Here is a 71,256-nt window from a genome sequence, read left to right as displayed (position 1 = left end):
TTCTCCATGCTGCAATGATTCATAAATAAAAGAATTAAAAAATGTTTATCTTAAATCATCTTATAATAGCTTTCATCATTCACTCCATGTATCTTCTAAATATTAAGTACAGTGGGGAAAAACAAAACAGAAAGACACACAGGCAGAAAACAATGACAGAATCCAGCACCGTTGACATCTCTATCTATCTTTCCTCTTGTGACATGTTCTTAAATATTCCTACTGAGAGGTGGGCAGAGACACAACTCAGTCTCATGAATTCAAATGCTGGATGCCCGGAATGCCAATGGTTTTAGTCTTTCCTGCTGATACCAATTTATATTTTCCATATGGGTCCTTAAATGACAAATAAAGTCAGTCTGTGCCCTTTCATCCCTCTCTGCTTCCCTCCTGGGGACAAAGACGGTCAAAAGTCAAGGAAATACTGATTCTTTAGTGCAGCAAACCAAGGGCACCTAAACACAAACCAAACAGCTCCCATAATGCTTCAGCGTTGGCAAACTTGGACTCCCTCCCTCAGAGATCTGCTAGTATTCTAAATGGTAATTATTGTACACACACACATACACACACAAAACCCAGACTGTACAAATGAAATGCAAAAGACAAAGCGGAGAAAGGGAGGAGTTCTTAGAAAGGCAGAAGAGAAAATGAGGTGTGTTGAGGAAAAAAATGGAAGAAATGTAACAAAATGAGAAAAAGAGAGAAAGTATAGAAAGAAATGGTGGGTATGTAAATGTGAAGTCAGAGAGTTCAGTTGGAGAGAAGAGGTATAATGTGCTGTGCTGACCTAGGGGCCATGGTGCTGAGTGTCCAGGGGCCAGTGGGGAACGGTGGCCAGATCTCTACGGTTATCATTATGTGGAGGGGAAGGTCTTCTCCATCAGCCCTTCAATCCCTCCCCCACTCTTAGCTCATACTCCATTTCTCTCCCAGGGCAAAGGTGAGGCGGCCTGGGGAGCATGGGAAGGTGAAGGCTAACATGGAGCAAGCTCTGGGTCGGTGACTGTCGTTAGCGATGCAGCTTGACCTGCTCACCCATAATGCGAAGTTTTACTCCCCAAGTCTTTTTTCAGGTCTTCTTCTTTTTTTTTCTCTCACCACTGACAGACCAAGATTCATTTTAATAGGTCAGGTGTTACTGACAGAACTTATTGGAAAAAGTTTGACAAAAAGTTTTGGAATCAAAAGAATAAAATCATCTTTCTGAATTGATTTCAAGTGTGGATGGTGGCCCATTAACCAGTTGTACTTTAGGTAGGAATGGATAACGCAACCCGTCTTGAGCTCTCTGACTAAATTATAAAAGACCACGTCACTGATTACCTTGGACATTATCAGTTCTGCTTTTGGTACCGGATCATTTTCTTCCTCCTATGCTGTAAAGCGAGATGGAGAAGCTTTCACACACATGTTGCACACAGAAAGTTATGATGGTGGAGAGAACTAAATGTTCAAACACATGTTTACACTTTATTTTAGACTTTATTTCAATTAAAGATATAGTCCAAGTCACAACACAAAAGCTTACCTGGCTTTTCTCCTGCCTCAGCATCTCCTCCTCTCTCTGATCTGCCTGGCAGCTTTGATTCTGTCACCACAAAAGTTGACAGAAAACAATTTTTTTGACTTAATGATTATCATTATCACTATAATTCATGACTAAGTAGCAGTTCTGTCACTAGCTAGTGGTAGAGCAGGCAACATAATGAGTGACAATCACATTAGAAGAAACAAAAAGCAGAGCCAATCATATCAATTGAAATTGGTTACTTATATATCGAAGTTGCAGGCAGAGGACACGGATCTCTCAGCTGTTTGTTCGAGGGAAAATTATAGGGACAGCTTAGCTCCAGAGTTGCTGGATATTGGTATGAACATGTCTCTACCATCCCTACCCTGTTCTGTTTAGTCTTAGGTGCAGCAGATAGCAACAGGCTGTGTAATAAGAGTAAATACAACACAAATTCCAAAAAAGGGGGGACATTGTGTAAAACGCAAATAAAAACAAAATGCAAATTTTATGAACTTTTAATTTATTCCTAATAGAATACAAACCACATCAAATGTTGAAACTAAGACATTTTACCATATTGTAGAAAATATTAGCTCATTTTAAATGTGATGGCAGCACTACATCTCATAAAGGTTTTAAGTGTGTGATGTTTACCATTGTGTAGCAACAGGTCTTCTTTTAACAATTGTCGGTAAACATCTGGAAAGGAGACTAATGTTGTCCATGATCTCTGATGCAGGATTATTCAACAGTCCTTAAACTTTATTGCCAGTTTCTTTTTTGTAGTTGTTGTTGTTTGTTTGTTTTTGTTTGTTTGTTTGTTTTTTGTGTATTTTTTTGTTTGTTTGTTTGTTTTTTGTCTCATGTTGCACCAAATGTTTTCTATTGGTGAAAGGTCTGGACTCCTTGGAGGCCAGTTCAGCGCCTGTACAGCATTGTCATGCTGTTGTGATGGATCCAATGTGGTTTAGTATTGTCTTGCTGAAATATGCAAGGCCGTCCCTGAAAGAGATATTTTCTGGATGCACAGGTTGCTCTAAACCCTTAAATAAAATAATGGAATTACAGAAGGACTGACTGGTCTTTCTTGTATGCAGAGAAGCAATGTTACCTGTACTACAACTTGGCAGTTCTTAAACTGGGAGTGCTAAGTGAAGGATGGGTGGGGTGAAAAAGAAAATTAGGGACTGAAATGGGGTCCAAAACTAAAGATAGTGTGCATGTGAAGATAGTGTGTTGACTTTTTTCTAATGCTGCCAAGTGAAGTGCACTCAAACTTTTAATTTAGTTGATTACTTGAGGATTTAGTTTTATTTAAAATGATAAGTAAAGTGCAGGCTCATAGCATGTTTAGATACATTGAGAGTGCACTTATATTCTAATGGTGAACGTTCTGGTAGAAGTTATTGCATTTGACAGACAAAAAGGTTTTAAAAAAGAAGTTCAAGTGGGAGATAAGAAGGAAGAAGGGCCCTTACACATTACATGCATGAGATCAAGCACACACAAAGATGTCCATCTAAAACACATAACACTTATTGTAGATTAGAAATCATCACAGTTTACAAAAGCTTTGCTCCACAAAAGGTGTTCTTTTCACAGACATGAAGCCGTTGGCACAAAGAGGAACCCCGGGCCTTTTCATTGTCAAGCTTTCTTTTATTTTCTTTCCCGCCAACAACACTACCCTCTTTATCAGTGCAATTACTGCACAAACAGACTCATCATTGGCCCAACTGTCCTCTCCTATCACCTTTATTTCCACAAGCAACCTAATTAGTCCTAAAGAGAGAAAAGCCAATAAGCAGAGGAGAGCAGAGAGGCAGAGAGAGAAAAGACCAGCTATCATGTCCATTTGTGCCGGTTTGGATCTATAATCGTATGCATTTGTGTGTGTGCGTGTGTGTGTGTGTGTGTGTGTGTGTGTGTGTGTATGGGTATATTTTTCCACTCTGTTTTTCCGTTTCTTTTTGTTGTTGTTGTCCTCACTCTTTCTATATCCTTTTTTCCACAGAAAGAAAGCCTTCAAAGGAGCGATTGTGCAGAGCAGCTGAAGTGGTCTGTTGGTAAGCGGACGGTAGGGCAGCACAACAAACATGGCTGGCACTAATCAGGGCCCTGGCTAATGTAAACAATGTCATTTTTTGCCCTTAATGAGCCAATTTTCCTCAGATACGAGAGGGCTAACAATTGGGGCAGCGCCTTTGATGTGATTCATCTGAAGGTTTGTTTGTGATCGCTTGGCACTTTTTGTTGGAAGCCCTGCGCCCAGCTGCTTTCATCTCCCCCTGAAAAGGGAGAGCCACGACTCACTTGGGTACAAAGGGGGGAGGAGGGGGGGAGAGAATAAAAATAATAATTTTCTTTTCTCTAGCCTTTTTTTTTTTTTTTTTTTGTTAACGACAACCACCCTCCTCCTTTTATTATAAACTAGTCCTAATCAGCTGACCAGCCCCCTTCTTCTTGTTTCTCTCCCCTTTGGCTACACACACACATTTGTGAACATGCATACATATACATGACCAAAGCAGCATCATCTATGAGGGATTTAAAAAAAATTGAGCATGGTTCATACCGGGTGTCTATAGTGATCAAATAGCAAACTCATTAAAAGGCACCCCGGTGTGCGAGCAGTGGACACTGACAGGGCCTTCATTAACATGGTGCTGACAAAAGGTGAGGCAGACCAAAGAGGCAGCCGGCGGGCCAGGTGCGTGTGTCGCGGCGCCTTTCAAGACGGCACAGTAGCCAGAGGCAGGCGGGCTGGCACGCATACTCCATCAAATGGCATACTGACCAAGAACAAGCTGGCTCTGGTAGGAGAAAGAAAAAAAGAAACACAGCCGGATAGACAGATAAAAAGTTTGCAGAATGCATGTAAGTGCCCAAACTTCCCATCTGCAGGACGTTCAAGCTTTTCCTGCAAGTTTGCTAATGAGCAATGATCCATCTCTTAAAGGCAGATCACCAAGCAAGCTTTTCTCCATAAAGTTTCTATACTAACGCTGATTATCATGATAAAGTGAACTCTTCAAAGTTCAGTAGAAGACCACAAGAACACAGAAATAACAAAAATAAAACAGGAAAGAGGAGTATTGATGTAATGAAGGTAGTCAAAGCTGGTGACCACAGGCAATACATCGCCCCATGTCCAAGCCTATCGCAATCAATCACTGGAGCTGAAGTGAAGTCAACTCCAGGCTAGTCAGTCAGCCAGGCACCCCCATTACAATCACCTATATACATAGACACACACATACACACACCTCTGCCTGCCTCTCTGGCCATGAGTCAGGGGCCCTCTGGGGCCAACACACACTCACATGCACACACACTGCACCTGCTGGGCCCTGCAGTTACCAGCTGTCAACTCCACGTGTTCTGTGCCGTCTGTTTAGCATGTGTGTGTGTATGTGTGAGTGTGTGAGTGCATGTGTGTGTCCACAAAGAGTAAAGGGTTGCAGCAAAGTTACAAACCTCAACCGGGCATAAAGAAAGAAAAGGATGTGGGGCCTTCAAGGACATTTACTTGTACTAAACAAATGTTTGAACTACTGCTGTCAAAGTCAACATGTTAAAGACACGTTAACAACATGCAACTTTATCAGATTTAAACAACGTATGCAAATGTGAAATTCATTGTTTAATAATTTGATTAACAATATGTGTTTTAGGTGAGGTGATGGTGGAAATTTGATTCCAGCGCTGTTTGTAGGCAACTATGCAGATCAGAGGTAATCTTTCTTTACGTTTTCAATAGGTGTGTTTTTATTGTGTTTCTGAAGCTAACTAGATCACATGCAAGCTAAGCACGCAACGTCAGCAGCATTTTTCCTGATTACATGACAAAATATCAGAATATGATATACACCACAACACCCAGAAAATCTACAGTTCTTTTGCAGGTAGCAGATAGTGAAGAATACATCATCTTTACAGAAAACTACTGCTCCTAATAGCAGCAGCGAAGCTGATGTTTTGTTGTTGTATACTGAGCACAGTTGGGCGTAGCCTGTCACAGGTCATCAGAACTAACGCCATTGGTGTTAGTTTTCCTCGTAGCTGGTGTGTGATAGTGTTGACTAAATGTACTGTGGTGATAATAAATCTCACTGATTCAGAGAGTGAAGAGTAATTCCCTCTTCTTGATTTGCATGGTGGCTGGCTGGGGTTAAATCCAGCTGACATGAGTACAGATCATGACTCTAATCATGTTATAAATGGAAAAGGTTCAACACTTGTAGAGTATAGCACCCACTTGTGTAAATGTCCACAGCAATAAATTGATATTGTGGGTAATGCATTTTAACCATTAACTAGCAAAATGGATGGTTATAGTGAAAAAATAAGACATGTTATAGTGTTTACCTCTAGGCCATGACCTTAATCCTGAGCTTGCTCCCCACCTCCATCAGGGACAGAGAGATAGGAAGCTGGGTTCAGGCAACAATGAAAGAAATGTCTGTTTGGGGGGTTGGAAGAAAAATCAATAATATGTTGTGATGTGAAACTGATTCCCACTGGATTTAGCTGTGTTCTGAGCAAGCCTATTGTCTGTGTGGCCCTGAGGTAAATAGTGTACTTTGTTACAGTGTGTAGCTGTAAGCCTTGGAGACCTGTTCAGCGATTAAGCCATTCTGAAGCACATTAGCTCAGGCCATGTCATGGCGGGCAGAAACAGTCCTGGCATGGAAAGGAAAGGGAAGAGGGGTACACCAGAAGAAAAGAGATGATGGAAAAAATCATGAGGGCAAAATGAAAGAGAAATATGATAGGAAGAGGAGGGAAATGTGAGGGAGCAGCTAAATAAACATTAAAACAAGAAAAGATAAATGACTACTTAATGAAAAAAGAATAATGCCAATTTTGGCATCATCAAATACGGTTACACTCTTTCACAGGTGCATTTTTACATCAATAGAAAGACAAAAAGTATAAGAAACACTTCATGGCGTCTGCTGACAGTAAAGAAACAGGCAGAAGGGATGCTTAGCAGGAGCGACAGCATAGAGGAGAAGGATGGAGAAAAAAAGAGAGAAGAGACAGGGGCGTAGAGAGTGACAAATTCCCTGCTGATGACTATTTACAGGCTATTCCCCCTCACCGCAGAAAGCCGAGGCCTCAACCCTCTTTCTCATTTTCTCCTCTTTATTTATCCCTTTCCTTCCTTCTGTGGTAAATTTGTCACTTTTGCATAATGGTGCTATACACTAGTGTGGAGCGGTGTGAGGGGCTGGTGGAGGTGGGAATGGCAAGATGAGCAACCCAAATGTGTGATGGAGAAAGTGGGGATGCTAATGGAAGACAAGAGCTGATAGCAGCAATTCCTTCCTCATTCTCTGAAGGGAAAAAAGATCCTCTGGCCATCTTCCTAAACTCCCAACCCCCCTTCCTCTTGTTCTGTCCCTCTTTGCCCCCTGTCACCCACCTCTCCCCTCTATCACTCCTGCTCAAACAAAACCCCTCAGTTTTCACTCTCTTCTTTCTCTCCTCAGCCTCGGCCCACCCCTCCACCCCCCTTGTCTCTCCAGGAGGCAGTTGTCAATCAAGTGTGTCTCCCACAATCCCTCTGGAGCTCATTGTGCCCGTGGTCGCTGGCGGAGGCAGGCGTTGCGAGGCGGTGGAGAGCCGCAGATGGAGGGAGCACTGTCAATCATTGTCACTAATTATTAATTTCTGTCACTCAGGCCCCCATGGCAGCCATGTAGCAGGAGGCCCTCACTATCTCCATTTCTTCCTCATTTTCTTCTCCTTACTCCTCCTCCACTCATTCACCAAACCAGTATGCATCCCTCTGTCCATCCTTTCCTCTGTCCCACTCTGCCCCCGTTGTCCCTTGTTAAAGTCTCTACCTCTCCTTCGCCTTTGCTTCTTTCATTCAGGTCACCTGACATATCTATTTCTCCTTCTTTCTCTGTGCCGCTGCAGCCTGCACTCTCTCTCTCGTCCCCCCTCCCCTTTCTCTCTTAACAGTCCCAGGGTGAGTTGATTTGGTATGCCACCCTGGCCACAAAAAGTTCAACCTTTCATTATGTGGTGCACGTGCACTCAGAACTGCCCTCTACCCTTCTCTCCTCTCTCATCACCGGGTCAGTCCCCTTGACTCACTGCTCCCTTTTAATTGTATTCTGCCCTCCACCCCTCTCACTCTCATTTTTCCCCTTCTGACTCCTCCCCTCCCACTCTTCAATACAGCACATTCGACTCCTGCTGTAACTCCTAAAGAATTCCATAGACATTAAAAAGAGCTGCTTAATTGTTTTTGTTTTATTTCATAACATTTTTTTTAAAAGCTCAGAATCGGCATGTCATTGCTGAGGCTCTTATCACATTCGGTAAACTTGACTTTTTAAAATTTACTCATGGCAGCTTTCAGCTATGATGTTGGTGAATAAAGAAAAGCCTGACTTGCATGTAGCTGTGGCACAAGACAGGCTGGTCCACTACGCTGAAGGTTCTGATCCACACCTCGCCTCAACTAATTAGCTGAGGTAATGTGCTGGGAGGGAGTAAGCTAAAGAGTGTACATACAAGCACAAACATCATATCACATTAAAGCATCATACACAAACTCGTGAAAAATACACACTTTTAGCATTTTCATACACATAAATGTATACACACACATTAAATCGCAAATGCACATATGCTCCATAAGCTACGACAACTGCAATCACTATAGAAATGCACAGCATAGGTGCATCACAGCGGGCCAGTAATAACACTCCCACTTGTTCAAACCCAAATCTAATTAAAAAAAAATCTAATAACAAGTGATAATGTTTTTATTTTTAGACTATTTCAGAACATTTTATGGAGCAGATCTAAAAGTTTGAAGTACATCAAGTTTGGGGACTATTCTTTGAAGTCTGATCTACTATTTGCCATTTTGGTTAAATCCATTTTTTTCCCCCCTGAAAACTACAATTTCCAGCATTTTGTCATTTTTCTTTAACCTTTTAACTGTCTGCTGTAGCATTTGGTAGATTTTTCAGCAATCACATAAAAAAAATTGTGGAAATAAACCTATATGAGCCATCTCTACCACTTGGTTAAGCTAAGTAATGCAAAAAAAGTGTTTGTCTTCCCATTACCATTTCATGTTTTTGCTATTTAACTATTCTTACAATATTATTAACTGTTACTTAAACTATTTAATAAAAATATCAATGAACCTTGTTATAGCTATTGTCCAAAAGAAAAGAAAAAAAATGTAAAGAAACATTTTTCTCTGGCTTTTTTAAGAGATTAATGGAAAATTTGACTGCATTTTGATAATAAAATACAGGCTAACACATCCATCGACAAAACTTTAAAGCGGAAAATGCCAGAAAATTCCGGTGCAAATATAATCCACCTGAAACAAACTGCAATACATTTAACTTAATATAATGTGAGAGACGGAATTTACATGCATGATTACAATTAAAAAGTTTTCAGGGCTGCACTTTGTAAACCGCAGATGCTCAGCATCTCACAAAAACCAATGTCCCCTGCTGAAGTTCAACGGATGGCTTGAGTTGATTAAGCTAAGTTGCAGTTTGTTGTCTAACTTAATATACTTGGGAAGAGGCATTATTTATGCTTTAATAGTGTTTAACTTATGAGTTATTGATCTGGTAAGTTTGAATCCCTGAAGCAGATGCCGTACACCTCTGCTTCTGGGAGAAAGGTTGTTCGTTCTGCAGGCTATTTCTGAACACAATGTAACTCAGTGTTTGTACAAGGTATGCCAGGCTTAATACTGGTCAGACTCATATCAAATTATATTCAATCAATTTCAATTTACATGCATGATTAGAATTAAAAAGTGAGTAAAACCCTGACAAAGAAAGTCCCTCCTCGTGATTTCCCATTTCTCAGCTGTTCAAAGAGGAGTGTGGTTACTCATGCAAACTTAGAGGTATTTATGTGCAACTAAAGTGGAAATCTGACATGTCCACCCCTAATCTCCTTCAGGGTTAATTTTTGCATCAGACTTGTGCTGCTCTAATGACTGGCCAAAGAAAAGGCCAGCTGGAAACCACTGATCCTTCACCTCTCTTCCATCACTTTAGCTTTCTATCCATTCATCCCCCCACTTTTCTGCCCCCCAAAACATCCCTGCATACCCCATAGTCCTGCTCTGCATACAGCTATTAGCACTTCTCTACTACTAACCTTCTCTCTCAGCTCACACCACCCCCTCCCTTTCATCAGCTGTATCCTTTCTTCCATCTCCCCTCTTCTCTGCTGCTCTCTTTTTCTCAGCACCTGTCACTTTTCCCTCTATTCTGACCTGCTTTTTCCAACTTTGCGTTCTTCCATCTCTTCCTCCCCATCTGCTCTTTGCCAGTCACTTGCTTTCTCTTCTTTCCTGATTGTCGTTTAACTTCCTCCACCCAGTCTCTCTGTCACCACTTTCTTTCTCTCTTTTCCAGCATTTGTGCATGTGTGTGTGTGGGTGAGTGTGTGTTTGTTCGTTCATGTCAGCGTTCAGCGCCTCAGTGGAGACAGGGTTTATTGGGGTAATGCATTTATCACTGCTGCAAGCCAGGGCCTCACCTCCTTCTTTGAGCCAGTGAGTAATGAAAATAGGATCACTTCTGACAACACTGCAACACACACATACACACAGTGAGTTACACAAATGTACTGCTCGACACACACACACACACACAAAGCAGCAAACTACAAAAATGCTCAGATTTAAACATATATGCTAATAATCACCTCCAAAAATCAAACGTAATGCATGTGTGAACAAACTTAATGAGACACTCTGCGTAACTTTCACAGTAACTAACTTTCACTGGCACCCCTTTTTATTCCTAATTCTTCCCCTAAATATTTTACTGAGCTTTTGTTTTGGGAAATTAAGTTAACATATTACTCTAAGCAGCTAATTAACAGTGTTTATTTAATTACACAGAAATGAGAAGCATGATCCATGGAATATGTAAATATGATCTGAATTCCCCTTGAGTTACACTATCTTCTCATCTGCCAGGATGTCTTTAAAAATGGATTGTTTAATTATCTTTTCTGAGGGCTGAATGAAAAATATAATCTATTGAAATAATGATGATCTTATCCAAACTTAGGTTCCTAAGCTCATCACAGCCTAAACAATGAGCAAATACTTTACATTATTTTACAAACTCAACCAACAAGAAAATACTACTTCAATTTCTATTACAACATAAAGTTTAAAGAAATAAACAAGTTTTGATAGCATTTCTTAATGAATTCTTAATGAATTTTGCTCTCCTTGCCATTGTAATAAAAAAATCTTTATCTTTAGATTTCTGGTGAAATCTCAGGGAAATGTGTTTGGCTATTTCAGCTGGGGTTTCCTCAGGAAAAAGAAATCAGGTAAGGATCAAGTGTTAATGGCCAGGGGTGCCTGTCTAATCTCATTTGTTCTAGCAGTGTCGGGAAGGTGGGGGAGGTCTTCACTAGTTTAAAACGATACCATCACCAAAGGTATTCCAGCTAGGCTCAGATTGGCCTTGACAGGACAAAACATCGCCGCAGTAAATGACTCCAGCACCTCCCACTACATCAAACTCAGGAGGACAAGGTCAGATCAGCATCGACATAAAGTTTAATCTTAGAAAACAAACTTCTCTTCAAACTGCACTCTCAAACACAGTGTAATGCAGTGAGGGGAAAGTGTTACAAACACACCAAGTACTACATGGAGAGTCCAAGTCAAAGGACTGCTGACTAATGTGCCGAAATGGTTGGAAATACTCTGCGGTACTGCAGATGGCAGAGGTATTTGTTATTCATATGGCCCTCAAGGTGCATCCACATGGATTGTGTGAAAGTGTGAGTTTTACTCGTGCATGTCTATGTGTGTATGCTTTTTGTGTGAGAGGAAGTGTGTGTTATGCTGCATCCACAGAGCTGGAGATGCCATTAATGCTTGCTGCTGATCGCTTTCCTGTATTTAAATAACAATAGTGCAGTCAGAGAAAGCATCGGTGTGAATCCAACCTGCAAAACACTGAGGAGCTGCAGGCCCTGTGCATGTATGTGTTTGTGCATGAGCAAGAAAGAGAGAAAGTGAGATTAGGTGGTCTTGCTTATGCACTAGCATCCACATACAAATGAATTAGTGAAAAGACAAAAAAAGACATTGAAGGCGAGTGAAAGGCCTGCTCATGGTGCTACGTATAAAGCTGAAAACTAAAGGAGACAGAGCTTTCTGTTCAGTGGACCCCAGACTCCGGAACTCCCTTCCTTTGAACTTGAGATTGGTGGACTCTGTTAAGTTTTAAAAGTCAATTAAAAACACATCTTTTTAAATCAGCTTTTTATTAATTTCTCCTGTTTGTAAGCATTGTTGGCTCTTGTGAAGCACTTTGTGGTTTTATATATTGAGTGGTGCTATATAAATAAAGTTTTACTTAATTAATTTCCTTTGCCAGAGCTTTTTTTTTTTTCTTCTTTTACAACAGTAAAGTAATGGGGCATGACACATAATCCCAGATTGTAAATGGATTATACAGTTTGTGATGGGGGGGTGTTGGAGTAATTGAATATTGAATTTTCTAATTTGCAACTGTGGATGCATTATTATCTATACCTTTATAATTATCCCAAGGCCATGCTGTTAGGTTGGACAGTATTTTTACATTAAGATAGCTTGATGTCTGATGTTTTGTTTGGGGTTTTTTTTATGCTGGAGCTTATGCATTCTGCACAGAATCTGTGAATAATTTAGATTTCTGTCACTTTCTTGCACACAACCTCGGTCCTAATAAAGATCAAGTAATCTTAATATTTTATTTTTGCACTTCAAATAGTAGCCTTACAGTATTTTCTGTACCTTGGCCCACTTTGGAGCTACATTTACAAAACATCTAAACTATAAACCTTGACTGTCTAACCTTTAGACAAACCACAGTTTTTTTTTCAGCCCCACAAACAGTACACACATATAAGGCTGACTCATTTTTTTAGCTTGTGTGGACCAGAGGGTGCATGTGATAAAGTGAAAGATGAGTACACATTTATGAAATGTTTACTTTTGTAAATGTCCTCACGCAGTTGGTACTAAAATATACAGCTGACAACTTCAATCTGTCTCTTTGTACCTCTGTGAAAATGTTTGCTGTCAGAGTACACCCACTCATACACAGATATACACACAGTCACTTTTAGCACATGCACATAACCTGACTGATCAGGCTCAAGCTAATAAAAACTAAGAGACAGTGTGTTGCTGTCTTGTGGAGCCACTTAAATACAGGGCTGCAGCAGCTGGACCATCACCATCAGGAGAGCTCAGCTCTGGCCTTTCTCTGCTGGAGCCTTACACTGCGGCACACACTCCCACAAACCAGCCTGTTTGTGTGGGTGTGAGTTGGTACTCCTTGGTTGTCATTACTTGGCCACTCTAGTGTGCTCACTTTTCTTTCCATGTTGGTACTGGTTTTCCAACTTTTGGTTTACAGAAAAGGAAAGGACCAGCTCACTCCTGTTCTGAATGCATTAGCACACATCACATTTTCAATCTGGGCCTCAGCACAGGTGCTCAGCAAGGCTACTGAATAGTAACATAAAGTGTAGAGGCAAGTGTGTGTGTGTGTGTGTGTGTGTGTGTGTGCAAGGGAGTTTTAAAATACCCATACTCCTGTCCAGTGCTGATAAGTTGTGTCATGAAAACTTCCAGGGCAGACAGCAGGGTCATTAGCATGACTGCCAGATTAAGAAGCAAGGAGGAAGGACAGAAGGAAGAAGGAAAAGGAAGAAGGAAGGAAAAGTAAGAAAGTCAAGTCAAGTTTGCAAAAAAACTTGACTTGACTCAAAAACAAGTGAGCATCCAGTCATACATGTGCACATACAGTACAAAAGGAAACATGTTCCTCTGTCCTCTCTGTGTCTCTCAGCCACTTCTACATATGATGATTGACACCCAAACATTCTGCGGCACGTTAATCAAATGCAAATCAGTGAATGGTTTAGAGACAAGGACACTGATCTGAATCATGCTACTTAACACCTGATGGTGACTCCTTTGCAAAAACTTCTCCTTAAATCGAGAATAACATGCAGAGATTCATGCTTTCATAAAACAGGTTATAGCACATAAAATAGTTCTTCCATACAGATAAATGTATGCAAATTAAACTAACTCAGAAGCAAGAAGCTGCATACCCCTAATATTTTTCATGTTTAGACTTACTGTGTGTAATAAATTCAACATGATGATATACACTGCAACAGTCCTCAAATGACAAATAAAAGACAACATGTCAGCTGAGATGATTAAATATATATGAAAGCCATATTTTCCTATGTATGAATTTGTAGATCTTAAAAGTTAAGCTTGTTTGACTTGCAGAACAATAGATGTGTCCTTGCAAATTATGCAAAATTTGAGGTCTTAGGTTTTAGTGGTACAACTGATTACAGTACCTACCCACCTAACCCAACTGCAACTACCCTTTAGTTCTCCTCCTTGTCCCTAATTTTACCAATCTACAATGCAATCAATTTGAAAAGTTTCCTTGATTTGATCAAAATAGACAAACCACAACCACAACAGAAAATCAATAAAGCTGCAAATCGGGTCAAGTGAGCATCCTTAGAAAGTAGGTTGCTAACCTGTTTCAAACACAATAAAAACCAGGATTTAACACTAAAAATATCCAAACTCAAGTCTTCTTCAACAAACACAGATGCAACTGCAAGACAAAACGACACTGCAACGTCACAACTGTCTGGTTTCTCCTTAACGCTAATGAGCAAGTGTGAGAGGGAGTGTGTACCCTGATTAGCCTGGCAGCATCAGTGTCAGACACTCAGTGGGGCGTCCACAGCTCAGTATGTGTGTATATGTGTGTGTGTGGTGTATTTGAGCATTTGTATGGCTGCCAGTTTCTGCTCTGTCTTTTTTCATGCATCCCTCTCTTCTTCACGTTCTTCATTTTCACTCTCGTTTTCTAAGCTCCAAGAACTCTGATCCTTGCATTCGCTCAGTCTGGCAAATGACTGCAGGGGCTGACAATCCACTGTCAGCATGTGCCGCCACAGTCAATAACGCTGTCCCATGTCACCGCACTACACTGGCTAAAGCTCACATTTCTTATCCCCCCAAAAAACTGCTGCTTAACAGCCCCAGTTTTTTTTTTTTTTTTGGCCTTTGCCAATCCTGTTAAAAGCATTGCTGTATCACGCATCAAACCCCACCCTGACACATTTGTGGTTGTCCAAATGACCAGAACACCCATGGTTCAAGTGAATATAGCATAATTTAAGTCCAATAGTAGCACCCAGTGAAATTTGGAACCAAATGTGATGCACTTTTCACGATACCCCTGAATTCTAAGCAAGTGATGGGTGACTGATCCAGCTGTCTTGCTGTAACAAGACGAGGTCATGTAGGCTATACTCAAATACACACGTGCAAAAGCATGCACGCATACACATGCATGCATGCAGGGGGTGCAGCAGAGCTCAAAGTGTTACCAAGAAATCGTACTCCATGATAATCCACTTCTCTATCCTGTTCCATTAACCTCACTGTGTACACACACACACACATCCTCCTACTTTCAGCTCACACAAGGCCTCTATACGCATACACACACACCCACACACACACATACGTCTGCTAGTATCAGGCCCTGTGTTGTCCAGCTCTATTGTATCTGCATGAGGCTGAGATAATGGCATCTGTCGCTGCTCCTTTTGTCAGCGCTGTCCCCGGTCCCTGCTCACTGCTGGTCCCCATTAGCTGGCTGCTGGCCCGCTGGCCTCTCTGCTCCACGCTCTGCTGCCTGACCAGAAAATACAAGAGACGCCTGTCCTTTCCTCTAACTCCTGCTTCTGTTGTCTTTTTTCCTCCACTCTTGTCCTCATACAGATCCTCCTGTTGCTGCAGATCGAGGGCGGTAGGATAGTTTAGCAAATGGGAGAGGTGTCAACTCCAAAGCAGAACATTAGTGGCAGGTAGATGTTGGAGGATTCTTTGAAAATGTGAATTTTCAAAGGATGAATCATTTGTGTTGATACCCCAGTATATTGTAAAATAATCCCCCTACTCCAGGGTTTCCAAGATGTACTTCTAGTATCTGTTAAAAAATAAAACTACATTAACAACCCAAAACATTAATGATCCTCATTATCAATCAATATTTAAATTGTTTTCTCATCCAACCAACTCATCATCAAATGTTATAAAACACTGAAACAAACAATTTTTTTTTAAAGCAAGAGAAAAATACAGTCCAATTAAGAAGTATTTTATGTGTCTGTAGCACAACATAGCTACATGGCCATGATTGTAATGTAATATCTATTATTTTAACAAACTGTAGCTTTACCCTTGTGCATATTACTGGACATTAGTGCCTTGAACATTTGACTCTTGCAAAGGAAAGCATTGTTCTTTACCAGCAGTACTGCCATCAAAATGTCACAAACTTGTCTAAGACATGGTGTCTGTTGTACAGTAATGTCAGACCACCTCTACATCATTAATCTCAGCAGCAACTTGTTTCGTCTTCTCTGCATAATTGCACACACTGGAGCTTCCCTGCCTCACAATATAACAAATGTAGTCTGTATTACATCTGTCACCTATCTGAGACGTCTCACTAAGTCTCATCATTTTCCCCTCATCTCTCATAAGCACGGCTAATAAAATGTTAAGATGGGAGATAGTACACTGCTGACTGAGTTTTATTAAGAACGTAATGGCAATATCACTGTTGTAATGATTCAAAGAGATCTAAGATGAAGGGTGGACCGGCCTGCGGAAGTGAGCATGACATCACAGGCAAAAGTGTGTTCTGCTTGCTTTATTTCATTATATTGGTTAAGCCTCCTCATTAGAGACGGGGAACAAAGCAAAGCTGCCGTTGATAAAGCAAGGCAATTTCAGCCACTGCTTCAGTGCCAAATTACAGTTGTACATCATGCTGCTCCATCAGCACTGCTTCCTAAACTTCTCTTACATCTCCGTTTTCTCCAGCCCCCTGAATGTGGAAGGACTTTGTATGTAGATGTTGATCTCCATGTTGCCTGCACTGTGAAGCAGAAAGACTGGCAGAAGTGTGGGAGATAGCCGCTGAAACAGCAGACAACAGCCCCACCTACAGATGGTAATGAGTCAAGGTGTCAGTTTATATTTGACTTGTTCCATGGCTACAGTTTTATCTTAATGGTTTAACTATTGTCGGTTGAATAATCAAAAATAAGCATGGGGTACAGATGTGGTTTTACTCTAACTGTTTGCTATAGACTTTTTTTGGTGATAGCTTACAGGACTAAGTTTTTTTTCTACAACATAAGAACAATTATGTTTTTTTAAAGTGACACTGGAAAAAGAGTCTTTTCCCATAAAAGTTTTATTTTCTTTGGTGCTACACATTGTGATTATTTTTGTCTCACACATCATGGGTATAAAAACATAAATAAGCTCTAAAAAGTTCATTTCTGCTTTTGGGTTTCATTGCCTGAAATCACTTTTTCATATTATTTATTTTAGGAATAAAAAAAACATGTAGTTTTTGAAGTGCTCATTGAAGTGCATCATGGGTTCTGCATAGACCCCGAGGCCTGATAGAAACAGCTCTGCAGTGACCTTCAAAACATGATAAACATGACCCATCCCCAAAGCTGAATATGAAGTGACTTGTAGATCAACAAACCATCAGGTTGACAGGCCTAACCTATCTGCCATTAGCCCATCGAGATATCACACTTTGCTTTAATTCACCATCTTTCAGAGTGTCACACTTTATATTCCTTGGCATGGGTAGGCCACATGCAGATGCATAATTTATCTCAAATTAGCGCCTATTTGAGTAAGCATCAAAGCAAGGCGGCTAAGGTTGGAGGAGAGCTTAAGGAACCGCAGGGAAACCATCGGCAGGATTAATGCAGGAGATTTTTATAAGAAATTACTGGCTTAATGAAGTGGATAAAAAAGCTGTCAGTGTTTTATTGCATCTAAATTGTGTGGAAGTGGTGTTTAGCTGTCTCGCCTACTCCCCACATAATGGGTCGTGACAGTAGCTGTGAGGCTTATTTAACTTAACTGGTGAATAACTTGGATGGTAAAGCTATTCAGACTTATTTTTATATGCACTAAACCAGTGAGGTACCTCTTTTTTCTCTCCCCCTTTTCACTTATTACAACACAATCAGAATGAAAGACAATTTAACAAACATTAAATTAACATTTCCGCTGATTTTATCTTGAAATTGTTTGATAAAATTAAATGTTATTGGGTCATTTTGATGTTTATTTTTAAATTATCCGAGTCATTCATTAACTAAAGCCTAACCCTATTTGATCAATGAGTTATCCAATTTATTCTATTGTACAGCCAGTAAATGACGGGTTCCCACTTTTATTTCAAATGCTGTTAAAGAGTCCTGTATAATTCACCACACGTCCAGCTATTGATGCATGCTTGCAAAAACAGGTTTGTTTTCTCATCCCCAGCACCACCGACATTGCAGGGAAGTGTTTCAGCAGTCCTGCAGCACCATCTTGTGTTTGCTTGCAGTGTTGCATTCTTTACATGTAGGAAATAAGCAGGCATGCATTTCTAATTACACAAGTTTTTATCCTCATAACATTAAGATAATCTGCTTTCTTAAATGTCCTCTTTTAATTCTCAATGAATAAAAGAACAAAAACAGTTTAATAGTCATTTATTTCACACAGTATTGCATCACAATGTATGAAATCAATCATCCATCTCGGTTCGGTTGTGCAACAATGAAGAGGTGACTTTATTTTTAGGCGACTGTTGAAGACCAACTTGACATTTTGGGCCTTGCTTTTAACTAAGAAGCTCCCCATGTACGTTGTACATTTTATTCAGGAAAGTTATCTATACAATGTGGTAATTCTGGTTCCTGGAGGCTGTACTACAAAGCAGATTTAACATATCCAGAAGGTCTTTTATCTTGCATAACTACTCCTAATCAAGAGCTTGCCAACAGCTCTGGTTACTAACTCAGCAAGTGAAACCCTGGTTTTCCAGTTCTGGCTGTGGGAACATTTATTTTTAAGGGGTGACGCTGGCAATGATGACCAATCAAACCTGGATCTGGAGCTTAATAGAAAAGAGGGGGAAACCATCCAAAAGAAAGGAGAAAACAAATGTTTTTATTACTGGCTGAAAACGACTGAAACAGAGGCAGGAAGTAGGGCTTCCAAAAAGGAAATGCCTGACAAGGGGAATATAATTTATAGGGCTTATCAATATCACTGCCTGATCGTTAAAGCACTTTTAGACTTGCCTCATATTAAGACTGTATAACTCATTACAAGCCTATTGTTTTAGATACAACATTCAATACAAAGCAAGATAGAACTACATGTGTTCCTTTTCCTTTTATTTTTTAATTTCATCCAGGATACAAAATTACTGTTTCTTACTGTTCAATAATTCTAGTTACCGTGAAAAACTATTTAAGCTGGATGTTTTAAAAAAAAAAATGAGGCAATTTGGTGACTGTGATACATTTATTGCTCCTCCACCGTATGGAAGGATCATAAAAGGTTGAAAAGCTCAGAACAAATCAATCTGTTTTAAAGAAGTATTTCTCTCCAATGATATCTTGGTAAAGCCAAAAAGGTTTAAGGTGGTTATAAACTGCTTCTGCTGCCTTACAAACCCAGACTTAAACCTGAGGTTACCTCACAGAACCACTAATCCTGCTTCGTAGTACACATCCCTGCAACCAGATCTCAGCTCTGATAGACAAAAACAGAGAAAAGAAAGGCATGGACATAGTACACATCACTGTTATAGCAACAATTAAGTTTGGTCTTTTTCTCCATCTTTTATTTATTTTTTTTTACTTAATTTTATGCACGCTCTTTGATTACAATGAGCAGTGTTACGCTGATAACAATACAAGTTAACAATATACTGATGTATACATGCTTGGAATGGGTGTGTTTTTGGTTTTGTGAACCCCTGTGATCAAACCAAACACAAAACATAAGATAAACAATTTTGTGCAGGTCTGAAACTGTTGGTTGAAATGCATGCAAGTTGCAATCAGTCCACATAAGAAGCCCAAAATGCCCTCTTATCAGTCCTGCATCTCTAAATTTCTCTAGTTTTAATTGCGCCATATTTTAAGTGGCTCGGATTTGATTAATCAAGTTGGCAGTGTTTGTACAATAACTGTTCAAATTTGTACCAAAACTCCTTTTCAGAACCATCATAAAGCCAATAAAAAGTCTGATTTTCAATGGAGCAAACAGAAAAATTACCATCAATGATTGAAAAGTGTTTTTATGCTAAGCTGCTGTTATCAAGATGAAGGGCACTCTGTAAAGATCCTTCACTGCAGACAAGGGGCCCAGTCTGGGATCTAATCAAAACCTTTCATTGAAACACACACTCATACATACAGATGCTTAAACACACACACAACCAAGTTAGATGAACAGCACAATCCCTTTTCAGTCTGCTCACAAACCCTTGTTTTCCCTTCACGAGTGGAACCAAAAAGCGAGTTTTGGGCAGCATTCAGGTAGGGTGAGGTGAGTGGTGGTGAGAGAAAGCTTGCACTGCAGTCAAGCTTTATCTACTTAAGGCCATCTCTGAACATCTGTGGGTTAGGACGAGCAGTTCACATCCTCCATCTTTTTTCAGCACAGAAGTAGTCGGGTTCATCATTAGACAAGATCCTGACATCACAGTTTGTCCAGCAATGGTCAGAAGGTGTTTTTCTTTCTCACATTGAGCCAGCAGCAAATTATAACAGCCTCCAGCTGCTTTAGGAAATCCAAAATATGATCCGGAACAGTTTTCCTATCCAAGTGTCCTCACAGCCAACAGTGCTTTACATTCACCTTTGACAGATGTCTGAGTTTCCTCTCTGTCTTAGCCTGACCCCTCTGTGCTCCAGTACTGCTTCCACTCTCTCTTGGCTTGAGGCCTCTCTCAGTGCTTTAGGTGTCGGGAGCAAGGTGATTGTGACTGGTGCGCTGGTGAGCGCCAGCTTAGTAGTCTCTCCTCAACAAGCTCCCTAACTCCTTTCCATCTTTCCTTTCCTCTACCCTCTTTTTGCATCTTTTTTGTTATCTTGCATCAGTGTTTAGACAGTGTTGCGCGGCGTGCCATTCAGAGCGACGGCCTTGTTGCTGGGCGAACCCACTGCCTGTGGGCCTAATGGTCGCTGAGTGGAAACGCCCACCTCAAACACTTCATGGATGGCCTTCCGGAAACAGTGGAAGTTGTAGTCTATTAATCCTGGGACAAAAAAAAAAAGAAAGAAAATATATATATATAAATGTATCTTAATTTCACTTTTTTAAATTGTTTTAAGAAAAGAAAAGCTACCTAAAAAATCTTGAGATTAAAAATATATAAAAAACCTGAGGTTTGTTAAGAAAATTTAAAACTATTCGCCAAAAACCGGACATTTCTCAGTCTGTTAGGGAACTAGAACGACATAATGTTTTTACTGTTTAACCACACACTTTAAGTTACTGAATTTGCATTATATTTATCAATAAAAAGAAATAAGGTTATTTGAATAAGAACTAATAACCTGTGGGAGCACCATCACTGTGTAAATAAATAAACTTTTGGTTGCACTGATAATGTTATGGTTTGAAGTTGGCACAAAGTGTTAATAACTTTGGGAATTCAGCACAATAAATTATTATACATGAAAAGCAGAATTCAGTACTTTTGGAACTTGACCAATACTACAGACTCTGCTGTTGTAATTGAACAAGTAAGTACACTATTTTCTCCTTAATGCACAGGAGTGTGTAGCAGCATATGGCACTACAGGAGTAGCACAATGAAAAGTGCTTTATAAATAAAATTTGATTTGATAACTGGAGATTAGGGCTGCACAATTAATCGGATTTTGATCGTGATCACGATTTTGGTGGCTACAATGAAATGAATCTGATCGTCAACAATATTTACATTCAAAATGCGACTCTGCTGCATGCATCTCTGATCACATACATTCTCAACCTGTAGTCTGCCAACCACCAGGGGGCGAACGCAAGGCCAAAGCTTCATTAAGCTGTCTAAATAACGAGGGCGCAGTGGCGCATCGCTTTTACAGTTGACAGCTAGTTGTACTCAGTGTTGCCAACGTAGCAACTTCGTCGCTATATTTAGCGAGTTGTCAATCGCCTCTAGCAACTTGTTTTTTAAAAAAACAACAAGCGACAAATCTAGCGACTTTTTCTGGTGATATTGGAGACTTTTGGAGACTGACGTGAAAAAGCGTATAGTTTACTCTTCAATGAGGACTGGGTGCTGCGCAGACCCCTCCCCCGTCCAAAAGCACTCAGTAGAGGCTTGTTCCTCACGCAGCAGCAGCTGCATTCAGAGCAGGAGATGATCGCGTCTGTTTCATGAGCAGGCTGAAAATTAAACGTACATAGCTGCTGCTAGATAATCCCGCGCTGGCTTACTGTCAGATATTAATGTTTATTAATGAAAAGTGTGGACATAAACATTAAAAAAGTTAAAAGTGTTGTGACATGTTGTAGACTCCTAATTAAAAACAATTACACTTAAAAAATTTAAACTTAAAAAATAAAGAAAATATTGACTGAAGAATTAAATTTTGTAATTTTTTTGCTGTTCAAAACATTCTAGGTTGTCTTTTCTTCAATTTTTGCCTTTCTCACAACATCCCTCTCCATGGTAGCATCCCTTAAAACTGTATATACTAGTGATGGGATGTTCGGCTCTTTTCAGAGAGCCGGATTTTTTGGCTCCCAAAAGGCTCTTGATTTAGCATCTTTTGTAGCCCCATAATTTACATTAACTTCTCAAAAATGAATGGTAAATGTATTATATTTTTTATCATCTATTCTAATTTAAAGTTTAATTTTTCACAAAAAATTGTTGCCACATAGTTTGTTTATAATTGGTGCAATAAAAATACATGTTTTTCCAAACACGGTGAATAATCGTGATTAATAATCGTGATTACAATATTGATCAAAATAATCGTGATTATTATTTTGGTCATAATCGTGCAGCCCTACTGGAGATACAGGACATTAAACTAACACAATATCTGAGTCTATCCTTCTTACCAGGTTAAGATGATCCACTTCTAGAGACAGCCATAATAACAGCCACAACCACGGCATATTTTACCATATCTGCTTCTCAATGTTAATTTTGGTACGATTTATCATTTCAAACCTTTATAGGCTGATGCTGATGATTTCCTAGTATCGTGCATCTGTAGTTCTGTGTTCTTATGAGTTTGCATGTAGGTGTAAGCCTACCTTTGCGCTCAAAGCTCTCTTCTCGCAGGATGCAAACAAGAGCCAGGAACTTGGTGACCTCTTTGAGGTATAGCACAGTGGTGTTGTTGAGCTTGATGATGGCCATGGACTCCTTGTCGTAGGCACTACCGCTGCCATCCTCCCTCAGACTAGAGCAGCATAACACAATGTAATGTTCAAGATTAGAAAATAAATCCCAACTCATCTCTGAGGTCATTAATTATGTATTATTCAAGCTTTGCTTAAGTAAAAACACACTCCGACAAGACGTGGTTGAGCTCCACTGTTTATCGAAAGGATTTAAAGGATCAAGTAAATGTGCATTTAAAAAAGGCAAACCAACTCCATGGGCACTATTTACTATCCTTCTTGCTCACTTAAAAAAATATATATAAAAAAAGTGTGTATCAGAGCAGAGAGCCCTCCAACACAACCACTACAAAATACTCACCCATATATGCAGGAGACGTCGATAACCACATCAATCATATCACAGCACAGTTCGTAAGACTGCATGTCTACAGGCGAGCTGTCTGTGGCAATGTAGATTTTACTGACCACATCAAACAGAAAGGCCTTCTCAATCCCTGAATTCTGACATTGACAAGAAGAGGAATAAACAGAGGAGTTAGGATAGATCACACGGTAAAGAAATAAGGTACAACCATCTTTTACCGTAGATACTTGACTATAGGACTGTCTTTAAGTTTTGGGTCAAATAATTAATGTGCCATGAAAATCGATTCAGATTAATATTATAATTAAGGACTAACTAATTAAGCTGTTTCAGTCAGTCCTCATACTTCCCATATGTTTGTGTGTACAGTATTTAAGCTGAATTCATAAATATAAGATATGATTCAGAGTGCATTTGCTAGTTGCAATGTCAGCACAAATAGTCCCGTCTATGTGCATTATCCATTAATAATCTGAATAATCCTGTTATTAATGATGTATGATGTTTTGATCCAGTAGGAATTGTTCAAATGCCCCACAGAATTCCTCTCGACATCTGATCACTGCCCTTTCCCACCATACATCCACTAAATACAAATAACAGGAAGAGTAGCACTACACAGAGACAGCAGGTCCTTCCCCAGCTTTGTTCTTCATTATAAACAGTACCCTCAGGATCAGCTGCTTATCGCAGCATGTGAGAAGCCACAGCATCACAGAAGAGATGTTGTGTTTTTATTACATTACATTGATTTTAGCAAATGCTTTTATCCAAAGTGACATATAAGTGCGGAGTGCAATTACTGCACTTAGTAAGTTTGCAACAGGCTTTTAGTTCAGAGGAGTCTGAATATTAGCTGGGAGTGGTCATAATAGCTCAGCACCTTAGAGTTCTAAGAACTAAGAAACAAAAAATCAATCCGTAAATCCAAACTTATGGTTAATAAACACACTCATGTATTCATTAGTCATGCTCAGAGTATACCATCTATGCTCACAAATATACATAACTTGTGTTGAAAATGGTGTCAGGAGAGGAGAAGGGTTACCATGTAAAGGAAAAGTACCAATACACACAACCTAACCCAACTCTTGTAAATAATTTCAGACAAGTCAAACAACATGGGTAAAACTGAGAGGCTCTGGTCTTGTTTAAGTAGAAGTCCTTAAATGAAACATTAACACTAAAGCCTTCCAAACACCTCAGAAATTAAGCAAACATTCACAGGCTGCCTTAAACTGCAGTACCTAAAAAAAAAAAATATTTACACATTTTTGTTATGCTTTTGAACTTCACTGGGTTATACAGAAAGGGGTTGACATTATTCACAGGACTCTCACAGGTATAAACAGGGCAATAATAAATATATTGATCTTGTAATCTCAATTATCCGACGTCCGGAAGAAACTAAGTCTTATCCAACTAAAACTAGATTTTAAAAAGAGATATCAATCTCTTTCTATAGTCTTAAAATTTTTTAAGACTAATGCAACTTGATGCGTCAGCAGTAACATGTGTAAATAATAAATCCTCTGAACTCTTAATAAGCTTTACAATTAAAGCAGCACACAAACATGTCTTGAAAAAGCTTCAGGCTGGAGGAACTGCTTGCAGTATTATAGCCTCAAGGGAGGCAGCGACTCACATAATAGTTGTCACACAAGGATGATATTTGTCAATAACAAAAAATAAGAACAAGCTGTCTACTTACAGAAATGAAAATATTTAAGAGGTTCTCCAAGGTGGGGAGCTGTGGGATGAGCTTCTGCACCACTTTGCTGAAGGCCTCAAAGATGGAGTGGTCATAGATACTTGTCAAGTAAAAGCTGAATAAGATGGGAAAAAAAAGGAAGTGAATAAGCAACACTCACAAAAGACGCTTCCTCAAAACGACCATAAAACAGGTAAAAATACTGACAGTCACAAGCTCCAGTGACAAATAGATGTGAGATTGAATAAGTGTCACCGAGCATTTTTAGATTCAGATGTGAAAGCACAGGAGTAAAACAATTAACCTGCACAAAATGTTTTTTATCTTAAGGCTGTAAAACTGGTTGTGCATGACTTATGAACTCTGTTTACAGAGGTGTTTAAATAAAACCTCAGTGTCTGAGGAAGGAGTGACTTGAGCCAAATGGAACGGTCTGCATACGCTTTGCAAAGCCTCGGTTTTACACACCAGAGAACCACATGGCAGAGAGAAAAAAAAATGTCCTCTGAGCGGCAACATAATATATCCAGAGGAGCTCTGGTTGTCTGAAATAAATAAACAACACGCCACCCTACATAAAACACTGCAGCGCGGGCCAACACAGTCCTCATATAGTCAGCAAAGCTGCTGTGGAGCCAGCCGGGCTCAGTGTGTTTAACGTTGTACACAGCAGTAAACAGCTGATCCTGACGTCTTTGACTTTTAGAGCAGAGTTAAAAAACATGCAGTTTCATTTTTTTTTAATTATTTGATTTATTTTAATCAAGAAAATCTCAAAACTATTTAAACGTCCTAAGCAGCAACCAAAAAGATGTGTGAAAAACGTGACTAAATTATCTGTTTAACTATTGTTCAGCATTGCTGATGCTCTCAGTGTTGCCTGAGACCAAATTTTTGCCTCTTATTTTACACCATTTGTGAATAAATACACTGCAAACTTAGTTAACATTGTAAAATGGAGAACAGCTAGGTTTTGGAGGATCGCTTAATCTGTTTTTTTTTTTTTTTTTTGCCAAATTAACATAAAACAGAGTGTGAACTTTGTACAATGAGATAAAAGAACACAAACCAAATGATAGATAAGAGCTTAAACTTTCTTTCTACATCTAAAATGTGTCTAAACTTTGGACTTGCGGTCAAAAATAAGCTCTGGTATCTGAGGCGAGGGTCACAGTTTCTTCATTAGGAGGCCAGAGTGTAATCTCACAAGAACAAGAGAGTATGCCAAACATGCAGCAGATAAAAGACTAATGTACGTCAGTGAAAACATGTTATTCATTTTCTGTTAATCACTCAGAATTCAGTACCTATTAATCAATTCCCATAAATTATTGAGACTCAAAATTTGTTTCATAACCAAGCTTTTGTCAGTCCTGAATAAGGACAAACTTTGTAAACAGAAAAATTATTGTAAACGCTGAATTCTTACAAGATTTTTGACAGATTTAAGCCTTTTTATAATGCTACTAAGATGTCATTTTAAGACCATTTTGTACAAACATTTATTGAAATAGAGGCAACTAAAAGGAGCTGAAACTAACTAAATCTGCTTCCTTTATTTAGTGTAATGACTGCAAGGTGTAACTGTTAGTACAACTCTGCATCTTCCGCTGATCATGATGTCCTACAGTTAGAAGAACTTCCTGCACACAAAACAGTGAGCCTATAGACTTGAACTTGTGTTTATCCATTCAGTCTACACTTTCCAATGACTAATTATCTCAGCTGTAACAGCTACTAAATGTAACCAGACAACTGTCCCCCAAAAAGAGAACAGTGTTGTTATGGTTCAACTACTTATAAAAATCAAATATCTTATTGCATTTAAAAAGACTTAAGATGTTTTTTAATGTCATGTTTTTAGACAAATTAAGACATTTAGACTTCTTAAGGATGCTTTTGTGTGTTTACATATCACAAGCACTAAACCTGAACATCTAGGCAAGAACAAAAAGGAGAGGGGGGGGTTACCCTTCTGGCTCAGTATACCATCAAAACAGGCTGATGGAAATACAAAAAAAAAGAAAAATACTGAAAACTTAAATCATATAATGTATTTAGGCTATAACTACTTTCCAGAGGACCAGTCATATGGGTGGAAACCATCATCATTGTAACTAAGAAAGTGGAGCAGATGTGGCTTTTGTTGTATCTATTACATCATAAAAAAAAAGGCCATTTGTACCATTTTAAATATAATATAATTTACCTGTCCAACGGATAACCAGAAAACTTGCAAACACCCTTAACCGCACATGTATGATTATGTTTGTGTATGTAATGTTCTTCTTCTGCCCTGTGCAGATGATAAAATGCTCGACAAGACGTACCTAAGATGCAGCTTCTCTAAACTTGCATCTGCCAGATCATCATTGGCTCTTTGATGAATGTCTCTTTGTGTTTCGATCTTGTGATCATCCGACAAGCCGTCCACTTTATGGATAAACACCTCGAAGTTTATCTCTGGATTGACCCTGTAGGCCCGAGACACAGTGAGATGGAGCCTGCCCAGAGCCTCCACATAATCATCCTAAAACCGAGAAGATGAGACACCAATAGTCAAACTTAAAGAGCAGTGATCATTTGACAAATGACATTTGCTTTGCTGTTAGTAGTAGTACACATATAATGTTTTATAATACAATACAGCTACATCTCACAGCTTAAAATATAGAACAGGAAACAAAACAACACCCCCCAAGGCCAAAAGCCATCAATACAACGAACAAAGAAATCAAGACACTTCTATTTAAAGTTGCTACAGCGACAACACTTCACTACACCCCAGGCAACTATTAGCTGCAGCTTAGGGTTAGATGAACATGTACATTCTCATAAGCTGTACACCAGGTATGAGGAAATGAACCTCTGCCTTGTCTTTCCCAAACAGCAACAGGAAAACCGCTTAGCTTTCATTTCACTGTGTGACCAACTGCTGAAACAATGATGCACCTTGAGTACAAATAGGCCAAACAATCAGATTAGCTTTGGCTCATGTTTCAGCTGAGCTAACTTCTTGAAAGCACTCATGATCATGTGAGTAGCACTGGCATAAAAACCACAGCGTGTAATTTATCTGGGCTGTTCATCGTAGAGTTCGCTCAAGGGTTGAAATGGGCCTCTGTTTTAAATTAACAGTAAGCACTTTACACAAGCGTGCTCCCACACCTTCAGAGTAGAAAATAAATGTGACGGTGGTTCAGAATATTGTCTGGTTTGTAACTGTTGCATAAAATTCCCATTTGTAACCCAGAAGGAGAAAGGAAAAGCTCAATTCAGCTTGTTTAGTCAGCACTTTTGAAACCTAATAGCTCTTTCCTGCAGGTTTAAATAACACTAGCTATACAAATAATAACTTCTTGCATGCCAAATAAAGAACAGTTTCTGGTCTTCACCTGAGCATCAATGACAAAAATCAGAGCCCCTGTTCCTCTGAAAATCATCTCATAGTCAAAGGTGGGGTCAAAAAAGTCCACTTGGCCGGGGAAGTCCCAGATCTGAAAGTTGACAAAGGAGCTGCTGGAGATGTCGTCCTTGTAGATCTTGTTGGTGCTCTCCAGAAACAAGGTCTCATTGGGAGACATTTTGTGGAACACCACCTGAAATCAGAATTGTGCTCATGATTCAACAGAATAAATGCAGATAGCTTGTTTTAATGATTACATGTATGAAATGTGGAGGCATAACTGCACTGAAAATAATAATAAACCAAAAAAGGAAGTCAGAATACTGCTAAAAGTTTGATGGGTTATACTCAGCCAACAGTGGACCAGCAAGTTACTTTTCAGGGATGAGGGCAGAAAATAAGCCAATATCTACAGACCTTCTCTTTAGATAGGACACAAGCAGCAGAAAAATATAGAGCTAATATTTCAGTTTGGACATTTTGCCTTTAATTAACCAGTTTACAATGAAGGACACTCAGATTAGGCAGTACTGACTGTGATCACCGGACAGCCACATGCTCCTGATCAAAATTTCAATACTGCATTCAGGGCTTTGTGATCTGTTGCTGACCCACCAAACATGGCTACTTTTAGTCAAATCTGCCAGCTTACTCTATTTTCAGAATGTGCCATTTTGTGGTTTATCTTACAATTAACTTGGTATCTATTTAAAATAAAAAAAAGAAAGAAAAACTCCCCATCTATGATTGTTGATGCATAATTTTATGAATCTGGGCTTCAGAGCAACAGGTTGAGACATACAGGAAGACATACAGGAAGAACCCCCCCCCCATCCCCCCACCCGTAGTTACATAGAGGATGATGTACTTAATCATTTCATTGGAAAGAATACCACAACAGGAGTGAAATTTGATATAATAATCCCAACACAAAGACATCATCTGGATGTCACATGTTAAAAAAGAGGGCAAGGGGCAAAACAACACTGCACACACATCCATCTGATGCAACCCGTCCCTCTACTCAGCACTTTCAACTGCATGCTCTGACTTAACATATATTATGTCAGCAGTTGCCAATTGTGCAATAGTTGGGTATTAATCAGAATCCGGATCTAATGAATGCTCTACTGGATGGCAGAGGAGAGCCTGTACCACCACTGCTATTTTGAATCAGTGTGTGGGACCACAAAGATTACAGGCCGATGAACCAGCAAAAAGCCAAATCACATGTTTTTCAGCCCAAACTGAGAGCTTACAGAGGAACATTAATCTTAGACTTGAGGTTGAAGGGATTATAGCAAACACAGCACTAAAGGGCCTGAACACTTCAGCACAGAAAATGCCATTCTTCTCTTTCCTCAGGCTACATACAGCATATTCTACTTCCCTCTGAATTATGTCATAAATAATAAAATAAAATATCAGTAGGGTACAACTGCACCTCATTTATTATTCAACCACAGCTTTATCTTCTGAGTTACAAACCTTGAAAATCACACTCCCAAGATGCCCAACCTTCCAATTTAGGAGTGTGAATTACACAAAAGAGAAGGTGGGTGGACAATAAATATCCAAAATCTTCAGATCCCCTGAAGTTTACTACGTTTCAAAAGGTTTTGCCAAAGTGATTAATCACAGTGATTTGATTAATCGAATCATCAAGAGCTCATTATTTCAATGTAAAGGTCAGAGTTTAAAAGCTCATCTGCACTAAAATTGATTTCGAGAGGATTATGATAAATCCCACGTACTGTATGAGTGTGACTATTATTTTATCTACTACAAAAATCCCAGGAGTAGTTGCACTGGTAGCTTGTGAACATAAGGGGAACCTTAGGCTGCAGGGTGCATTAAAAAAATGCACAGGGAAGCTGGTGGGGTCTAAGTAGAGGCTAAAAGAATTTATTTCTCCCAGAGCCCCTCTTCTAGCTAGCTTATAGAGGATGTTGATGTTGCACAATGACACAAAGATTCAAAACAAAGATAAAAATAAATAATAAAAATGAAAGGTGTGGCCAGTTTGTCACGTGAAACCCAGACATCAGACTTGCTGTGCATCTGTGTTGGGTGGGACTAATATATTTGGTATGTTAGACAAGTTGTTAACCAAACAGTCACATGCTACATGTCTACTTATCAATAAAGATGCACGAGTGTCTCTGTCCCCCTAGTTGATAATTGGTCGTTGCAGATAATGCTAGCCAACACTGAACGCTAACTTGCCATCATCCTTTTTAAATTTTACACTCCCATGTAGCAAAACATGTTATCTGCTGATTGATAGCGATCATCCCGTGCCACATGCTAAACTAACTCGCTAGCTATTTTGGCTAACGTCCCGTTTACTCCTGTGAGGCAGAGAAAGGCGGCGCTCGCCTCGAAAAGCTAACAGTTTCCAAATATCTGCTTACCTTTTGTATCGATGATTTGCCACTTCGTCTCAAACCCATTAGCAGGATTCTTGGTTTGCTATCGGATGGAGCCGGGCTGTCCTCAATGTCGGCCTCCTCCTCACCATAACCGAAATCTTTGGGGAACGAGTCCGTAACCCCATAGCTGTCAGCCAGCTGTTCCACCTCGTACTGAATCGACATTTTGACCTAACGACGGTCGCTTTCCCTATTTCCCCCCTTAGCCGTCGCTCACCACAGCCGTTTTTAGTATCAGACGATGGGTCCTCACTACTGGCGTCTCGTTTTGAAAATCAGTTTGTCGATATTAGCCAAGCTACTTAGAAACACAGAGCGTGATCCCACTCATTTCCTTAGGATTTCATCTCCCCTGAAAAAAAAAAAGAAAAAAAAACACCCTTAGGTTCCACCACTTGATTCTGATAGGCTGTATCGATTACAACACGAAATACTATTGGCTGAAGAATCTGTCATTCTTCTGAGGTTTGTCGCTGTCACCTGACTAGTACTCAGACTTGTTTTATGACCTAGCACTGAAATAACAAGAATATGAACACTTTTATTATTTGACAACAATTTAATAGTGTTGCAATTTTGTTACAAAGTCTTATAAATTGTTAGCTGTCAGATGGGAACATTTAATGAAGAACGTTCAGCAGTAATCAAACAGAAAGTGTAAAGTTTTATTATATGACATTACCAGCAGATGGAGATATGTCACTAAGTAGACGCAAGTCAAGTTGAGACCTTCATGGTCGTTATAGAATGTAGGAACTAAAACATAATTCTATGTTATTTTAATTCATTTAATTTGCACCAATATTGATATTATATGTACATATTTTAATGTAATATTTTCGATGTATGATTTCCTAAGCTGTGTTTCTTAATAAATAACAAATAATAATATGTATCTAAGCTTTAATTGCTTTCAGGAGTTTGTAAATATATATATATATATATATATATATATATATATATATATATATATACATATATATATATATATATATATATATATATAAAATCAGATTTATTTATTTATTTAGTGAGTTTCTCTTTCTGCATCAGCGCTGAAAAAAAAACCGTACGGGTGTACGTATGTTCTCATTTTAACGTGGAGTTCTTGAAGGCATCATTGAGCCAAGCAGACTCGTTAAAACGACCGTTTTAACCCAAACTTTTTCGACCCGGTATTTTATGTGTTTCGCACAATTAGGAGCTCAGATAACAACCCGGATAGGAAATATAGTAGCTTTATAACCGACAATTAGTATGGCACACTATAGAGTAAGTGTATTTGATTACATTTTATGTTTACAAAGGCTCTTGCCAACTTATATGTTAATATTCTAATTAAGCTAATACAGGCACGTTGGGAGGCTGTAAGGAGTTGATTATAAATTGAACTGACCACCTGTGAAAGTTCGTCTTAATTTTCTTGAGGATAGAGCTTTGTAAAATGTTTACTTTAGATTATATAATTAAAACTAGAGCTAATTCTGCTTTTTTGAAAATATGTTTGCTTTGCCAGTCATGTAATTACTGAAAATCCATTATCCATTTTTGGAAATGCTCAATGTATACGGCTTGAACCCATTTAATGTGTTTAATTGGTCATGGCATTATTTATTGTCTTTATACAGGCCTCAGACTCTAAGAGAGAACAGTTTCGAAGATACTTGGAAAAAGCTGGAGTTGTTGACAGCCTCACCAGCGGTATGATACCCTTTTTTTTATTTATTTAAAACTCTAAAACGCAATCATACCTCACTGGGCTTGGAGACTACTCAGAAGGGGATGACATGTCGTTCCCTCCTATCATTAAATGTTGCTTTTTCCCAGTCTAGATATTACAATGCGTATTTAGGATGTTTCCACGACTACTGTTTAAAGGACAATTAGGAAGGAAACAAATAAAAAGCTTTTATGTAACTTAAATATGACAAATTTTACCACAAATAGGTCTATTGAAAAATCAATCCGTAATTTAATAAACGATCCAGTTTTGCATCGGCAGGCACGTGTGCCTGTAAATGCACCAATAATCCACAAAACCTTTTTTTTCTTTTCTGCTAAAAGGTAGAGACAGTAGCTTTTTTTTTTTTTTTTTTTAAGCACTACTGGTCCTTTATTTGAAACTATGTTGTCATGACGGTAGGAAGAGAAAGAAAGTCAGATGTCCTCAGGACACAATTAAAACCCTGGACAGATGCATGAGGGACCTTTAGCCTCTGTTTATGGGATGTCTGCTTAACCAGCTGAGCTACCAAGTTCTTGCTTATTAATGAACAGAACCAAACTAATTTTGTGTCTGTCCACGCAAAACAATTGTCTGTAAAAATGAAATATCAGTGTTTTCTAAAAAGAAATTTGGATTTTCTGTATTGTTTAACTTAATAACCACAGTGAAATTATTGAAAGTATGGTACAAGAACTTTGCTTAATGAATACTGTCAAAAATGTGGGATATAGTCATTTATGCCAGGGAGTGATTCATATTTTTGGTTTGTGTGTGTTTTCTAGTTTTTGTGTCTCTGTACGAACAACCAGAGAAGCCCACCAATGCGCTGGAGTATCCTTCTGAACACAAGTCCTGCCTTCCCTGCACCATTAAACCTCATGTCCTCACCCATCACTGTATAAACAAAATGAAAAATAAGCAGAAATGTCCAGAATTTCCTTTGCAGAGCTTCTTTAACTGACTCCCTCCGGATATGTCAAGCAGCACCTTGGTGCTGTTGGCCAAATTTCATCCAATACTGAGGCGCTGCAGCAGGAGGTCATCGACCTGAAGCAGAGGTGTGCACGTCTGACAGCAGAAAATAAAGACCTCAAAGCAAAGGTAATGTTTTTAAAATAATAATTCTGCCCACAAGGGGGCACTGTCTCCTTAGATGGCTACAATTCATCGAAATGAACAAATTTAATTCAGGCTTTCTGTTAAATCTGCTGACGCAGGATTTCCTGACAACACATATTATTGTTGAGTTTTTTTTTTTTTTTTTTTTTCTTTTAAATACATGATAAAACTGATTATTTGGATTTCCTAGTAGGCAAAAGGACACCAGCAAATGCCATCAGGAGTTGCTGTAATATCCGTAGAAGAGGATTACATAAAATTTACTTTGGTTAAGTTGAAAATATGTGAAGTGAATGGAGTATTTCAACATTGTGGTATTTCAGAGTTAGTTCTGTATAGAATGGGTTGTCATGAGTATGGACGTACATGGTATACTTTATTGCAGATGTGTCATCTAAGTGTGTCATTTAAGTTATTACTGGCAATTAAACTGTATGATGCTGCTCTGAAGTCTGTTTTAATCTGTAATGCCTTTTTTTTTATTATGAAAATCCTTAAAGACACTGTCTCTGCTTCTAGCTGCAGCAATATGAGCCTGCATCAGAAGATGGAAGCACGGCTAACTAGAGCCCAACAGCACTTTGCATTAGAAAATAATTTTTTTGTTTAAGTAGGGTTGTTAGAACAAATTTAAGAACAAGATGACACAGCAAAGTGAAAGCCTGAACTTTTATCTGGTCATGTTGGTTTGTTTTTTTTGTTTTATTTGTTTTGGGTGTTTTTTGTTTCTTACAATCTAACTTATTTTGTACATGTTTTTATATATTTCTTTTGTAAACTAAATTGGTTATGAAGAGATATTTGATTATACTGTTTTTATTTTCTGCTTTCAGTGTGTGTAACAGGGATGCTCATATACTTTATTTTCAAGATTCTGATGTGAATAAAACAGTTGTACAAAGTTTAAAAGAATGTCAAAGGTAAAAATAAAGCACAATATAGTAATTCTTCATGTCACTAAATATAAATCCAGTCTCTCGCTGTTCTCGAATAATGATATTGTAATTATCCCTGTCATTTACAACTGTTTTCAGGCATCACCTTAGATGAACAAATACCATTTAGTAACTATCCAGGGGTGGGGTGGGGAGGATTTTTCTTTTTTTTTTTTCTTCTTTTTTTTGGGGGGGGGCATAGTACTGCAAGCCTTACCTGCTGGTTGAAATGTTCAGAAATATGTTTAATGTTTATTCGGCCAAATCGTACTTTTATCATTGGATATTAAACTTCAGTGCCCTATGATGCAACACAGATGAAACAAAGCAGGAAATGGGACAAAAATAATTACTCCATGGTACTAAATTAACTGAATTGCAACAGTTATTAAGAGGAAATATGTGGTTTGACAAACCAATAAAGTCAAAGAGGAAGAGTAAAGATGTTATCGTGAATTGGCTAAAATGTCATTGTAAAAGCTCGTCATATTTGGCCCAATGCCAAGATGAATGATGCAGCTGTCAGCATAAATTGTAATTTTGGTTCATTGTTCTTGATCTATTTCCTTATTTGAAAGAAACACAATTATACGCAATAGAAAAATGTGTTTATTTAAAAAGTGTACATACCAAAAGTAATGCTGTACATGTTTTTTTTTTATTTTTTAATACATTTTTTAATGGTGTGTATTAGTTAAAAAGGAAAAAAAGCTAGAAAACTCTTTTTAGCTGAGATTTCCATTAGATTTATTTATATAGCCAGTATCTAAGTTTAGATTTTTAAGTCTGGAGCTCGTCTGCTGCTTGCAGTACTTGCCATGGATGCTTTGCAGTTGGAAGAGGGTGGTCTCGAGTTGTGCCTGGATCCTAAGCTGGAGTCATCCAGCGATTCAGGGGTGGAGGGCCGACCTTGATGTTGTGAAATTGGTTTTGATGGCATTTCACTGCAGGGAGGTATGCTGCTGGATTTTGTGCCTCCATATGAATCTGTGTCGGAGCTTCTACTCTCCGGCACTGTTGAACACTGAAAGGAGCCATGAGCCCCCCATGGCCTCTTTGAAATGCTTACTGGCAGGGTGGGGGAGGAGGAAGCATGAGCTGCCTTCTGTGGGCATTTTGGAGGCTCTGGACTCTCTCTCTGGCTGCTGTCATCCTCCTCACTGTGGTGAGGAAGATGAAAAAAGCTCTCTGACTTCTGCTTTGATTTAGTTGGGGAGTCGCAGCACGATGAGCAGGGCATGATGGTTGTTAAGATGTTATTACACTCTGGGGGCCTTTGAGCTGAACATTTGGAATCATCCACATCCTGTTGGCCCTGAAGAGGTAGAAAAGTTAACGATTTCATAAGGTTAGGGTACATATTTGGACCCTGCCCACCCATCAATAGGTTGTAGTCACTGGGTGCAGAAGCAATTGTTGCTTTTCGGGATGCACTAGTGCATGTTTGCACAGCAGACTCATTTTTGGATTTGTTGGCGTTAAAATAATCAGGTTCTTCCCTTTCATCTCTTGTGAGAGCATAGAAATCCAAGATGGTCTTTTTAATCTTTTTGTACCCCAGATGGAGGATCTCCAAGATGCTCAGGAAGAGGGAGAGTGCAGCTATGCTCTGCATGAACACCATGAAGACACTTTTTTCAGTTGGTCTGGAGACGTAACAGTCTACAGCATTGGGACAAGGATCCCGCTCACATTTGAAGAGGGGGTAGAGGTGAAAACCATAAAGGAGGTACTGACCTGCCATGAAGGTCACTTCAACAACAGAGCGGATGATGATGTGAGCCACATAAGTACGTAGCAGAGAGCCCCTCAGAGGAGCTTTGTTAAGCTTTCCATGATCAAGCTGTTTCATTTCCCGCTCAATCCTCTTCCTGGCTACAGCCAGCTCTACGTCAACCAACTCCAGCTCCCTCCACAGCAGAGCTTTCTTCTTCTGCCGTGCCTTCTCCAGAGCTCGCAGCCTGTAGAGAGCGTGGCCCATGTAAACCAGTGATGGTGAGGACACAAAAATGACCTGCAGCACCCAGTAGCGGATAAGGGAGATTGGGAAAGCAAGGTCATAGCACACATTCCTGCATCCAGGCTGGTCAGTGTTACAGATGAAGTCGACCTGCTCATCGTTCCACACATCCTCAGCTGCCACCCCGAGCACCAGCATACGGAAGATAAACAGGATGGTGAGCCAGATTTTGCCCACCATAGTGGAATGGATATGTACCTCCTCCAAAATTCCTCCAAGAAAATTCCAGTCTCCCATCTTCACTCTGCCATTATGACTGGTACAACATAATTAACAATGAGTTTAAAAAGAAAAAAATTGTGGAATTAGGAATGAGTACAACACAACGGAAGTAAATTAGACATTAAATGGATAATAAAGGCAACTTTTAAATGAGTTCTTAATAATAAATAAATATATATATATATATATATATATGTGTGTGTATATATGTATATATACAGAGACTAGGAAAATGTCTTCTTAATCTAAACTATTCCCCTCAACAGCTCGACTTCATATACGATTGACAGCTTTGTGTAGTGTACTTTATTTACCTTGCAGCAGCATGGATGGACTGCCGGTGGTGATTTAAATCCCCCCGGGTCATGCAGCCCCGACACGGTCACAAAGAGTTTTAAAAATTGTTAATGTCCTCCACAAATCCCTGCACATCACCTTAACTTCAGTCACCTTTCTCTTCTGCAGTGTCCCCAGAATCTCACAACTGATCTGTTGTCAACACTATTGTAAATGCCAGAATGTCGATACCAACAGCTTCACCTCTGCATTTAGATCATGCTCTCACAGCAGTGGGGCTGCATCTGGTCATGGCACCAGAGCAGGAAATAGGTGAACATGATTTATATTAATAATGAGTAAGCTCCAACCTGCACCAAAAGAGGCCACATTTACTTAAAATAAACATCTGCATAAAAAATTAAATTAGCCAAACCTGTGTACAGCATGGACATCTGACAACAGAGAGGTTTTAAGTTAAAAATTACCATTGAACTTTCCTGGTTCCATTAAGTCATAAATAATTTTTTTATATAACCATGTTCTTAAATTTATTAAATATGGAAATGTAATTTAATACTAGCTCATTTAGATTGATTTTCAAAACAAAATATTTGAACACCGAATTATATATTTTTTTTAACCAATTACACATTACTTAAGTCAATCATTAAAGAAAAAAAAAATTGAATTGACTTTTAAATTTAACATGCAACTTAAAATTTTGTATTGTATAAACATCACAGTATCGTTTATGCTGTTTTTGTCCTCTGAAGCAGGAATTTTCTTTACACATTCAGCACGTTAAATGTAAACAAATGTGTATTTGAGGAGTCATCTAATTTGTTCAGTTGAAACCTGTTTTTCATATGTACAGGCAAAGAGAAAGAATTACAAACATTATCAATACCAGTCATCCACAGTGGCCTTGTTAATCAATAAACTACAATGGTTGTAATCAATGAGTCATCATGTCTGATTTCATACTCTGCTGCTTCTCACTGATTTCAATTAAGTTCTGGTGCATTTCATATCATTTTATCCTGTGTAGAAGAAATGAAGTAAAGTGAATCCAGTTGCTGGTTTCCAACTTTGAGGTCCAGTTCTGCATACCATTTAATGCCTTTTTGTTTTAAATTGGTTTCTTATCTGAGGTTTATCGAGGTATCAATGTTCATCAGCTTCATATATTATTTATACTGTTCTTTATAAAAGATGAAGAACAGAAATAAAACAAATATAAACCCAGTGTTAACGGCTAATTGTTTATGGTGTTCTCACTTGACCTGAAATCTCTTTTCGTGCTTAGTAGAGCAGGATTGATTCAAACCAGTCAAGTACAAATACATTAGGAACAGCTGGGGACCCTGGGGTTACATATTGGAAAAACCATTTAGACTTTTCCTTTTTTCTGTTTTGACCACAACATCTACTTTTTACTGAACTACCAGCCATATATAAACAAAGTTATGGAGTATGAAATGCTCAACAGTGCATTTCTCAGGAGTTGGGGCTAAATTTAGGATTATTTTCAGTATTTTGAATTGTAAGACAGATTATATGATTTCTTGCTGTTTCAAGGATAAGGCACGAGGGTCTCATGCTGTACCTGCCAGCTGATGCACTGAATATATTTATGCAATGAGTTTGTAAAACATATTCATATTGTATTGAAGAGAAAAACTTAATAGAGTTGCGTAAAACCTCAAACTAGTTTCTCATAATTCTTTATTCATTCAAATTTTACAAAACACATTTAAAAACAGTTAACTTTATTAAAACTGTTGATGCAGATATGAAAAATAAGTGTAACAGATCTCTTTTGTATTTAGTTTCAAGTTTTCTTGTAATCTTTGACTCTAACAATGCGTTTCTGAATTACAGTCTGCTACTGATGCCTTCCACACAGAAAATGCAACAAGACCATAGCACACACTTTATATTGCAGAACATTTGTCAAGTTAAAACTGGGAATTGTGTGATAAACCAGAGCAAATAATGATCAATAAGTTGTCTCTCATAAGAGATGGTGCATCCATAAACTGTTTTACAACTTAGTGAATTTTTTGCATTTTCATTGTGTCCTGTTAAGATGTTACTCAGGAAAAAAATAGGAATACAGTTAAGGCTTTATGGTAAAACAGAAAAAATAAATGAAGCACTAAAGAAGGACTGAAGAAATAAATAAATGTAGCACAAACATGAAGCATATTCATCCTTTTTTCCTTTGACTTTCTATACATATCAGTGTTATGAACAAAGTTAGAATGAATGAGTCATATCTTAGGTTTATGTAGAGCATGTGTTGAGGAATTAATTGCATTTAGGCACATTTTATCAATACTGGATGTTAGTGAGGGTTGACAACATGGAAGACTTAGAGGAAAACAAATGTTTTAAACAATCTGAGCATAATTTCCTGTACAAAAAATTACCAAAAAAACTGTCAGTCTCCAGATCATTTCTAAAAATTATTGAAAGTACACAAAGTTAAAATTTTACAAACAAAAACACACACAAAGAAACTACAAAGATCCTATCAGGAGTAAACGAAAAAAAATATTAAAACCAAATTGACCCACTTCACCAAAGGCACAATTTTACTAAATTCTAAATCTCTGTAAAAACAGCAGGGGGCGCCACTCCTCCTGAACTCACAACTTAAACTCTAGAACTTTAAAAAAATATTACACTGATATAAAAACAAATCATGAATTAAACATTCACAAATTCCCTGAACAAAAAGCAACTTTGTTCTGAAATGCAGCAGTAAAATCCAACATCCTGAGGGGCACAAGGATTTCAGGAAGCAGCTCTGCGCCGCTATGAAGCTGGAGAGACGAAAATGTTGAAAACCACAGCAAAGAGAAAGAAGACGAAATAGCCCACTATACAAATCCAGAAGCGGGGGTCTTTGAGAAGCTTCTGGCTGTATGCGCTGAAGAAAACATAGCCGATCGACATTCCAGCCACAATTCCTCCAAAATGAGCCACAAATGACACCTAAGTGGAGAATTTTTTAAGTTAAACTGACAACAAACCTTTAGGTACTATCATCTAAAATGTGACCCAAAAACTTGTGTTACCTGTTTAACACCCAAAAGCAAAATATCAGAACAGGAAGAGGGGGAGAAATGCAGCCAAGTGGGGGAGGGGATAAGGAATCCAGTTTTTGAAAGGATAAATCTAAATGTATATGGAAAGCCAAAAGTCTGCATTATGGGTCAGTACAGAGGCACGTATCTACATGAATAATCATGTCCCAGCAAGAGCTACTGATCTTCTCTGTAGCCACAAGCAAACACAGCCAACCCATCACCAAACATGCATGCGTGAGGTCAGTTGGATCAGTTGAATCCTACTTGTGGTTCTTTTTATGTCTGCTGAGCTTTAGAGACGCCCAGTTTGTTTTTCTCTGCTATGCAGTCATAATGACTTCTTACCTTGTAACTGTCATTTGGAGCTGCAAACCTTCTGTAGAAGGCAAATCCAAAATCTGTGCCAACTGGAAACAGAAAAGCATGTTAAATCTAACATCACTAAAAGTTGCAAAGTTACAAAAATAACAGATGGGCAAAAACACAAAGCAGAACTCACCAATAACCAAAATGGTGACAATTCGAAACACCCCAAGGAGAGGAATCATCTCTCGGAAATTCTACAAATTTAAGAAGTTTTTAGATATTAACATTTTTATTTTTATTATGTAACCTTTTGACAATATTTAGTACTTGAAAATAAAAACATGTTGGTAATAATGTCAGTGGAAAGTAGGAAAGTTTTAACAAAATTACAAATCCCCATATGGTATTGATCTATAACATGTGAATGAGTGCTGAATTCACTTAGAGTACTTTTCACATATTAGTTGCACCTTATCAGCAGAAGCAGCTCAGCTCCTCATCAACATGTGCTTGTAACCATCAAGCCGGCGTTGCAAACTGAGCTGTATGACAACAGGACTAGAACCCGACTGATATATCGATCAACCAAAATGAGCTTCTCGTAGATATAGCAGTGTTGGCAATTTTTTTTGGCCAATTTGCTGACATAAATATTATTTGCACCCTGCATGATGTAGAAAAAAAAAGTGTCCTGGTGGTGTCATTACAAAGTTTGTCCAGCAGAGGGCGCTCCAACTGCAGCGATCACTGTCAACGCAGTGGTTCAGTAGTGGAGAGAAGAAAAGATCGCGCTAAATTTCACAGTGGTTTGTGAGATGTAATAAAACTTTAATGTAGGCCTTTCCATGAACACAACAAACTCTTATTACGACCATCTTTTTATGTTATCAAACAACAGTCACTGCAATCAGCACGTTACCCGGCGGCTGACTTAACGCTATGTCGGTTAGATGCAATGCTGAAGACATGCTCAGTAAAAAAAAAACCACAATGTTGAATCTTTCATGAATTAAACTGTTAGGTTAGAAATTAAGATAAGAGTCAAACTGTTTTGAGTGAGAAATTAGTTAATGCCCACACAATAGCTTCCACTTTGTTAGAGGAATTTGCTAGTTAGCTATTTTACCAAGTAATAAATTTCAAAAAGCAGAAAGAGCTGGAGCTCAACCAGCTCTTTCTTATCAAGGTTGTCAAACTTCATGGAGACTAACATTTCGACACCATCCATGTCTTCCTGTCATAAGTGAACACACCTTACAGGTAACTATAGACAATCTGGAACAGATGTACAGAGTTCATTGGAAGCACAGAAAAGTTACGCCACAAGCCATTCAAAGATGCTGCAGAGCCACGGTTGGCTTGTAAATAATGCCGGGAGATCACATGGTCCATATTTTGTGTATGTATGACAGTCTTATGCTCCGATATACAGGTCTTTAGAGCTCTTTTAGTTTGTCCAACATACACCAAACCACAGGGACATTTCAATAACTACACTACATGTGTGCTACTACAGTTTATGAAGGATTTAATAGGGCATATTTTTTACCTGTACGTGGTTAGTAAATGAAACTTAATGTCTGGTTAATTTGAACACTGAGCACAGTGACCACAACAACAACAACAAAGGGAAATCCTGTGGGTTGGTTCTGGAAGCAAACGTGCAGTTTTAGATGATGAAAGTCTGTTTTAATTGTATTTTTTTTTTTTTTAAATTCTAATTTTTTTTTTTTGACACACCAAGCTGTGGTGGTAAAAATTTAACTGCAAAATGGTTATAGTCAGTTATCACTGAATAATGGCAGGTGTGTTTAAAAGTCAGATAACCCCTGAAACCCTTCTTACATGAGATTTTGAATGTTTATAAACTTACCACCACTGCATTCATGAAATAGCCTCCCATCAGGGCATAGACACCCCCAGATGCCCCCACCAAAGCACTGAGAGGATCAAAGATGGAACTGGCCAAGGAGCCTGAGAGAGAAATTATCAACAGCAATTATCTTTCTAACACAAACAGGAAAAACCAACTTCAAGACAAGTTCACGTCTGAATGTCAAGCAAACACGAGAAATGTAGACAGCTTAGCTTCACCCACAAAGCTTGATTTGCTCATTGTTGTTAAAGAGTAAGAGACAGATGAAGATCCTCACCTGCAATGACACCAGCCAGGTAAACCATTCCCACTTCAAATCCTTTGTGAACCAGTTCCAGCGGGATACCCAGCAGCAGCTGCATCAGTAAGTTGCCCATAATGTGCTCCACACTAGAAAAGCAGGGGTGGGGTATACACGAATGTTAATGACAGACAAATGTAGTCTCAAAAGGAATAAACAGTGGATTAATGGGGTTTGTTTCTGTTCTTAGCAACACAACAGCAGTAAGTGGTCCTTTATTAAAGGAACATGTCAGCCAGTGTAACAGTCTGGCTTTATGTGATTTTAATTGTTTTTGGACAACAGAAAATCAACAGCACCAACAAAAATGCTTCACCTTTAAGCTTCTTTAAATCACTTTTATCTTTTTTTTCATTACAATAAGAAAACTGCTGAATAAATCAGCAAGACCCTGAACACTTCTGCCTAACCACTAAAAGCGTCTGCTAAATGACTGTAATGTGATGTAAATCAGCTCCTACAACACAAATCCTATTTTCAAAGAAAATATCCTGTTAGGTGTTTTTGAGTCAGAGCAGATAAAAGATATGGCTGCAGTTCTTGATGGTGTTTTTCCTGTGTGGTCATGATGTGCGGTTTTCCTGTGTTATCTTGGCACTCAGGATGCCAGACTTCAGCTCGTCACTTCATGAACATTTTTTCAGTCTTTTTAAAAACAAGCTAGCAATTCAGGTCTTCTTATCATATTACTAATATAAAAAGTATCTTCATATTTGTATCACGTGATGCACAAAACATACTGCTGCATCAACTCAATGCTCCAATTTAATCTAGAAAATAAGTGAGCTGTTCACAACCTAAAGTTTCAAGAGTGACCACTGATTTTAATCAGCAAATCATACTGCATAAAAAAACCACAATGATGAAGCTCTCATGGTGTAATTAAGATGTTTAAAAGGCCTCTCCATGCTCACCCAGCATGGACAAACATGTAGGATACAAAGCGCCATGCTTCATGCCTGCAGTTAGGCTTGTAAGTCAGAGGGCTGTTCCACAAGCCTTCATCCAGGGTTATCCACTGCTTCTGAGGCTTCCACACGGCATAGTAGATAAACACCGCCAACTAAAAAACAAAAAAGTGAACACAAAATGTACATGTAAGTTGTCAAAATGCTTTAAAACTGTTAGAAATATGTGTCGGGGTAAAGCTAAATCCAAAACAGCTGTGAAAACAACAGCAGCAGGAATGCATTAGACATATATCCCTCCAAGTTCACTCCAAAAATCCCTCCAGTGTGATTGCACAGAGCAGCCTGCAGGTCTATACGCTTACATTAGTCTGCACAATGTAAACAGGCCAGCTCATCTTTTCTTGGTTCAATATGCCCAGAAAAGAATAAAGTATTTCCATGCATTCAGATGCAACAGCACTGGAAGTCTGTGAGATGCAAAGCTAGAGTTGTTCACTCCCAACTTTAAACAGGCAAATGTTTGCAGATAAAGTAAAGCCACAGCCATTGCAATTAAGTCTTACATTAATAATGGAAAAATGGAAAACTTTTCACAAAAATAAAAAGATTTTGAGGCAAATTACAAATAAAAGAAATACTTGATTTGTATTATTATAAACACAGAAGCAATGTAATTACATATAAAGATGAAAATATATGATTTATGTAACACTGTAATGTAGTTGTAAGTAGATATAAAAGATCAATAAAGATTGTTCAATGTTTATCAACAGTGTTTGAATTATTAGAACTATTTATTTTATGGCTGACAAGCTGTGGTTGTTTAACATAATACATAATACTTTCAGTTTGGTTACGTCATCAGACAGATGACGCTTTCCTGCCTTGTAACATTTAAATATTTCAATCCACTTTATGACGCTGCATTGTTGCTTTAGCCATTTTCTATAAGGAGGTTTGTTGAGGAGGTGTTTTCACTGAGAGAGACAGTAGGATGGACAAGCTGGGGAAGAGGGTCAGCTCTGTCTTGGACTGCCCTCTGGACCCAGTGGAGGTGGTGAGTGAGAGGAGTATGTTTCCATCATGACCACCACCTCTCAATCTCTGTAAGATATAGTGGGAGCAACATGTAGTCACTTCAGCAAGAGACTAAGGCTAATGATGGTTATATTCAATTATAATCTGAACTACACACACACACAAAATAAAAATAAATAATCAAATCTCAGCAAAACATCTGGATTAAGCATTAAGACCTGTAGTGGGAATACAGCCTTAGCATTCACAACGTAAAGCAGCGTTTCTGTCACTCCTTCATCCCCATGGCAATAAAACTTTCCAGTAAGCACAGATAACAACTAAATTATTATATACTCTATTATTATAATCTGTATATTGTATAGAATTTTATAGGTGTTTTATTTACCTTTTTTCTTGTTTTTTCTGTTCTTTTGTTTTATTTAAGTAACTCTCCTCTGGAGCTATTCAGACACAAGAATTTCCCCACAGTGGGACCAATAAGGTCTTAAATTAAACTGCTCCAAAGCAGGTTACAAGTTACCATGGTGATAAAAGCTATTTTGTGATGCTAACTCTGACTTCAGGCTCAACATGTCTGTTTTGGAATAAAAACAACAATTTCTACATTGTACTTTTTTGCATCACCCATCTCATGCAGTGCTACTGAGCATTAGGAGCAAACATAATAACTCAGATATTTACAGCTATGATTCAAATAAGTCCACAGCATCTCCCAACCGTTTGCCATTTCAACCAAACTCCCACTTATCTACTTAAGTCTACAAGATGAGTTTGTTTGCATCAATCTAAATGTTAAAAGACAAAGAGGCTTTCTGTCTGTTTACACATTCAAGCAAAGGCATCTCCCATCAATGATGGGATCAGCTTTACTTGACCCAACCTCAACCCTCTTCTCATAAAAACTACTGTTTTCATTGACGGTGTGCCTACTGCCTGTTGGGGGGGGGACTAGGCTTCATGAATCAGGACTTTCAGAGGATGAGGAACAGATGCCAGAAAAGACAGAAAGAGAGAAACAAACATTGAAGGCTGCATGAAAACCTCAGATCAAGTCCAGGCTTCTGTGTTTTGCCCTCAGTATCTGCTCTCCGACATGCAAGCACAGTAAATCTATAGAGTAATGATCACTGGGCCAAATGTAGGCTGTCTGTTTTACAATCAGGTCACAAATCCATACTGACTGCTCTACTGTTTCTACTGTATGCGTGACTTGCACGTGCAGAGCAGAGCTACCTCTGCAATACTGATGAGGATGATGAAGATGGGGGGTGGGCAGCAGTTGGCACGTTCCAGGTAAACGCTGCGTAATCCTTCAGGAAGCATCCATCTGGACACTGACTGCTGCATTTTCTCATAACATCCCATCTTCCTGCCTCTACTCGGCTGCTCTGCGCCACTCCTCTGCCCCGTCCCATCTTTCTCCACAGAGAGCGGCTCCTGCTGCTCCAGGTCAATGACCTCCATCGCTGCAGCAATCCTGTATATTCAGATGAAAAATGTGCAAATACACACCATGAAGTAGAACGTTTTGGCAACAAGCAGCAGATGTGTGATTATACACTTCTGAATGAGGCAGCTGCACTCTTTTAAATGTTTTAAGATTTTAATTTAATGAAGATGTTAATAATAACACTTTTATTTAGTGGCATTAACATGTCATTTTAAATGTTATAATATAAAAAAAATATGCTACTTCTGTTTTTTTTTTTTTTTTATAATAACTTACAGGCAAGAATAAATGATGAAAACCTTACAAAGAGATACATAAATGTTTGTTAAGCAATGTATCTTGAAGAAAACAAAAGAAAGCTGACTTCTGGTCATCTTTTATTTTCTTTTTCCTTGCTTTGCAACACTTTGGACTCATTTCACCCTTTCATCGTGTTTATCCATCTAGTTTTCAGGCTGTTATTTTAAGACTCTTAAACACAATTCCTGCTCTTCTGCTGTTTTTATATTCTGGCAGGTTAGTAGATGTCCCATTTTGATTTTGGGATCATGCAGGAAAACAGTTTGGATCAGTGTCACTGTCTTCATCACTTATTATGTTTAGTCTTTTTTATCTTTTGCACCACAATATCATAACTACTTATAACTGTTCTGTTTTTTGTTTGTTTTTGGTCATTTTGCTTCTTTTGTTGTCCTTCTTGCATTACTGTGTAGTAACCTTGTATTAGATTAAATTGCTTTTGTCATCTTTGTGCAAATTGCCTAAACTTTCCCACAAGAGAGCAGTATCAACAAACTCATGTCCTCCTGTACTTGGAAGATTCCTTAAATACTCTATCAATGATTTAGCAAAGATCTATCAAACTCTGGGGATGTAGAGGTCCACACTGACTTACTGTGCCCTGAAACAAACCAGATTTTATTAGAATATTTAGGCTGTTATATTCAGAATAGTAATAGGTCATTTTGGAAATTAACATGACATGTTTTAACAATACATTATTAATGTTAATTCGATATATTTTCAAGCAAATACATAAACACCCTTCTGCAACTGATGACTTTATTATTGATCAACTTTTAATGAGTTTCCCTACTTTTCAAATCGACAATAATCAAATTCTGGTCAATTTTACAATATTCTGGTCACGACAACATTGTTTTGACTATCTATTAATTTATTTATTACGTCATATCTCATTTTGATGTTTGTTTTTTATTACTGGTTACCTGCAAATCTGTTCCTGGCCTGATCTGTTAAACTGACTCGTGTTGAATGTCTGAATGCTAATTTTAGTTTTGTTATCGGTTTTCATTTTCTTATAATAGAGACCGCAAAACTAAATTGTCCGTCTGAGATAAACAAAGTTGTTTGAATCTTGAATCTTAATCTCTCCTCTGATAAATTAAACCATTCAGTAAGAAAAGCTGTCAAACGTGTCATATTTCACTAAGCATGAGCGCAGGTCAAATATGGTGTCCAGTAGAAGTGATGCAGCCGCGTTTCCTGTTTGTTGGGCGTCGATTATCATTTTGATTCTGATGGTTAGTTGGCTGGTCAAATGTAGACAAGGTCACTTTTCATTCCGTTTTTATCCCAACACACACACACAAAATGAGCATTATCTGTAGTGTACTCACCTGAATCTTCAACAGGAAGTTTACGCCAGACGGTCTCAAGATCTAAACTTATTCAAACAAGATGGGGCGCGAGGTAAACTGGAGGCTATGACGTGCATCAAATCACCCAACAAAATCTTTCTTCTTCTGATTCTTCTTTTTTGTTTATCAAAACAATTTCTTCATGTTTCCAGGTGGTACTTGGAGCTTCTTTTTCAAACTGACTTGGGGGGGGGGGGAGAGCGCTCGTAGATAATTATAGCCCTTCCATCGCTTTTTCCTGCAATGCACTTCCTTCCTCGGCATAAACAAACCACCGTTGATTTCTAACTCCTTCCTTTCCAGCTACAGATTAGCTTCAGGCCCTCTGCGAACACCGATGTCTCCCATCTGTTGCAGTACATCAACAACTTACCTGTTTCCTGTTGCCACACCTGAGCTCCGTGACGTCACTGGCACTCAAGCGCCTTTTTTTTACAGGTAGAAGCGGATCACACTCACCACCAGCCCACATAACCAGAGCAAAAAGACCGTCTTTGGTCCACTGGTAGCAAATATTCAAATAAATTACTAAATATCCAGTTAATTAAAGTGAATCAGGATCAAAGTGTGAATTTTATTTGATGCGCTTCCCCCACACCCCACATGGTGGCGCTATCGCCTCTATTAAGAACAATGGAGTTACACACGTCTGTCTCCATTACATTTGCAAAATATTATAGCTTCAGAATTTCATCATAAGCTGAAAAACATCCTGTTTTATTTTTCCAGATTTGAGACAAATAAAAACACATAATAGTCCTTAAGTCAGACACCAAGAACATACATATTACGGGTCTTTTTTTTTTTTTTTAATGAGCAGAAATATTCCACTTTTGTATATAAAACATCAGAAAATCCCAAGAAAAAAGTGACAACTTGAAATCCTTCTCCTTAGTTAATAAATTGCATCCATTACAAATCATGTCCAGAAGCATTTGAGGGAATAAAACCAAAGGTTTGTGGAATTTGTGCATAAAACTGCCTAAACAGATGATAATTAGCTTTTAGTAGACCATTTCAGCTGTGACTGTGTAGTGCAGCCTTTCCCAAAGTGGGGGTCCCATCTCCACAGGGGTTCACAACATAAAAAAACATGTGTATGTATGCATGTATGTAATAGATTAGTTAGGGGTGTTAAAATTAACATGTAAGGAGATTAATTTGTGAAAATTACACATTGATATTTAACATATTAATGCATAAACATACTAACGCCATAAGATTAATTTGCCATCTCCATGAGAGAAGCTCATTTTGCGAATGTTGGTGCTCGGTACACCAAATCCACCTTATCCTCCTTATTCAAGTTTGATATTTTCAAGGCTTACATTTAGAATTTTTAATATCAGGTCTTCTGAAATAGTTATTACAGACGATTTTAAAAATCAATATTTGGCCCCATCTTGCGAGAGAAGCAGTTATGTTATCTTGGGGGCTGTAGTGCAAGAAGTTCTTGAACCACTGGTCTAGTCTGTTAATGATCCCATCATGGACTGAGCGGTCCAGTGTGTCTGGAACCCTTAGGTGGAGCAGCCAGGCACAAAACAAAATGGATGGATTACTTGTGTTTCAGCTGAGGATGCATCTAAGACAAAAAGACCTCTCAGTGTGGAAAACATGTTAAATTTGATCCAACAACTCCTGTCAACTGTGGTTACATCAAAAACAAATATTCAAGACAACAAGCTTTAGTCACAGAACTTTTATTTTTTTCTTCAAAAGGGAGAAAAATCCACATTCTCAGGTAACGAGTTTGAAGGAGAAGGGTGAGGTTGGTGGGAAGAGGGGGAGAAACGAGGGAGAAGGTGAAAGGCAGGAGCCATTAAATACAGCTGCTGGAAGGTTATACAGAATGATCACTAGCCAATAAGCTCTTTTTTTTCTTTTTTTTTTTATTTACAGCACCAGCAAAAGATTTGACAAACATCTGCTTTTTTAGGATGTCTGGTATAAGCCTAGCAATGGGAAGAATTTTTTTTTTTTAGAAAAGGAGGGAGGGGAAAAAGAAAAACAGGTTTTATACATAGTTTACCTTTTAGATACTTCTCATTTTTGGCCAGCAGCAATAGTTTGGAAGTAAGAAACCAATTTTTGGATTAAAAAAAAGTGGATAAACCATGGCACCCAAACTCTCGGGGAGGGGAGGAGAGGGAGTGTTAGGAAAATAAAATGCAAATCAACTGGGGGAGACAGTAGAAGAGCAGCCGTCTTGTGAGAGGAAGCCGTGGTCACGCTGATGTGAGCTCAGGAGACATCTGAAACACAATAAAATGATCTATACTGTAAATGAGAGCTTTTAAGTTGAAAACTAAGACTCAGAAAGAAATCTAGAACAAGTTTGATCTATAGTTCAAACTTACAACTAGCAGGCCGGGCTCCGTATCTTCGCATGATCTGGTCTTGTGTGAATTTCACAAAAGATTCATATTGTTCTGGAAAGAGAGGAAGATGAAGGTGTTTGTGCTGAATTTGGTAGATGACATGACAAAATAACTTAGTGAGCTCGTTAGAACTGGGTGATAAAATTATCATTAAGCATGACACATTTTCAGGTGATCCATCTATAGATGTGTACCCCTCTGCACACAAATGTAAGTCTATTATTAGCAAAAATGCACTTAAAAGCTGCCAAAATATATATCGAGATATCTCAGCAGATATCTACTGGCCAAGAATAATCTACCGTGACAACTCTCGAGACTGTGATGAATGTGTACTGCAAAAGACTCGGCTTTTCCCAAGCTCTTAAACCCTGGAAGCATTCAGGGTTTCAGGATGAGCGAATCTATGAACAATTAGGACCAAAAGAAAGCAGAAACCTTGTTTATTCATATATTTAACTTTTTAAGTGGCCATACTAATTGAAAACAGTTTTGCAGCAGTTGCAAAACAGCTGTGCTACTTCTTCAAGATGCTTTTGCTCCAGCTGCTAATAACATTTCTATTATGTGCCTATTCACTGTGATGATATATACACAAGGCTGTGAAATGCATGGAAACTACACAAGTCAGCATATTAATGGTTATAAGAGAATTATAAGAGAGACTTCTGACAGACATCCTGTCCTGTTTCTCATGGATGGTTCTACTGCACTTAGCGATGTTGTTTTATACTTGATATTCAAACAAGGGTGTTTTTGTTGTTGTTTTTTACCCGCAAGTTTTGTGTTAAGGATCTGTTCATATTCCTCTCGGATCTTCTCCTCGTGGTCTTTGAGCAGACGCTCACACAGGTAGCTAACCTGCTTCAGCGTAAACGAGGGCTGGTCCTTCCTTGAGGCACCTGGAGAAGGAAAAAAAAAAAAAAAACACCTGGTTATTAAAAAAGAGACAACTCACTCAAGTCTATAGTGCAGCATTAAGTCAGATACAAAAATTCTTCTCTTCTGTGATAGGTGTTCGACCAGGAGCTAATTTACAGCTCTGCCTTCTGTGCAAGACCAGCAGGGTCATGCAGCACTAATGCTGGCAGACTCTCGGTCTCAGCAGTGTCTGTCGAACTGAAACTGGAGCTGGCTTTAGCTCAGTGATTCATTACCTAGCGGTCTTTGAGGTTTGTTATAAGCTGGACTGACTAAAATGTGTGTAAATCACAGCGGTGGATGGCAGAGCAAGGACGAAGGTTGAACAGCTGCCTCAGAGACAGAAAGAGGCCGGGTTACTAACAATACAGTCATAGTGATGTACGAGTCTGCCCTGCATAGGATCCTGACGACCAGCGTTTTGAATTACATCTCACACATTAACTAGCAAACTGACCTTTTATGCTTCAAATTGTTTTACTGTTACTGTAGCTGAAATAATAGCAGGCAGAAAAAGCTAAATGTACTACATTTCATATAAACAAAAAGGTTTCACACAAGCAAACAAATGGTAATACGACGCAATAGAAAGCAATATATACACTTAAAGTTTTTAAATTTCTACCTTCATTTTAACAATATGACAGCTCTAATAAAAACCCTTCAAAGAAAAAAAACATTTGCTTCCCGAGGATAAAGATTTGTCAGCAAATTCTATCTAAAATTGCATGTCTGGCGTTCGTTTTTACCAGAATATTACCTCTGGCAAAAAAAAGATGCAATCTGCTTGTGGTAAACCAGCCAGTCACATCCTCTATGTGTATATATTACTCCTTTAGATATGCTGTTTTATGGCGTTACTTCTTATTTTGAGCTCCAACTGAAACACTGTCATTACATGAAACAGTATTCTAAGAAAATTACAATAAAGCACACAGTTTAGGGAATAACATGAGCAAAACAGAACTGAAATACATTTCCATTGCAGTAGTAGGATAGATCAAGTATGCACAGCTACAAAACCTAGAGAAGCTCCCATCTGCAAATACATTTGGTTTGGCCTCATGACCGCTTCTTCAGTAGATGTATTTTTAAAAAAAATGGAGTATCCGTTGACATTGTGTTTTATATTTATTTTCATTAACTTGAGGGTGTTGGCTTGTTAACAAAAGAAAAAAAATCCTACTTTTTGATCTCCATCTACAACAAAGAACTTAATCAAAAACTTCATAAATAATCCATTTAACAGTTGCTGCAATGTGCATTAAACAGCACTGAAAAAAAATCAACAGTTCACTCTACATCTGCACGAAACCAGGTAGACTTCATTTCTGGAGTCAAAGCATGCGTACAGGACAGCAGATGGGTTAATGCACTGCCTCTGGGAAGCTCTCCTACCTGGCGGGGATGCGGGAGCGTTGAGGGAGGAACTGGGACTGGGAGCGTCACTGGAGCTACAGGCCTCAGCCTGGTTGAAGGCCCCTTCCAGCTGCCGTCGCCTCTGGATCCGGCTGTACTCCTGACGGAGGTTCTGGAAGATTTGCTCTGAAATAAACAATGTTGAAATAGGCAAAACATAAGAACATCTGCATGTGCATTTTCCAACCAGTGTGAACTGTGACATTATAAACAGTTCCAATAGTCTCCCAAAGGGGACAATAAATTTATATACACACATTTTTTTCTTAAGCTTCCCAGGATTTCTCAATTTTTTTTCCAATGTGACATAAAAAATATCCCAACAAATGTCATGTGAAACTCAAACCATCTGAAATGTGCCAAACTTCAAGATCTAAATAACCTCCTTAGGTGAGCTGTTACGGTTTTATTTCTATCTATTAAACAAGTAAAGTGATCTTTAAACTGCATATTCTAAGCACTGAACATTAAAAAAAACATAAATAACACATTTTTTTCTTCAGTAGTTTTGCTGTATTATAAATTGAATTGCTTTTAATTCCAGGAATTAACTATTGATCTAATCTGAAATGTTTTTCTTTCAGTTTAGCATCAAACTGATGCTGGATCTATTCCAGAATAAACAGGACTTAACAGGAAAAGACAATCAAAGTCCCAGCATTCTTCAGATAATCATCAATAGTTTTCACTTCCTGTATTCCTTCCCACCCAGTGTGGGCTTAAAATATAAAAAAAAAAAAAAAAACAATCCCCTAACAGAAAACAGTGACATGGATAAAAGACCCACATTAGTAAAACAGCTACTACAGCTGTGACACTTACACAGCTTACCTAAAACATACTTTTTGATCGTGTGACTATCACTTTCATTTCACTTTTTAAGTTTTTAAAATGTCGGGCATCCTGCCAAGCTACAGCTGGAGAAAAGGTTCTGGGTTAAGAGGCTGCTTAAATCATAATCCTTACCAGGCTGCAACAACAAAAAAACCTCCCAGTCTTCTAAAGCATGTTTAATCGTGGAACAGATAGTTGTAGATATACGTTTTTATCTGCATACAGCAGAGTAACCTGGCTTGTGTTGGACAAACAGAATTCTACAATGAAGTGACAAAAAAAAAAAAAAGATGGAAAATAGCCAATAATTTATTGATAATCTGTTCAAATCACAGATGCAGGTCTAACTAAATGGAACATTGATGAAGTCACTAGGCCTTGGAAAAACAAGTGAAAAACAACCTGGCCTCAAACACTGATAACCCAGTGCAAACGGGGACTTATCTTTCTCCATTTAAACAGCGAGTGAAGTCTGTGAACATGTTGCACTTCTATCTGGGGAACCGTGCCTCATTTATCTTGGGTGGAGAGAGGGTGAGCAGTCATGCTAACACTTTAGCCTGCTCATCTGTAAACCTGTTTGAACTGTCCAGTAAAGCTGGATTTTAAAAGGAAAGTCTGTTACACACATGGTTACACATTATCGAGCTTGTGCCCTCTTGGCGGATGTGGTGTGGCCTCTGAAAACTAGTATTAACAAGATCATAATTCGGCAGGGTTCTATTTGTTTAGCTGCTACTAAACATCCATGTAACTACAGGGAGAAACTCATATCATCCCCAAGGGGCCCCAACTAGAGCAGTCATTTTTAATTCATCAGCTTTTACTGTCAGGCAATTAATGAACAACAAAACTGTTATTTCATCATAAAATTCACCGTAAGAAAAATATCAATTATTGAAAAATTCCACTTTCTCATGTACAAGGATTTACTGTGTCTAAAGTTTTGTTTATACTTTTGCCAATATGTAATGTCCACTAACACCACTTTTCAAACAGGTGGTGGTTCTGGTCTGATGTTAGATCCTGTTCTGAGCTGGTTCCGCTTTAAACCCTAATAACTGGTTTGATTTTACAGCCTTTTACAGCACAGACAGGCAATATAAAAACATCAAACAAGGAGACAATGACTTACACTGCTGTATTATTTCACATCAGAGATATTTCTCACATGAACACCACATCAGCAAACAACTCTACACATTCACAACCAACTGCCAGTTTCACAGTCTATTGTAGAGATCCACAAACTAATGATGACATTTATCACACGGACCCAAACAGATTTTTATGCACTTGCAGTTGGGTAAGATGTGACATATTTTTAAAAAGGTCAATAATCTTTATTTGTGCCATTTATACAAGACAGCATATCTTAAGTATATTTAACAAAAATTATTTTAATAGGGAGGTGACATTTCGCTCTAAAAAGAGAAAGCATGGACACTGAATGAATGTGATTTCCATTAAATAAACAGCATGTTGGAACAGAAAATGCTAGAAATAAAAATGTTTTAAGAAACAAAAATTACAATCATATGAAAGAAGTAAATAAAAAAAGTCTGATGTCCGTCTAGCTAATGTTTTACTTTCCTGTCAGAGATGCTATCAAGAGAGCTTGTAATAAGAGACCAACGATCAATCTCAGTCCTGGTACTGATCAGGTGTTAAAGCTTGTGTAAGGGTTTCTGAATTAAGTCCACGTAGACCCAAGCACTGTAAAGTAACTGTAGATTATGATGATGAGACTCCACCAGCAGTGTGTTTGTTTGACAAGAAAATTCAGCATGTTGCTTTTCTTAAAGATATCAAGTGAAACCAAACTGTCAAACACTGTAATTGTACTACACTTGATCAGTTCAGTAATGCATTATCCAGTATTCAGAAAGCAAATCTTATTTCCATAGCTCTGCAAAACTATGTTCCCATTCATATCCTCTTGGACATCTTCCTTATTTTCTATTGTGAAATACTTTCAGCCATGCACTTTTCTTAAAACTTTCAACTTGGGCTACAAACATACTAAAAACTAAAATTACAGTCAATTTTTGAGGTTTTCAGGCATTATTGTTTGAAATGTAAGTTTATGAGACCTTGCACAATCCTAAACATATACACTATGTACTTAAGTTTATTGCCTTATTGTATAATTTTCCACAAGATTGGGCCAAAATTACTACTGAACATTTATAACAACATGGAAGTTTACAACCCCTACCCAGTAGTAGAACAAAGGAACTCAAAAAAGATTGCTGTTGAAATAAAACCTGTTTGAGTAGATGGGCAAGATAAATTAACCAGACAGAAATAGAAATGAATAAAAAACTAAATTTGTTAAGTTTAAGAAATCTGTCAATATATTTGGTGCTGATGTGAATGAACTTTAGCAAAATAATTTAGTCTCAATGCCAACAAAAACTTGGGAGAACATGGTTTTCTGAATGGGTCTGATAAACAAGCATACCATACTTCTTGCTTTAGGAAAGAACTGGTGCATTAATCTAAACTGAATGGATATTTCAGACTCAAAGTAATGTCAAACTGTTACATGATCACTACTGACAGATGGATCACTACTCTTGGACTCATCTGACTGAAAAGTGAAATACCTCTACTGTTGCAGGTCACTTCCAATTCTGCCAACTACTCAGACCTCAACAGTGGGTGTTGCTTGGCAACAATGACCCTGCCAAAATCAGGCCAAGCAATCAATCACAGACACTTCCGGGAGCCTGGGGAATGCAGTCGAGAAAGCCTGCGCTAAAAGGCTTAGGCACAAGCCTCACAGTGAATACGAGAGCGGCCAGATAAACTGGACATGGTTGTGAAGAGAAAACAAAGCTGACTCATTTCATTTCACCCTCCACTGCTAAAGCATTGTAGGGGGAGGTGGGTTTCAAATGTCCCAAATGCCTGGGAGTAGGTTGTGATGTATTATAGGTCAGTCCAAACTGCCCCAGTGCAGTGAAGAACTAAACACTTACCACCACTAGTCTGAACACAGCAAAAACAAGAAATGGTAAGTCAACAATGGACTACAAAGCAACTTGCTATAGATAAATAAAACTGTTTCCACACAATCCACTTTTTCCATTTCCGATACAGGTATCTGAGATTTTGTATCAGCTGAAACTGATCCAATACAGAAAAACAGTGCTGAATTACCTAACAAATTATATCTCATTGTGTGGAAAAGACTGATATCTTTCTTTTGTGTAAGGCATAAAATCAAGTGCAAGTGCTGAGACTTGAGAAAAAAAACTACAGCTTGACTACCTTGATCAAACATGTGAAAGTGAACAAGAACAAAGTCTCTGAAATGGTTCAGTCAGTGCAGTTAGAAATTCAAAATCCAATGTAAAATAAAGTAATAAAGGAGCTGAAATTGAGGGTAAAAAAACAAACAACAATAGCTCCACTGGCATGGGTGGTAGACATTCAGAATAAACAGAAATTAAATTAAACTGGAGTACAGCGGTTCCATTTCTTCATCCATGCTCAACCACCACAATCAACACTGGTGCTTAAAAACTAATCAGCCTGTTATTTACCGTATTTAAATGATGGCATGTCCTTTCTGGTTGCAAGTTCACAATTCTCCTGCAGGTTTAAACTGCAGCTGGGTCTGTCAACCACACAATTTCCAAGGCCCAGCTCAGCCACTGATTGGTTATTAATGTGTTTAATTGAGAGCAAAGCTGCGTACATCTCACACTATTGGTAGATAAAGTCAACGTGACAACAGTCAACATTAAAGCACATTTTTCTTTTTCTTCGGCGCAAAAAAACACTGCAAGCCGGAGATCCAGTATTACACCAGAATTACACCAAATACATCTACGCCTATGGATCGGACCCATTGTCATCAATACCCAATCTAGAGTTTTCTTCAATATCGGTACCGATACCAATATCGGATCAGTGTATCCCTATTTTCCAGAAAAGTCTGACTCTGATGGGGCTCTAGCAGTATATCCAAAAGAGGCACTTGATATCCAGCCTGACTCATGCTTCTGGTCTAAATGATGACCCGGGAAAAGTAAATCTTTTAGGTAACTTGTCACAAAAAAAAAAAACACCAGATTTGGTCATTTTGGAGGATTTTTAACAAGTCCAGACTGAATATTTAAATACTAAGTAAGAGATAAGTGGAGTGGATGATCCACATTGCAAAACATTTACCTGAAGATACCACGGGACGTGTCAGATTCCTGTTTCTTGCCTGCAGGCAAAGCCTGCCTATCCACAGGCAAACCTGACTTGAAAACATTGTGTGTGTAGAGAAGGTTGGGAGGGAGCACAGCTGACCTTTTGCCAAATGCAAAACTGCTTTCAGTTGGCAAGCCACATCAGAAAGGCAGGTTTGCAGTGCCCCTCCCCTGTTGGCCTCTTTCATTGAAGGTGAGTATAATACCAGGTATCTGGTCCTCACTTCTGGAGCACACAAATCTCCATTACTTCAAACTTGCAGCTGCTCTGCTCCAATTCAGCTAGAGAGGCTGAAATGGAGCACACAAGATGTTTGATGGATTCTTAACACAAAGATGGACCTATAGCCACATATGCAACGTCAAACTCACTGATCTGGGCATAACTATGCTGATTTCAATCTGTAAATAAAATAAACAAGACTGCACAAACAATATGAGCAATAGTAGGGGTAAGTTAAAATGTTCTCACCTCCAGAATACACAGAACTGTCCTGTGCATTGTCTGGATCTCCGGAACAAAAACAGTCTCATCATAGATTTTTATGATTTTATTATGTTTTTGGTGGCATTGGTTTGTCTGTTAGCAACATAACTCAAATAGTAATGGATGGATTTTCAGTAAATTTTTAGGAAATCTCCAAAATGGAAAATGATCGCCTGGATCCAGAAATTTTTAAAGGATTCGTTACAGGCACAAACATCCGGGAACATTAGTAAACTTTGTAACATCCCGGTCTTTTGCCAGTGAAAATAAAACGTTGCTAAAGTGTAACACCATTGGATTTTCAGCACTGATCATCATAGATTTTTCTTCGATTTTTGTAGTTACCTTTAAATATGCCAAAAAGTTGTGTTGTGGTTGGCTGACACAAACATAGCTGTTCCACAGACAACAAGAGATCATTCTTCAAACCAGTGAAAAGACACAAAAGCCCAGAAACATGTGATAAGTGGCTAGCAGCTATCAAGTGTGTAAATGCTGACCTTGGGAGTTCCTCACAAAAACATTTATCATGATAATACTGTTTAAAATGTATAGTTGTTTTTGTACAGATGCCAAAAATAGCACAAAATTGCTGATTACACTAACAATAAACGCTTGTTGGTGGTTTTTGTGAAATTCCCAATGTTTCTAATTAGCAGATCCTTCAAAATATGATAGCGGATAGTATTCGTTCAGTCCTACTGCAACTAACTTCACATCATTGCTTTATCTAGCCTTGACACTGAGGTTATCAACATAACTGTATGAAATTCTGGATATTTTTTTAAATCAAAAACCAAAGGAGAAAACTTAAAACTATGTCAAGTTCCACACTTCAACATGGATGCCCGTATGTTGCAGGGTTTGGTTTCACCAACTTGAACACATGACCAAGTTGTGACATAGGTTTGTTCCTGCCCATTGGGAGATGGGGATGATTTGGTATTACAGCTTCTAACTCAAAAACTAATGCACACAATCATTGGCCAAAAGAAAAAAAAATGGCTTGGTAGAGGTCTGTGCTTTCCAAGTGCTTCTAGCAAAACTTGTTTTCTTATGTTGGTTAATGATAATAATTATGACAAGTAAAATACATTTCACAAGAACTCAGTTATGACAATATCGCCATTATCACCTGTCACAATCTGCAGATGGGAACAGGAACAACACAACTTTGCCCTTTGGCTTAAATTACTCCAGAGGAGCATTGTGCAAGCTAGCAATTATTTTAAGGACAATTGATCACCAAGACCCAACATTTTACATTTTTTAGGGGAGTTTAATCTTCTCCATAAGTTGCAAAAGAAACAATCTAAACATGTCATAGAGCACAGAGTTAAAGGGGGGCAATCTTAAACCTTTTTTTTCCACACATGAACTCCCATAAGGGTTCATAGATTTGGGTCTTTACATTGTTCAAGAATTGCCTGATCCTAAAAGTGCTAGTTAATAAACTGCCAGGCACTAGATTCCATACACGTTTTCTTTTTAATAATGTTTTGACTATGCTAATATAACGCCACTGATCAACAAACAACAAAAATCATACTACTGTAATTTTCCAGAACCAAACCTGTGTAAAGCAGCCACAGTGAAGGAGAAAGTACACTGTATGAATCAAATTGTTTTGTTTCTAGGACAACAAGGAAGGCTTAATGGAGGAGAAATGTAAACCAAACAAAAACCAAGTCAGCAATATAAGGGATGGGAAAGGTTTCTTCTCCAAACAACTCTTTGATAATAAAACAAGTTTTGAGGGATCTATCAGTGCATTTTGGACTTCTTTGTCATCATTGGGATTGTCACTACTTTGTGCCAGAATGGGAGACCATACTCTTCATAGTACTGGAAGAGCTCATTAGCCCAAAAAGTAACACTGTTCATGATCATATATTGTTCTACAATCACTGGTTTTCAAATGAGAAAACATAATGCCAATCTAGGGGATAACAAGATGATCTGGTACAAATAGCTGACCTACCTTTACAGTGTAATCCTCAATTTCTTGCAGGGATTTTGACACCAGAAAATTACAAGGACATCCTGCAATGTTTTAACAGGAATTTAAAAGAACAAGGATTAGGCCTCCCTGCTGCCAAAGATCTCACTGACTGGCAAATACAATAAGCCACTGGACTGCAGTAGAGACCTCCAAGTAATTATCTTGTGAATACTTGTGCACCCCACACCCATCCAACTCACAGTAGGGCTGCATTTTCAAGTCAATTGGAGAGTAGGGTAAAGGCATAAAGGAAATGAACAATGCTTTCCAGATCTGCCAAGGACAAGAAGTGGTTGTGGTGCATAATGGTAACCCCCTACTTTCAGTGCTAGACAATTGTGGCATTACTCCCAAGGAACATTACACAGGCAGCTCCTAATTAACAGCCTGTCATGATGGCTGCTATAATGACATTTGTGTATAGCAGCTATATATATATATATATATATATATATATATATATATATATATATATATATAACACACTCACTAGAAGATATTTGGTGGAAGTACTCGAATACTTACCCTAGCATATCAACATTAGCCTACTCAAGCTAACAGACCTGGCAAGATGCCACCAACCAATTCTGCTTTCTGTGTCTACTTATGTATTATGATCAATGAAAGTATCTGACAACGTAACTTAGCGACAGCATTGCCCTCCTGACATTAGCTAAGACAGGCTAGTGCTTAACCCCTATTCTGATTCTCTCAAGTAGCTAGCTATCAATTCCATTCCACTCCACCCAAACCCCCTCCCCCATGACACCCACCCTGAAACGCAGAAAAATACATCAAATTTAAATCTGATTTATACCTGGAGTGAGCCTGTGTTCGCCTCCAATGGTCGGAGGAGACACCGAATGCGCTGGGCTGTCGACTGGGGGACGGAGGTTGCATCTTTGCGGGGACGGAGTGCTTGGCGTCCCCGGTAGTGGATTGCACCTTCGCCGCTTGGGAGACTGGGGACTGAGGAGGGCCTCAAACTCCATCGACCGCTTTAACGTAGCTCCACAGGCCATAATAGCTAAATAAACCGGGGAAATATGTTGGAAAAAAGACGGCCCGCAATATTGGGGTCTGACGCTCCCTTTTGTATGACAAACGTTGCTCGAATTTCTTGTTCGCCTTTCTTCCTCTCCACAACAACGGATTTTCTTCTCTGAGTAGTAAGCCAACTGCCGACCGTGCCTGCTGAATTTTTAAAACGTCACAATAGCGGATCCTACCATTACCAGAAGAAGGGGGTGCGTAAACACTTTAACCTAAATGTTTCTATTTTTTACAATTAATTCTTTTACAAAATTATTTTAACAAAGTTTATAATTAACATTTAAATATATTTCGGGTTTATTCTTTCTTTCGTTGACTTTACACTGTGATTTCTTTTCGTCCACCCCCAGTGTTGTTCTTGATCCCTAATCGTTGAACTCCAATCGAGGGTTCATGAGACGTCTGGAGGAGGTGCTCAAGAAGAAAAAAGAAAAACAGGTAGATTATGAAATTGAACATCAGATCACTGTGTGTGTGTGCGTGTGTGTGTAGGGGGGGTTGTTATATGTATTTCAGATAGATAAAAAGAAAATTATCAAATGCCAAATGTAGTAAAATAACCACAGCAAAAAGATGCAAAGACATTGTAAAGACTTGTTTAATTGTTTTATGCAGACTCAAAAATTCTTGTATCAGTCCAATTCAAGTTTATTTGTAGAATGCCAAGTCACAACTAAACCGTCTCAAAAATGTATACAGTCCAATTCAGTCCAATTCATTGTTGACCAAATATAATCCAATAACACGAAATTCATTTCCAATAATCCAGTTTATGGTAATTGTGTTTATATGGACAAATTCTTTCAAATAATTGCCAAGTTAAGAAGACAGTTTCCATCAAATCTTCTCTTTGAGAAGTCCCCTATCCTCTGCGTCCATGGGGCAGTGGGAGACAGTGGAAATGAAAAGTTCTCTACACAGGATGGAAAAACTTTCAGCAGAACCAAACTCAGGAAGGGCGGTCACGTGTCTTGAGAAGCCAGGGTGGTAAAGACAGGAAAGAAGAGTCAACAAGCACCAAAACTCTAAGCCAGGGATGCCTGGTGAGGAAGAAAAGATAGGCACAAATTAAAGAAAAACAACTTATTATACTGTTCCTGGAAATTTAGAGAAAAGAAAGAAAAATGCAGAGAGGTTTTAAGTACATCATGACATCCCCCAGCAGTGTTAACCTATGGCAACATAACCAAAGGGATGGCACCTAAGTTAACCCTAACTATAAGTTTTATCAAAAAGGGAAGTTAAAAGGCTAATCTTAATGGTACTCTTTATAATTCTTTATAATATGTTCCATCTTTAAGGCTGCACGGTGGTGTGGTGGTTAGCACCGCAGCCTCACAGCAAGAAGGTTGCTGGTTCGATTCTCGGCTAGGGGGAGGTTCGAACCTTGAGGGCGGTGGCCTTTCTGTGTGGAGTTTGCATGTTCTCCCCGTGTATGCGTGGGTTCTCTCCGGGTTCTCCGGCTTCCTCCCACCGTCCAAAGACATGCATGTTAGGTTAATTGGACACTCTAAATTCTCCCTAGGAGTGAGTGTGTGTGTGCATGGTTGTTTGTCCCTATCTGTGTTGGCCCTGCGACAGACTGGTGACCTGTCCAGGGTGTACCCTGCCTCTCACCTGTTAAAATGCTGGGATAGGCTCCAGCTCACCTGCAACCCGAAATGGAATAAGCGGTCAAGATAATGGATGGATGTTCCATCTTTAGGCAAATACTTACTTTAATTTCATTCACACAACCAGAATATAACACAACATCATACAACCTGAATGAGACACAATTCCTGAGTTGGTGCTCAGTAGGAAAAGTGGGGGACATTTTACCTACCTGTGTTCAGGGGTCTGCGTCATAATATCCATCTTTTTTTTACTTTTTTTTTTGTTACATTTGAATTTCTTTTCTGAGAAAACTGATTTTACTATCTACTGTAATTACCATCTATCGAAAACTAATTGCCCTTTTGATGATTTCTACTTTTTTTCTGGTGACTAAAAACATAACCTGTGTCTACATCATTGGCAGTGTCATAAGTGTTTGTAAGATGAACCAATCACATGGCTAGAATAAAATTATTTACTGTGTATTATAACTTGCATTTGAATAACTTTAGGGAAGCAATGTGTTTGACAATATCTTTAGAAGTAACAGTATGCAATAGAAGCTTCTTTAAAAAGTGATATACAGTAGTACAACTCTATTAGAATGCCATGCTTATCTGTCCTACTACACTATTTAGTTGCTTTGGTTGTTAGTATTCTACTGTTGCCTTTAGAGCTATTTTTACACAAATCAGTTGGGCAAAATATTCTAAATGCCAACTCACAATGGTAAAATTAATTACATGGTGCTAGTTAGAGATTAATTTAGATTTGAATTAGTTTATGCGATACACAGTTATGTGATTTCTAATAAATTTCCAACATATTTAGTGTGGGATGTAGTAAAGGTAAGCTGAAGAAAATAATAGAAAAAGATAGACATGTTTACAAATCAGTCATTTTTACTTGATAGTGATGATGGGTATGATTCACCTGCATAATTTGCTTAAAAACAGACATTCAGTCAAATTAGAGTGAGATCATTTTATTCATTAATCAGTTCATATGATGGAGGAAACAGGTGTTGTTAATAGTTTCCAACAACCAAAGACCTGCACATGTTTTAAGACTTTTTGTGATTATGTGGGCATGTGAGTATGCGCTCTGCTACAGCTGGCATTATTGCAAAGACTGTTCTGGTGTCTGTGCTTACTCTCTTCCTAGCGTGTGCCCCATTCACCACTGCATACTGCTTGGTTTCCTGTGGTGAGCTTTGTTTGAAACTGTCATGTGTGAGGGAGTTTTGTGGGGTCCTGGTATTCATCTGCAGTATGTATAGGCAACCCACAGGGTCCCCTGTCACTGTATGAACAGAAGACCCTTAATACAATCAAATATAAAGAAGCAGGCAAACAACAAATCCACCGTTCTGCCATATAGCAAACTGATTAAGTCAAAAGTCCGGCTGACTGTACACAATAAATGTGAGTGTTAAAGCAATGAAATGAAAAACAAATCAAATCAACCTCAAATTAACAGATCGCTTGCTTGTTCTTTATAATTGCATTTAATGTATTTAAAGTGGATTTGATTTTTTGTGCAGACCTCTCAGTTCCTATTCTGGTCATAAAATCCCTAATTAAACTCAGTCTTTTCCCATTTGGGACTATATTTTTAAATTATACCAAGTTAATAATTAAACTCCTAATAGATATAAAGTTTCACATTATCCACCATCAGATCTGCCTTTATTTGCCCTAGATGGAATTACCTTGGCCTCTATACTGTGAGGAACACTGAAGTTATTTTTGACCATGCTATGTCCTTCAATTCGCACAGATAAAAAAATTGTGGAATAGCCTTCTTTCACCCACATAATATTGGTAAAACTGAGAGCGTCCTATCTTAGAGTGATGCAAAAGAATAAAAAACTAGTGCATGTCCTCGTTAAATCAAGATTGGACTATTGCTACTCATTATTCAGTTTTCTCAAGAATCCTAAAGTAAGAATTTTAATAGGAATGAGTCGGAGTATCAAAATAGTTCCATATTTTCTCATTGGAGTACTTTGCTCTCACACTGCAGGCTAGAGCCTGGTACACACGTAATGATTTTTGGGCTGCTTGTGTCCTGATTTTGGCTCTTCCTGACCTCGGACGGCAAACCCCCGATCATTGTGAGATTTCCCTGTCCAATTATCATGTGGCCTGTGGTTCGTGCCAATTTGTCCCGATAATCTGTTCCGAAACGGGTTGTAGCCGACGGTCGGGAATATTGAACATGTTCAATATTTCAGAGCCGATATCTGAGGAACGCCGACGACTCGTACATTCTGACTGCGTGGATGGTGACATGGTACGGGGTGTAAACAATCAGAGAGCGAGCTGGCTGGGGAATAAGGAAGTAAATAAAGTACGTGTTCACGCCGTCTCAAGTCTGTTATTTTTTTCAGTTCTGGCTTTTTCTGTTAACAATAGTCCTAAGACCACCATCATTCCCTCGTCCTATATATCCTCTTCCATGCTGTGTGCTGTGTTTTTCGATTGTTACTGTTTCTTCTTCGTTTTTTGCCGGTTGTTGCTATGGTTCTTCTTCTACATTTCAACGTTTGTCTGGCTCGGAGGACTAGATTGTAGATGAGTTGCAGGACAGTATCTTATGTGTGTGTTGTTCTGTGATTACATTATCGGAGCACACCACACACAGTACGATCAAAACTGTTTAATGCCCGATTTTTATCTTCACGTGTGAGGTATCGAACCGATAAAAAATCTCATAAGATTAAAAAAAATTGTTGTGTGTGTACCAGGCTTAACTTGTTGTTTCTAGACTATCCAATAAAGTGGAAAGCCGAGCTTTTAGCCATCAGGTTCCTCTTTTGTGGAAGCAGCTCACAGTTTGGGTTCTGGGGGTAGAGACAATCTCCTAACCTTTAAGACCAGGCCTATGACTTTCCCCTTTGATAAAGGTTACAGTTAAGGATGATTCAGGTGATCCTAAGCCATCCTCTTAGTTTTGCTACCATTAGCCTTCCCTGCAAAAGATGCTCTTTTGCTCTTTGCTTTCCATAACTGTACCTTCATTAACCTTTATAGGGCACTCATAAAAATTTAAATAGTCAACCATATTAAAGAGTGTTATTATAATATTGGAGGATATTGCAAGACTTTAAACTGGATTGAATTTGACTATACTTAATGTGGTAGCAGTCACCCCCAGCACAAGCACATTGTTAATGTTTCTCCATGCAAGCGCTAATAGCTCTTCCAGTTGTTTTAAATGCAAGTAAAGCATAATATAACCATATTTCAGTGACTTTTATGGAGACAGACAAAACTGTAGGTTTGGTGTTAATTGAATTCATAATCTATGCTGATAGCTATTATTTTGGCAATACTTTACCTAGCCTTCTGTACAAGCAACAAACGTTGTGCTGTGTTGCTTTTTTTATTTCACTTGTCCACCTCCTTCATTTTCTGCCATCCAGTTGACTGTCCACTATTTCAGAAATAGAGTCAAGTTGTATTGTTCTTGCTTTGGGCATCTCATCATCAGAGAATGTAGCACAGTTGTGTTCTATAGAGTGTAGTCCAAGGTTTAAGTCCTTTGTAGATCTCCTGCACCGCCCAATCTCACACAGTCTTTGTAGTGACTGTAATAGAGCGAGTCTTAGCTCTCTGCACCGTAGGGCATAAAGCAGTGGGTTGATTGCAGAATTGAGAAGGCAGAGGGTGCTGCAAAAGGCAAAAGCCCTCTGCTGTGTATGGGTCAGGAGCACAGAAACATCAACCAGCATGAAGGAGAGTGCAGGAAGCCAGCAGCCCACCAGTATGAGTAAAATCAGGCCAAAGGTACGAGCTAACTGGATATCCATCCTCATACGGGCCTGACCTGACCCTGCTGCTCCCTGTAGGCTGGTCATTGAGGATTCATGCCGATGGGCTTTCCACAGGATGAGAGCATAAGCCCCCAAAATGAGTGCTAGAAGCACCAGGATAAAGCTGGTCCAACAGGCCAAGTAGCCCTGGTTAATGTAGGGAAACAAGAGGGAGCAGGGTGGGGTGAGGCCTGTGGGACACCTCCAACCCATCAGTGGCAGGAAGGAGATGAAGATGGTGGTGCTCCAGAGAATCAGAAGGCTGAGCAGGGCTCTGCGGCGGGTCAGCAGCACTCTGTAGTCAGAGGGCTGGTAGATGCAGAGATAGCGGTCTAGTGCAGTAAGCAGTAAGCTCCCCACTGAAGTAGTGAAGGCCATTGTGACACCGCCTAACTTGAAGAGATACACAGTGGGGCCATCGCAACGATGAAAGAGGTGAAAGTCCAGGAAGCTGGTGGTGAAGAAACAGCTGGCAAAAACATCAGCCAGAGCAAGGCTGCCAATGAACAGATAGGAGGGCCGCTGTCGCAAAGTAACTGTGGTTGCAATCACCCCAAGCACAAGCACATTTTCCATGAATGTGAAAGGACCTGCCAGGAAACAGATGGAGCCGATGGCTGTTTTCTCTGCCTTGATCAGGACCATGTAGCATTCCAGATTCTCACAGGACCTGTTAGCTGTGGCAAAAAATAACACAAATATATATTCAAGATCAGTCTTAGTTCACCAGTGAGCTTAAACATTGACAGCCAATCACAATTTCATATTTTAAATGTTGAAAGTTTCATACATATTGGTGATATGTTCACTTTGGCTTCTGCTGATTGCTGCCATTCCTCCATTTCAGCAGTCAGTATCTGGATTAAATTAGATCACAATCAGGAGACAAAGTGAATTATTTAAATATGTATCTTTAGAAAAAGAACAAAGAAGTTAGTCTGATTATTAGATCAGAAAAGTAAATGCTTTCAATCTAAATCTTACATTCTGTAGAGTAGGCTGGGCACTTCCTGTGGAAAAATAAATGAAGAAGAGAATAAAATGACTTCTTTTTTGCCTTTGTCAATATTGATCCTGAGCCTAAAAGGAACATTAACGTCTGCAAGTAAAGAAAAAAGTCATTTAGAGGTCAGGGCAAATACACGATGATCAGTGCACTCAACTGATGATGATATTAGAGAGATAGTTGCCTGGACTGTGGTTTAAAACAAGTCATAAACCAAGTCATGCTCAAGAAAGAAAGACAAAATTAATCACGTAGAAAGAATTTATCCAACCAACTGATCCTGAAGTGTTATGAACAAATGTTAAGTTTGTTTAGAAAGACTCATTTCATGTTTATTAAAGGAACTGGAAAGACAGCATGCAACCCTGAATTTATTAATATTTTATCCCTGTTGCGCAAGAGTGCCTTTAACCTCATGTTGCAGCATTATTGAGACTTAGATTTATTTTCACTATTTTGAACATGGTCTGTAAAGATAATTTGAATTGCATTCCCATCATGCTTCCTTCCTACAGCGTTATTGACTGCAGACCTGAACAGGAAACCTGTCTTGTTGCCTTATTGTTATTATATTTAACAGGATGAAGACTGCCCTCTTTTGGAAATGAGGGGGATTGTATTTAAACAGTAAATCCGTGATGGTCATATACAATGAAGTATGTATCATCTGTATGCAGTCAATGGATTGAACTATGTTAAGTGGAGCTAACGTGAGAGGATTAGTATAGAAAGTGATTATGTGATAAACTAGAGTGTTACTTTCCATCAAGTACCTTATTTGAAAATGCTTCTCCATTCGGTTACTGGCTATAACAGTGCATGCACTGTGGAAATTACACCACCTCCGGTTTATTCTCCCTTATGGTGAAATCTTGACAAACAGAGTGCTCTCTTTCTTTTCTTAAGAACAAGTTGTGCTAAAAATGATAGCAACTGCAGTAGGGGTTTTTAAAATTTCCAAGTACATCACTGTTCATAAGCACACCAAAATAGAAAGTTGCCATGACTCATTGTTACACGCTGCCATGTTTAAATAAAAGTAAAAGCCATAATAGCATGGGGAGGAAAACTCAAATCACCACATTAAATCACTATTTTTGTAACAAATGAACAAAAGAGCCATTTTTAATATGTTAAAAATGGCATATCTACCATCAAATTGCACAAAAGTACACAAGAAAATACAAAACAGACATTCAAACAACTTAAAACATATATTATGCAACTAAAACAGATCAAAGCTGAATTCTAGTATTTTATAGCATATCATTGGAGTGTATTGCTGAAAAGAAATCTTTAAGAGCTTACCTTTGTGTTCTCGCTTGACAGAGGTGGAGGTTATCTAATTTACTGTTGATCTCATATGTAGAACAATCACAACATGATCAGACAGACCTGAAGACCTGACTGGTGACAAAGAGCATGAGTGAAGGGAGAAGATGTGGAGGGTGTCTGTGATGACATGAGGGGGCGGGGAGGGCAGAGACGATGAAACATAAGACAATATGCCTTTTTAAAGTATTATCAAATGACAATCATTGCACGGAATTTCACAGTTTTACTAGATTTACCAGAATTTCTACTCTAAACTGCTTTAAATCACACAACCATAGAGCTGTGTGATTATATACGTATATATTGTATTTGACTATATATATGTATATATATATATATATATATATATATATATATATGTCTGTGTGTGTAGTGTCAAATGCAATGATCACACACATCTTAGTCTTATATCTATCATAAACAGAAGGTTTCAAGCCAAGTGTGAGGCACTTTATCAGTACTACACATAAAAAGTTGTGATAGAAATACAGGAAATACAAATAGGTGAGTTTTGGAAAAACCTCAACTAGAGGTATTATTGTTTGCTTTAGGATAAAAAAGGTAAAAAGGTGTAATATACATGTTACCTACATGCCTAATGTGAGTAATTATTCCATTTAAGCTCTTGACCTAGGATGTGTGACAGACTGTAATGCTGATGGTAATACAACAGGGGGCAATGCTATTCATACTTGATTTACAGTGTAACTTTATAGTGAATGTTATACCTGGGGGGATTAATTAAAAGTTTGGTCAGTTTACCACTTTATACAAACTCTTAAGTCTTTTCATCAATTTAGGTCATTTAATTTAGATTAAATCCTTCTGGTAATAAATAAAGCACATTAATTCAATAACAACCTAATCAGGTCACAAAATCACATAGCCTACCTGAGGCATTCTGACATGAATTGATGACCTATTTTAGACTTTCAAATTTGAGAAAAGATTGCTCAAAAGCTATATATATATATATATATATATATATATATATATATATATATATATATATATATAAAGCATGTGGTTTGGGAAGAATATTTAAGTTTTTTTTGCTTTGTTTTTAAATAATGTCTTGTAAAAAGTGACAGCTGGTACACTGTGTCTTCTCCTCCAGTGAAACAATAGATTAAAGCAGGCCAGAAGGCTGGAAATTTAATTATGAGCTGATATTGTAGCTAGAATAAGATTTCCTCTCTGTCACTGTCTGTCCAGGTGCAGCATAAATACAACAAACAACAGGATGGACCAAAGCCAGAAATGTTCAATTATTTGTTAGATTACATCATCTTCTTACGCAATCCTCTTTTTTAAAATCACCCTGGACACAAACATGAAAGGTGGCTTTACTACTTCAGATTTATTCAGCTTTAATTCATGGATCAAATTTCCTTCCTTCGTTTCCAGATTACCAGACCTTGAGAGAGCAGTATCAAATCAGACATTCAGAAAACACTAGAAAAAATGGAAATGCCAAATAGAAATGCCCCTTTAAGATCATTCTAAGGTTGTAGGCAAAAGTCCTTACCTGGTTTAAATACTTGGAATGAGAAGTACTGCTGAGGCTTCAGATTGTGTGTTGAAAAATCCAGGAAGTGTTTAGTAAAAGGTTTGTTAGGCTTTTTTTAATTCAGGTCAGTGACACCAACTGATTCCGTTTGAAGACTCACTGTATGTAGTGGTTCAGGAAGTGGTTTGAATTTGAATAAATGACATGTTAAAAACAGAATAAAAACTAAAGAATTCAAACAAATGCCAAGCTCATCTCTGTGTAAAAGCCAGTACAAAGAGTTTTAAGCATGAACTTAAAACCAAAAAGTGTCTATTGCGAAGCACAATTTAGAGGCAGCCACCAAGAAAAGACTGTCACCTCTCAGTTTGAGCTTGGCATACAAAACCTCCAGAAGGAGCTGGGTTGAAAACCTCAGAGCTCTAACCGGAACATGTTGGTGCAGCAGCTCTTGTAGCAAAGGATCTTTATCATTTAGAGCACTGTTTCTTAGTTCTGGTCTGGGGAAATCATTGCCCTGCATGTTTTAGAGTTGTCTATATTTTAACACACCTAACTAAATAAATGGCTCAGTTCAATTAATCTACATCAGGTGTGCTGGAGTTGGTAAAAACTAAAACATGAAGGGAAGTGGTTTACGAGAATCAGGTTTGAGAAACACTGATTAAAAGCTTTAAAAAACAAAACCTAAACTGGATTCTAAAAGAGTGTTTCTCAAGTAAGGGTACACATACCCCCTGGGGTATGTGACAAAATAGGAAAACAACAAAATAGGGTTCATGTAAAATTTAATAATAGTGCAATAAATGTTTAAACAAAATGTATAAATAAGCACATGCATTGAAATTCATATGTGGTGTCTTTCCTTAAGGCTAAGGTAAAGAAAAAAGCTTTCTCCATCAATAAAGACCTTCTCCAGAAGCCATGCCAGACAAAAACAAAGTGGAAAAACTCTGATCTGGGCCTTTGTCAAATTACA

General features: G+C 38.4%; 6 protein-coding genes across 6 annotated transcripts; 1 reads left to right on the top strand and 5 right to left on the bottom strand.

Moving 5' to 3' along the window:
- Nucleotides 1-18,158: 18,158 nt before the first annotated feature.
- Nucleotides 18,159-31,135, bottom strand: rragca (Ras-related GTP binding Ca). Its single transcript, XM_041987873.1, has 7 exons — nucleotides 30,749-31,135; nucleotides 28,324-28,527; nucleotides 27,259-27,458; nucleotides 24,929-25,043; nucleotides 23,212-23,354; nucleotides 22,761-22,909; nucleotides 18,159-20,739 (listed from the first exon to the last, which is right to left on the bottom strand). The coding sequence occupies exons 1-7, from the start codon at nucleotides 30,929-30,931 to the stop codon at nucleotides 20,585-20,587; spliced, it is 1,149 nt and encodes a 382-aa protein (XP_041843807.1). The 5' UTR covers nucleotides 30,932-31,135; the 3' UTR covers nucleotides 18,159-20,584.
- A 741-nt stretch (nucleotides 31,136-31,876) lies between these two features.
- On the top strand, nucleotides 31,877-34,199 carry LOC121641005 (c-Myc-binding protein-like). The gene is made up of 5 exons (XM_041986844.1): nucleotides 31,877-32,038; nucleotides 32,395-32,467; nucleotides 33,275-33,323; nucleotides 33,464-33,593; nucleotides 34,131-34,199. Exons 1-5 carry the CDS (start codon nucleotides 32,024-32,026, stop codon nucleotides 34,176-34,178), a joined length of 315 nt encoding a protein of 104 aa, XP_041842778.1. The 5' UTR covers nucleotides 31,877-32,023; the 3' UTR covers nucleotides 34,179-34,199.
- Nucleotides 34,200-35,318: 1,119 nt separating this feature from the next.
- On the bottom strand, nucleotides 35,319-36,822 carry gja9a (gap junction protein alpha 9a). The gene has a single exon (XM_041986843.1). The coding sequence runs from the start codon at nucleotides 36,801-36,803 to the stop codon at nucleotides 35,319-35,321; it is 1,485 nt and encodes a 494-aa protein (XP_041842777.1). The 5' UTR covers nucleotides 36,804-36,822.
- A 1,953-nt stretch (nucleotides 36,823-38,775) lies between these two features.
- On the bottom strand, nucleotides 38,776-48,085 carry rhbdl2 (rhomboid, veinlet-like 2 (Drosophila)). The gene is made up of 8 exons (XM_041989230.1): nucleotides 47,688-48,085; nucleotides 45,831-46,074; nucleotides 43,560-43,708; nucleotides 42,622-42,734; nucleotides 42,342-42,442; nucleotides 40,662-40,722; nucleotides 40,508-40,569; nucleotides 38,776-40,067 (listed from the first exon to the last, which is right to left on the bottom strand). Exons 2-8 carry the CDS (start codon nucleotides 46,059-46,061, stop codon nucleotides 39,888-39,890), a joined length of 897 nt encoding a protein of 298 aa, XP_041845164.1. The 5' UTR covers nucleotides 46,062-46,074; nucleotides 47,688-48,085; the 3' UTR covers nucleotides 38,776-39,887.
- Nucleotides 48,086-49,554: 1,469 nt separating this feature from the next.
- akirin1 (akirin 1) lies at nucleotides 49,555-61,156 on the bottom strand. Its single transcript, XM_041988873.1, has 5 exons — nucleotides 60,778-61,156; nucleotides 52,409-52,555; nucleotides 50,863-50,991; nucleotides 50,069-50,140; nucleotides 49,555-49,963 (listed from the first exon to the last, which is right to left on the bottom strand). Exons 1-5 carry the CDS (start codon nucleotides 60,980-60,982, stop codon nucleotides 49,953-49,955), a joined length of 564 nt encoding a protein of 187 aa, XP_041844807.1. The 5' UTR covers nucleotides 60,983-61,156; the 3' UTR covers nucleotides 49,555-49,952.
- Nucleotides 61,157-65,274: 4,118 nt separating this feature from the next.
- cnr2 (cannabinoid receptor 2) lies at nucleotides 65,275-70,351 on the bottom strand. The gene is made up of 5 exons (XM_041988870.1): nucleotides 70,296-70,351; nucleotides 68,741-68,884; nucleotides 67,411-67,436; nucleotides 67,217-67,283; nucleotides 65,275-67,103 (listed from the first exon to the last, which is right to left on the bottom strand). Exons 4-5 carry the CDS (start codon nucleotides 67,266-67,268, stop codon nucleotides 66,019-66,021), a joined length of 1,137 nt encoding a protein of 378 aa, XP_041844804.1. The 5' UTR covers nucleotides 67,269-67,283; nucleotides 67,411-67,436; nucleotides 68,741-68,884; nucleotides 70,296-70,351; the 3' UTR covers nucleotides 65,275-66,018.
- Between the last annotated feature and the right edge of the window lie 905 nt (nucleotides 70,352-71,256).

This window comes from Melanotaenia boesemani, chromosome 6, assembly GCF_017639745.1.
Source record: "Melanotaenia boesemani isolate fMelBoe1 chromosome 6, fMelBoe1.pri, whole genome shotgun sequence".
Taxonomy (NCBI): Eukaryota; Metazoa; Chordata; class Actinopteri; order Atheriniformes; family Melanotaeniidae; genus Melanotaenia; species Melanotaenia boesemani.
Note: the sequence above shows the minus strand (reverse complement) of the source record. Positions and strands in the feature narration are given on the sequence as shown.

Coding starts and splice junctions, on each gene's coding strand:
- cnr2 (XM_041988870.1), bottom strand. CDS start 67,268: ATGGAGGAATGGCAGCAATCAGCAGAAGCCAAAGTGAACATATCACCA. Junction 67,104..67,216: donor AGTGAACATATCACCAATAT/GTATGAAACTTT, acceptor TTTTTGCCACAG/CTAACAGGTCCTGTGAGAAT.
- gja9a (XM_041986843.1), bottom strand. CDS start 36,803: ATGGGAGACTGGAATTTTCTTGGAGGAATTTTGGAGGAGGTACATATC.
- LOC121641005 (XM_041986844.1), top strand. Junction 32,468..33,274: donor TGTTGACAGCCTCACCAGCG/GTATGATACCCT, acceptor TGTGTTTTCTAG/TTTTTGTGTCTCTGTACGAA. Junction 33,324..33,463: donor AAGCCCACCAATGCGCTGGA/GTATCCTTCTGA, acceptor GACTCCCTCCGG/ATATGTCAAGCAGCACCTTG.
- akirin1 (XM_041988873.1), bottom strand. CDS start 60,982: ATGGCCTGTGGAGCTACGTTAAAGCGGTCGATGGAGTTTGAGGCCCTC. Junction 50,992..52,408: donor CGCTCCCGCATCCCCGCCAG/GTAGGAGAGCTT, acceptor TTCCTTCTCCAG/GTGCCTCAAGGAAGGACCAG. Junction 50,141..50,862: donor CCTTAACACAAAACTTGCGG/GTAAAAAACAAC, acceptor CTCTCTTTCCAG/AACAATATGAATCTTTTGTG.
- rhbdl2 (XM_041989230.1), bottom strand. CDS start 46,061: ATGGAGGTCATTGACCTGGAGCAGCAGGAGCCGCTCTCTGTGGAGAAA. Junction 43,709..45,830: donor TCCTCATCAGTATTGCAGAG/GTAGCTCTGCTC, acceptor TTTGTTTTTTAG/TTGGCGGTGTTTATCTACTA. Junction 42,735..43,559: donor TACATGTTTGTCCATGCTGG/GTGAGCATGGAG, acceptor CTGCTTTTCTAG/TGTGGAGCACATTATGGGCA.
- rragca (XM_041987873.1), bottom strand. CDS start 30,931: ATGTCGATTCAGTACGAGGTGGAACAGCTGGCTGACAGCTATGGGGTT. Junction 23,355..24,928: donor TCTTAAATATTTTCATTTCT/GTAAGTAGACAG, acceptor TGTCAATGTCAG/AATTCAGGGATTGAGAAGGC. Junction 22,910..23,211: donor GACGTCTCCTGCATATATGG/GTGAGTATTTTG, acceptor ATGCTGCTCTAG/TCTGAGGGAGGATGGCAGCG.